Source organism: Rhinatrema bivittatum, chromosome 8 (genome assembly GCF_901001135.1).
Source record: "Rhinatrema bivittatum chromosome 8, aRhiBiv1.1, whole genome shotgun sequence".
NCBI classification, from domain to species: domain Eukaryota; kingdom Metazoa; phylum Chordata; class Amphibia; order Gymnophiona; family Rhinatrematidae; genus Rhinatrema; species Rhinatrema bivittatum.
Window position 1 is genome coordinate 137,916,014 of NC_042622.1, and position 60,948 is coordinate 137,976,961.

Here is a 60,948-nt window from a genome sequence, read left to right on the forward strand (position 1 = left end):
GACGAAGAGGCCCGTCCGTCGCCAGGTTGACGAGATCCGCGAACCACAGTCTGCGAGGCCATTCGGGTGCTACCAGAACAACTGGCCCTTTGTGGAGTTCTATTCTTCGGAGAACTTTTTCCACCAGAGGCCACGAAGGACGTCTGTGGGCCGGGAGAGCTAGAGCATCCCTCCCTCCGAACAGTGCTCCCTCCAGTGGATGAAGAATCTGTTGGCCTTGGCATTGCGCAAGGTTGCCATGAGGTCAACCCCACCTGTTGACGATCAAATCCATGACTTCTTCCGAGAGTTCCCACTCTCCCGGATAGAGAGACTGGCGACTGAGGAAATCGGCCTGTACATTCTCCTTGCCCGCTATATGGGAGGCCGCCAGGTAATCCAGATGATGCTCATATAAACTAAAACTAATTATCAGAATAAAATTAGAAACATCACAAATTATAGGTTTGTGATCAAAGATAAAAAACCCTGAAAATGTGGGAGGTATAGGTGGGGGATATGTAATTAATTTAACGCACTAAATAGAAATAAATGTGCGAGGCATAGGGACCTTTGTTTGCAATTTTATTTTTCTTTGAAATTTATCAATGTTTATTACAACAAGAAAAAAAAAGATTTACCTGGAAAAATTAGTCTTTTCCACGGATTTCTTTCTGTTGCAATAAAAATTGATAAATTCCTAGGAAAAATAAAATAAATAAATGAAAGTTCCTGGTGGGGCAGTATTCTGTCAAGAAAAATCATGAACGATGACAATGCTCTAAACCAGGGTTCGTGGAAGCACTAGGCGACTGCCTAGAGTGCCACCATGCAGGGAGTGGAAGAGTGATGGTATGTCGTTCTTGCCGGCATGGAACAGAAGAGGAAGTGGGGTCACAGAGACTTCTACCAGCAGGACAGAGATGCCATCATTGCAGTAGGAGAAGCTTCAGGTCCATGAGGCCTAAAAAATAAGCACTGAAGGGCATGCCCATGGGGCCAAAAAAAAAGCAAAGATGCAGGAGCTTCAGTACTGACAGGCCTGCAGAGCAAAGAAAAGTAAAGCAACAGAAGTTCCAGCAGTGGCAAGCCCACAGAAATGATGAAAGGAGGCAGAGCAGGAGCTTCGATAGCAGCAACACGGAGGAGCAAGACACCAAGCAGTGATGAGCAGGGCCAAAGAAATGAGGTGGAGCAGGAAGCTGAGCAATGGCAGGCCTGAAGAATAGAGCAGGCGCAGTCAAAGCTCAAAAAGAGAAGATTATGGCTGTAGCTATTGCTTTCATAGACTCATTCCTACTTACTGTTTATCTTTCGTTTACTTGAATAGTTACCCCAGTTTTTTATTCTTGTTAATTGTAAACCGATCCGATATGGTTATTTACTATGAAGGTCGGTATATAAAACTGTTAAATAAATAAATAAATAGAGGGAGAAAGTAAGTGCGTGAGCATTCTTGTGTATGTGTGTGGGACAGCATGTATAAGCGTGTGAGAATGTGTTTATGAACATGAGAGAGTGCGTGTGTGAGGGAGAGAAAAGTCTGTGGCATAACCACCCCTTGGTAAGCCACATTCTCACAGCAGCTGGAAATCAAAGTTTACAGATATGGAGAGCAGCGGATATTTTTTTAATATTTATTAGTTTTATATTGTTTGCTGCTTTGAAATAGGTTATGATGTTTGGAAATTAAAAAAAAAAATAGAATTTAATGAATTTGATATAACACATCTAGCAAGAACATCCACTGTTCTAAATATAATTTTTAACGGTGTGCGTGAGGAGGGCCGAGGCACAAAGCTGTAGGGTCCCCACCACGCCAAATTACCTTGCACCAGCTCTGTTCTAAATCAGACAAGAAACAAAGTTAAAACAAAAACATCTCTATTGAGGGAGGAAAGAAGATTCACAGCGTTCTGCCCCGCAATTAATGCTACAAAGTGCTAACAGAGATCTCAAGAAGCAGAGAGCGTGTCAACGGTGGATACCAGACTGGTCCGCAAAGCTTGAACAAAAAAAAGCAGCCTCTAGGGCTCGGATGGCAAACTCTAGACTTCACGTGACACAAAACAAATATTCATGACAGTTGCATACATTTCATACAGGAGTTATATTAATTTGCATAATTTGGTTAGCTGGAAAAGCAAGCTTATTTGTGGCACTCAAGGACCGGAGTTCACTGTTCTGAGGGTCGCAACATGTGAAACAAACGTCTGTCTACTGAGACACAACAGGGGCGCAACCCAGAAGCGGGTCGAGTCTCTCTTCACACTGAGGGGCGCAGCCCTGCAACCAGACGGGTCTCTGGTATAACAGACCGGAATACATAGTGGGAAATAAAAAGAGCCGCTAAACAGCACTGTGAACCGCGATCCCTTACTTTACCTTTCTCTTCAGCGGCCTTTTACATTCACTTCCGCCCTTCTCCGGCACTTCCGTTCGCTAGCGCCCTCCCCCCCCCCCGGCAAGAAATTTCCAGGCACAACTAATCCAAATCCTCATTCCTCAGCATCAGTCGACAGGCAAAAGTAATAGATGGCAGAGTTCAGCATTCGGCTGATCCCTTGTTCCCCTCTTAACCGTATTAGGATCTGCTTGTACCGAAGAAGAGAGCTATGCGCCACTGCCTACATCATCACGGAGCATCTGCTGCCACACTGCATGCTGGGATTATAGTTCCAGTCATATCTTGTATGTCACTGTGGCAATAAAATGCTTCGGACTGTTAGTGAACCGGGCCCCGGGCTCCAGCGGAATCGCCCTGGGAGAACGGGGTCGGGAAGGCGGAAGCTGGCTGATCACGCTCGTAGTGGGAGGCGATGAGCCGTAGCACTTTGGCCCCAACCTCACCGACTGTTGTTCCGAACAATTCGGAACACCCCTGATGCGGTCAAGACACAAGTGGCATCCCGGCGGTAGAGGAGGAGAAAGAGAGCGAATTTGCTGTTGCTCACCTCCACCTCCTGCCAGCCGGATCAGTATAGGAAGCGGGATTCCACAGGCCAAAAGAGCTAAGGGAGAGTGAGTAAATGGATGTATCCAGGGGCAGCTCAAGGCAACTTGCTGCCTGAGGCCAAGAATGAGATGGCGCCTCCCCCAAACAACGGTACAGGTCAACTCATTAACAGGCCGATACAGTACAGTGCGCTCCGATGGAGCGCACTGTTAGCCTGCTCTTGGACGCGCGTTTTCCCTTACCCCTTATTCACAGGTCGATACAGTATCGTTCGGTCGAAGATTGCCCGTCTGTAACGTGCTCGGAGCGCATAATTCGGGCGCGTAAGGCGATTCAGCTATACAGTCTCCAGTTTCACGCGTCCTTAGCGCTTCTTAAAACAGACGCATAACCCTTTCCGCACCCGGCATGTAAATGAACGAATTAGCTGTATAATGTATAATGGGAATTAGCTATTCCCCTCCGATACCGTAACGCGCGCTCAGATTATCTCCTTAGTAACCCGCTGTTTTGCCGCGGCCTTAACGTGTTAGTTTACCGCCTCCCCCTAGTAGGAGTTAGGACTGTGAGTCTAGTAACAAATCCATCGACACCGCTTAAGATACTCAAAAACAATAAAACACAATAAAAAAAAAAAGCGATACAGAGATGATCGAGAAAATGTAATGCTGTGGGATACATAAAACCTGTCAGAAGAAAAAATTAAAATTTTTAAATACCTGTCGGAGGGCCGCGTGGGTCCAGGCGGCGGTGGGGTGGACGCGCGTTAGTTTCAGACGACCGGCGGCGGGATCCGGGGGGCCGGTGGTCGCATGTTAAATCTAGGCCGCGGGCGGGTGGGCGCTTGTTCCAGGCGGCGGCGGGGGCGGGTGGACGCGCGTTAGTTTCAGACGGCTGGGGGGCGGGTGGTCGCGTGTTAAATCTAGGCCAGGTCGCACAGGCGCGCATTCATCCGCCTGGATGAGTGAATGAATGCGCGCCTGTGCGACCCCTGCGATTCGGCGCTCAAGGCAGTCACATGCCGTGACGTCACGCCTTGAGCGCCGAATCGCAGGGGTCGCACAGGCGCGCATTCATTCACTGCCGGTGGGGGCTGCCGGAGAGGCAGCCCCCACCGGCAGTGAATGAATTCATTCATCCAGGCGGCGAAAGCAGCCGGCTCCTCCGCCTGGATGAATGAATGCGCGCCTGTGCGACTCCTGCGATTCGGCGCTCAAGGCGTGACGTCACGGCATGTGACTGCCTTGAGCGCCGAATCGCAGGGGTCGCACAGGCGCGCATTCATTCATCCAGGCGGAGGAGCCGGCTGCTTTCGCCGCCCGGCCTAGATTTAACACGCCGCCCGGCCTAGATTTAACACGTGACCACCCGCCCCCCGGCCGTCTGAAACTAACGCGCGTCCACCCGCCCCGCCGCTGCCGCCGCCTGGAACAAGCGCCCACCCGCCCGCGGCCTAGATTTAACACGCGACCACCGGCCCCCCGGATCCGCCGCCGGTCGTCTTAAACTAACGCGCGTCCACCCGCCGCCGCCTGGAACAGGCGCCCACCCGCCCGCGGCCTAGATTTAACACGCGACCACCAGCCCCCCGGATCCCGCTGGCCGCCTGGACCCACGCGGCCCTCCGACAGGTATTTAAAAATTTTGTTTTTTACACTTCCTGGTGCCTGTCATTTGAAATGACAGGTACCAGCGCACCCAGGTTACTGTATAGGCTGTATTAAGCGCCTATACAGTAAAATGGGTTACGCGGGCATAACCCTTCCCTAACGCTTTACAGCCGCGCCATGCATTTGCATGCAATTAGAAGAGAGTATCAGGCGCTAGGTCAAGAGAACTGTGGGTGCGGGGAGGAAGGGTGCGCCTGACACTGCCGCACTGTTTCTACCGCGGCCTTACTGTATCGACCCGTAAGTGAGTTGCTCAGTGAGTCTTGAATTTTTTGGATGTGCAGTCTTTATTTTTCTGGGTACTGTGAAACCCCAGGTTTGAGGAGTCACACTGTCCCCAGAAAACCCTCATGAAGGAGCAGGTGGTACGGTACTTGCCCCATATCCAAGGGGAAACCCAGTTGGTGGGTGGGAGGTTGTCAGAAGAGATGCACATGTGCAGGAGCAGGCAAGGCCTCTGCAGTGCTTGCTAGGGCCCTCAAGGTCCAAGCAAGTGAGCAAGGGTTTAACCTACAAGTGTCAGCAGCAGCAGCTCTTGCTTTACTTCTGCTATGAAGGAAGAGATGTGATGTGTGCTCTTCATTCCTGCCATGAATATTTAATTCTGGGTGGCTGGGGAGGAGCCAGAAGCAGCAGAAGCTCTTGCTCTGTTTCCTCTGTGAACATTTAATTCTTGGGGTGGGAGGCAGGAAGGAGCCAAAGATGAGGCAGGAGCTCTTGTTCCACTCTCCAGTCCTTATGAGTATTTAATTCAAGGGGGGGGGGATGACCCAAAGATGTGGCAGCAGATCATGCTCACTCCTGCCGTGAACATTTGATTATGGGGGTGCAGGAGAGGAGTCAGAGACAAGGAGCCGAAGCTCCCACCATGAACTGCTGGTTTGCAGCTGGCAGCGGGCTGCCTGGGATTGAGCTGTGGGTCTCATCTGGATCTGGATGTTTCACAGCCTTGATCTAAATAATCAAAGTATGCAAGATCTGGCCAATCCCATGTGAATTTTAACCCAGAAGTTTGCTGTGATAATACAAAAGTACACATCTAGTTTTGCTTTCTTTATTGCCCCCCCTCAAAAATACCCATGCCTGCTTTTTGTGAGGGCACTTTGTTAAGGAAAAACTCTGCATGTAGTTTCCTAACTCCAAACCAGAAATGTTTACAAAACTACATGTAAAAGTCCATGCCTTGTTGATATATGCTCTACTTTTACTCATGTAAAGGATGGACAATAACCAAACAGTCCATTTCTATGGATATAAAGAGCATTTTACCTGGGGAAATTGTTTTTATTATTGCCCTCCCTGTATATAATGGTGATGTGTGTTTGGCCTTGCACATTTTAAAGTCTGAACCTTGCTTTAAAAGATCAAATAAAGAAATATGAGCCATCAAGAAGAATGAGTGACTTCACCCCGTTCCCTCCCTCCTTTAAAACCCTCTCTCCTTCCATCCCCTCCCTATCTCCAGTCCTTGTCCCCCACTTAATACCCTGTTTCCTTCCATATTGTGATCTCATTGCTGTAACACCCTCGACTCCCCTACCCCCACTCCTCTTACATGTCCCACAGTCTTCTTTCCACATGTCCATGTAAGTCTTCCCTCACCTTCACCCTCTTCTGGTCTAACCTCCCTTCCATGAAAGATGTTCCCTATTCACCTTCTCCCAGACACCGTGTCCCTTTCCCATGCCACTTCCATCTATGACGCCCTTCCCTTTTTCCTTTTCTCACCATCATCAATACCAGTTCAGAACCCGATAAGTCACCAGCTACTCTCAAGAAAGCTACAGTCTTTCTGGTTCTGAAAAAAATACCCATCTTCTACCAAATATTCCTGAAAACTATTGATCCTATCTCAAGTTTTCCTGTCTTGTCTAAAATTATTCAAAAGTAGTTCAAGTTCAACTCTCGGGCTTTCTAGAGAAGATGTTAGTGTTTCATCCTAAACAAGCAGGTTGCAGGAAGTGCTTCAGAATGCAGACAGCACTCACTGTCCCTTTAAGCAGTCCTATAGGTTTTCCTCTTCTTTGTCAGCTCTGGTTAGATGTTGTGTTACTTGTTTTAACATGATGCATTTATTATGGCCATTTATAGCATGGAATTTTATTCTTTGTACATTGCATTGCTTTACTTTTGTAAGATTTTGTGATTAAGCAAGCTAATACATCATAATCAGAAAGAAAACATGACAGACAATTCAACAGGAAATCAGTAACAGTGAAATGAATACAAATCACAATGTCCAGAACAAAATAAAAATAATCCGAGTGAAATTAAACTTTGTAGGCTCTTTCAAAAAGCCAAGTATTGAGGCTTTTCCTAAAAATCCTGAATTCTTTCTCACTTTGTAAAGACGGAGGACGGGTATTCCAAAATATGCAGCTAAATAGGAAAACCCCCTCTCTTGCATGCTCCAGACAAATTTCTCTAGGAGAGGGAAGTGGAAGTAAAGCCAGCAGAGATGAAGGTAATAACCTTGCAGGTGTTGTGCTTGGGGGTGGACCCTTGGCCTGTGGTAGTACAGGGACTGTCCACAGGGGCGGAGCATGGAAGGAGACAGAGGCATTGTAGAGCTTCACCACTGGAAGCCCGAGGTCCCCCCAGGAGGAGCCCGTAGGGACCCGGGCTGCTTGGACTTAGGTGGACCTCGCAGGGTCTCCTGGGAGAGTGTAAGTCCGGCGTGCCCACGGATGCTCGAGGAGCGCTATCGTGTTCGAGGCTGGAATCAGGTTGAAGCAAGGAAAACCAGAATAGTGATGGCGATGACAAGGCTAGGGACAGAGCCAGAATCAGGAGCAAGGTCAGGCAGGCAAAGGTCAAAGTCCAGAAGTCAGTCCAAGGGGTAGTCGACGAAGCAAGGGTCAGGAACCAGAGATCAGACAAGGTCAAAGCAGGCGAAGGTCTTGGGCAGGCAGCAGGCAAGCAAGCAGTCAAGAGCAAGCTGAGGTCTTTAGCAGGCAGCAGGCAGGCAGGTCAGGAACAAGCTGAGGTCAATACCAGTAAGACAATCTGAGGTAAGACCAGGGAGACGGACAACGAACACAGGAACAAGCAGGACTAGGAAGCAGGAACAAGCAGGAACGGAACTGGAACAGAAGGATCCTGGAACGAGACTAGAACAACAGGCAGGAACACAAGCAAGGGCAATCTCAGGAACAAACGACCTGATTGCCAAGGCAAGGAAGTGAGGCCAGGTACTTCCTTTTAACATGGATTCAATCAGGGTCCCACCCTGGGACCTACGTCAGTGCAGCTAGTCCGCGTTTGCGCGCCTAGGGGCGAGGCTAGCTGCTGCGACGCCGAGGCCCGGCATGAGGCCTGGCGTGTGGCCAAAGGCCCAGCAACAGCTGGGGCCTAGCGGGACTTGTAAGGGCCGTGAGGGAGACCGGACCAGGACCCGCTTTGGGACCCCAAAGGTGAGCGGTCCCGTGAGCGGACGACCGCGGGCGGGGCGCATAACAGCGGCCTCATCAGGAAGTAAGAGACGCGCTAGATAAGAGGGGGTTCCCCATCTATGTGCTTTAAAAGCAAGCGATTTGAGAAAGAATCCGACCAGCGATAGGAAGCCAGTGAAGCTCGCCAAAGAGGTGTAATGCGGTCAGACTTCTTTTCTCCAAAAATCAATGTTGCTGCAGTATTCTGAATGATTTGAGTTTTATGGGGGAGAGCAGAAGTAGGGCTATGATACGTGGGATTACAAGAGTCTGAATGATTTAAGATTAGGTAATACGTTAGAGATTTGTGGGGATTATGGACTTCCCAGTATGGTCTGAGCCTGCAAATTAGCCTAAGAACATTAAAAATAAATCTTTGTACTAAAGAAGAGAAATGAGGAGCAAAAGGTAATGAGTTATCAAACTTGACTCCTAATAAAGTAATACTATTTCTTAACTGAATAGAAGGACTTGCCATCAGCGGGGAAGGAATTGGATTTAAATCAACATTTCTAGTAAATCAAATGCTCTCCGAATTTCCTGGGTTTACTTTTATCTTCTTCCCTGCTATCAATCCCTTTCCCTTCCAGGTGTTGAGGGAGAGGAAGGGGTCATGGGAGGGGGTGAGCTCTGGGGTTGGGGGAGAGGTGGGTATTTCCTTTAGATTAAGGGGCATGCCCTTCAGTGAGGGTAGATCTTCTGGAGCTGCTCATGGTAAGTTTTCAAGAGGCTGCTCAGTGGTGAACTGGCTAAGCTAAATTTGGGAACATTTCCAGCTGCCATGCTGTGATTGAAAAAATAAATGTAATCAACTCTTGTGGCCACTCAACAGCTTTTTTGAAAACTTGCCCCATACTTCGTATACAGAAATGGACACAATTAACTTTGTGATAACCAAGATCAGTGCCTGTACCTCCAATGGAAAGTAGGATATCAGGAAATGCTCACATATCTCCTTTCTTTCTCTTTCTGGTTCTGCTCATCCCGTAAACGTCTGTACATGTGCATTAGATGTTTACCTTGGCATCCTGTGAGTGTGTGGTCTTCTTGCTGAGAAGTCAACAATTTGCACACAAAGAAGCTGACGTAGTAAGGAGCCTTAAACAAATATCGCTTGGTGCCCTGTAATACTTTTAAAGGTCTACAGTCAGTGGATTTGTCCGACTGAGTTTGGAATTTAGCTGGACAGACCTCAAAATGTTAAAATTGTGGGCCAATGAACGGTTAACTTACCTGGATAAAAAAAAACAGATGTGCTGGGTGTGGGGTTATGTTTAGCTGGGTAGCACCGATATTGAGTGTTTCCCAGTTACACTGAGCTAGGGAAGTCTGGTAATAGTGGATGCAGCCCTGAAGTTAGCTGGATAAACTTACTCCATTGTCTTTGGGTCTATCCAGCGGCAACACATACCTGGTAATTCCAGCTAACTTCTTGCTCTCTGTATTGACCTATTAGTATATAAATATGAATGAAGAAAATTTTGTTGGTATTCAGGGATTTCACAATGCTAATCAGTGATTCCTCAGAGATGAGTAGTCCCTCAGAGCACAGGGAACTGTCTGACCTCTATAGTTACTCCAGGAGAGTAACTATAGAGGAGAGAAGACAGGTTTTATGCTCATTCCCCAAACTCCTGTAGCGACCAGAGACTTGCTTCCACTTCATCTCCTGACTCCCAACCCTACTCAGGACAAGAGGTTTGCTTTCCCCTTATCTTCTTACTCCATAGCCTCTGCTCAGAATACTCTTGGCTTCTCAGACCAAACCTAGAACTGCAACACTGTGGTCACTCCTAGAGAGGTGAGCCATAGCAAATGGTTTAGTCCACTCACTACCCTAAACTAGGTCCTCCTCTGGGAGGAGCTTAGACCTTAGGAAAGGGACCCAGAAAAGACAAAAAAATATGACAACTGAGGAATCACTAAATAGCATTCAAACGTTTATTTATTAGCACAATCTGTGGTCAGAAGACCTCCTCACTGATTCAGATGCTGGTTGGTTGCTCCAGCTCTACTTGTCACAAAAACCCTGAAAGAACTGTGTGTGACTTGGTGCAGGACTCTGCTGACACCCTTCCCTAACTCACTTGAATCACTAATCATTCACAGAAACAGTGCTAATAAATTATTATATATAAGAAAAGGGTTTACATTTAACTCAAAAGGCTTGGGAAACAGCAAAGAGGGGGAAAAAAAAGGAACAGTAACAGCTGGTACTTAATAGTTTTCTGCAGAATGAAATGCTGCATCCTTCCCAGTCAGATATGAGTCTGTGCAACCTTTTTCTGTCAACCCACAGCTGTACTTCCCAGCTGAAACAACTCTCTCTCTCTCAGCTAATTCCAACTGTCATTATCTCAGCCTATTCTATCACTCTAACAGTTCCTCAGCAGCAGTGCAATGTCTCCTGAAACGGGCATCTCTCTCTCTCAGTGATAATAGTCTCTCTCTCTGAGCCTCAGCAGCATAGTGAGGACATCGGTCCTGGGATTCATCCTGTCTGCTCCAGCTGCTGGTGCCAGTGAAACACTGCGCTCTTATACTGCCACCTGCTGTCTGGCTGAAGATCATCCGAATAAAAATAACCCAAAAAACATTCTCTCAATATACCAGACAAATAATACTAACAATTAAAACTCCTGCTCATCGCCGAGAGTAATTTTCCAAATGCATGGTTTGACTTTTGTGCTATATCGGAGGCACATTTGAAATTCAAAAGCTACATTCATAAATGCTGACTCCATCCCTTCTAACTCTGCCTCAGCTCCATCCCTGAAACACCTCTGCTCGGAGGATGTAAAAGTCTAGTGGTTAGAGCAGGGAGCTGGAAGCCAGGGTTCAAATCCCACTGCTCCCACTCCTTGTGGCCTCAGGTACAAACAGATTGTGAGCCCACTGGGGATAAGGAAATAATTACAGTGCCTGTAAGGTGGAATATAAATAAAATTAAAATAAAAAAAACCTCAGTCTTCTGATTGATTTGCAAAAGCTGATATATCCCCATAACCCCTACATACTGGTACAATGGCCCATTTTTGAATGCAGAAATAGTTCTAGGATACCTTGTGCTAGGAGATTCTCAAGCTCCACCTCATCTTAAACCAGGGTGCAAAAGGCACATTCCTGGATTTCAGGTGAATGGGTGCAACAGCTGGCTCTGGGTGGAAAGACACTGTTGGTCCATTATTAAACTCCCAGCTCCTCAAAGAACACCTTAAGGAAATGATGTTCTGGCGATGCCCATCAGTGAAGACATGGATCCATGGGTCAGTGATTCCTAAAGGTACAAACCAGTTACTACTACTAATTATCACTCCCATAGTATAGTGCCATGTACATAGCGCTGCACAAAAACATATAAGAGACTGTCTCTACTCATTAGATCTTACAGTCTAATCAAGACAAACAGGGCAAAAGGGACGTTAGGCATTTCATTTCATCTTTTAAGGAAATGGGTTTTTAAACTGGACTAGAATAAGGCAAGAGAGGGAGCCTGGCACCCCAAGTCAGGAAGTCTATTGCAAGCATGCGATGCAGCCTGGTGTAATGCACAGGGTCAGGAGGAGGGGGTGGAGGAGAAGGGCACAGATGGGAGGATCTTGCCTGGTGAACAAGGAGGAGGGGTATAAGGAGAGATAAAGAGTATAGGAAGTGAGGAGCTGCAAAGTGAAGGAGTTTGAATATATGTGGGAATGGATAGGGGTGAACTCAGTGACTTGAGAAGAGGGGTTATATGGGTGAAGCAGTCTGGCAAAAGATAAAGTCATGCAGCTGGATTTCAGAGAGATTGTAGTGGAGAGAGATGGTTCACGAGCTGCAGCTGAGGGGGAACTGCTTTCCCAACACTTTCTCTAGTGTTTGCAGGGCTGGAAGGAGCAGAAAAGGCAGAAACGTTCTGCCTCCCCAGGACTGAAAATCCCTGCAAGCCCCAGATCTGTTCCCTCCGAGAAGAGGGGAAACCTCCCACCTGAATCTATTCCTGCAGCTGTTGAATTCAGAGGGAAAATGGAGGGAAATGTCAGCCCTGGTTTCTGATCAGGTAAAGAGATTCTTCTCTGTCCTCTTACACACAGGGCACCAACACTTAAAGGAAAATTTATCCCAGCACAGTGCAAAGATCTTTACATACCTGGGAGGGTTTTGAGTTCTGGTCAAAAGATATAGCCCATTACTTTAAAGAAAAAGGTATCCTATAGGCCTAATGTCCCAAATGACATCCCCCAACCCCACCTAAAACACCCAAGCTGTAACCATTGGCCCTGTTGGCTCAAGTATCCTCAGCTCCCAAATCCCTCCTAAAAGCATTTAAAAAGTAAAAGTGGAAGGAGTCAGGGTCGCCTCCCCCTATCTGCCTGTTCCCCATTTAAACATAATTGTGCCACAAATAGTCCTCCTCCCAATAGCTTTGCCAATCTCATTGTGGTGAGCTCCTACCACGATCCCAGATGGCACTCTGCATTGCCTCCACAGCAACATGAAAAGCATGAGCCAGGATTGTGGTAACAGCGAGTCTGGATCCTGGCTGAAGACTGAAATCTGCAAAGATACCGGGAAAGTTGGGGGAGGGAGAGAGGGGAAGGCTATTTGTGCCACAATTACATTGAATTGGGGAGTGACTTGAGAGGGGGGGGCTGGTCTGTTCTCCAAGTATCAGAATTATCCAGAGAAATTAATCAGCTAACTTGTCCCCTCCCTGGAATGCCCATCACTAATTTGACTCATTTTTAGTGATAATTACCAGCAATTTTGAAAACTCAGCATTTAACCAGATAACTTGTGAGTTATCCAGCCTCATGGCTTTGAATATTGTCACCTAGTGGTTTATGGTTTCTCAGTCTCCTGAGACGAGAGTGCAGATGGAATGGTGGAAATAGCTCAGCTTCGGCAGGCAAGCCTGGTCATAAGGATGGAGGACACCAGAAGTCCCAAATTTGCGCTCTCTGGCCAAGTAAAAAGGGGACCTAGATCATAAGGAAAACCATAAGGCAATAAGCACAGCCTCGAAATCAGTAAGGAAGGGAGGACGCAACCTCGACAGGGCCAGACGGAGGCAGCTCTTTCACTTGGCTCTCCAAAGCTTGGAAACCAAGTAACATAAGCAGAAAAGGGAAAGAATGAGAAGAGAGAGCTTATCTGCACTGCACCTTTCACTGCAGCTTTCACTTACACCATCTGTGCTCTCACTGTTTGCATTAGGGATTGCTCTTCTATCATCAACAGACATGAAATGACCTTGGGCAAAGGAGTTCCTGATTTCATCACAGTCATTAACATCTGTGTCCTTTTAGTCCACTTGAAGTCTGCATTAAAATGAATGAGGCCTAACCCAGACTGACCCGATGACTTGCATTACTGGTAGCTTGCATTAACACGTGCTTCATGCACATTCTTGTTTCCAATGCTGTTAACACACCTTAGCACACTGGTCCCCCTCACCCAGTGCAGGGCTTGACAAAGCCTGGGTGCCAGGTTACCAAGGCACTTGGAAATGTCATACCCTGACGCTATCACAGCTGCTGCCTCGCCGCCACCACCACAACTGTTCCCTGCCTTTCTGCACCATCCAGCTCTACGAGTTTGAGCTGTGTGGTGCATGGACTCCCGCAGTGGTCTCTCAGTCTCCTGAGGCAAGACTGCGAGAGCAGTGCAGGAGTGGGAGCACCGTCTGGCTTTATCCCGCAGAGTGATGCGCTGCTGACCAGACAGGAACAACTGCTGCAGAGGAGGCAGGAAGAGGTGAGGGAGAAGGGTAACTACTGGGCTCTGAGCTTGCTGCTTGCTCAAGCATTTGAAAAGGTACCAGGAAGATGGGAGGGTTAGGGATGGGGGGGGGAGCAGAGGAGGGCTCATTGGAGATAAATTTATGTGGACCTGGGGAGGGGCTGGCGCCGACGCTTCAAATTTTGATGTGTATTAAATACTTTGTGGGTTTTGGGGAGGGGGTTTGGGAATAGAGTCACAAGGCCTGTAATTCACTTTTTTTTTATTTATAATTTTTAGAGATAACCAATGTACAACATTGAGACCAGAGCCTGCAGACATATGTAGATCAAAAGCATACAAAGATGAACAAGTATAGTCATAAACATTGAATATATCTAGATCCAAAAATCTACCTTCATTATCCCAGCATTTTTAATACAAGGAGATATACCCCCCCCCCCTCCCTCCCATCCCACGTTGTCATAAGGTAAACATCATTTTCTCTTTAATCCATCCAGTTAAATCTAAAATTATCCAAAAATATGTTCCTGGATAATTTTAGACCTGCTTCAGGGCACTTTTAGTGTTAGCTGATTAACTGGAATCGGAGTTTGCAGGATAAGTTAACTTGTTCCTGCCCAGAATGGTTCTGTTACGCCCATTACTTATTTTGCTAATTTTAAGATGGGCAATGATTTAAAAACTGGATAAGTATGGGGGATTTTGGAAATTCTGCATGTAGCTAGGTATCTTGTGAGTTATCTGACTAAATGCCTTTGAATATTGTGTTAGCGTTACACTTTGAGTTAGGGGTATGGTTTGTTGCGAATTGGAGAGTGGACCCCTGTTCCGAGGTAGAGTCAGCACTGCCGAGAAGGAAGTTAACCCTTGTCGGTCTCTACCGTCAGATGGCAAGGCCTGTTGGAGAGGTAGAACTGAAGACTTCATCCTGGAAGCTCGTGAACCCCCCAGGAGAAGCCCGTAGGGACACGGCCGCTGGGACTGACTTATTTATTTATTTATTTATTTATTTATTTATTTTAAAGTTTTTATATACCGATGTTGCTGTATAGAATACATATCGCACCAATTTACAGAGAACTGAACCGTCGCCTCTGGGGCGACTTAGGAGACTCCCTGAAGAATGAAGATGGTCTGGATGCAGGTGCCTCCTGCAGGTCGTGGTTTCCAGACGGCTGGCACCTCCAGCAGGTCGTGAGAAGTCCGGGAGTATACTTGAAGAATAGTCCCAGTCCAGTCCAAGGGTCGAAGTCCAGAGAGAGGTCGAGAGCCGGTCCAGGAGCAGACGGGAGAATGGTCCGAAGCCAATCCAGGAACAAGAAGGAGAAGGGTCCAGAGCCAGTCCAAGTCAAAGCCAGAAAATCACCACTTCCAGTCCAAGGGTCAGGAGCCAAAGAATCAGTCCAACGAGGAGAAGAGCAGAAGCGGGGCAAGAAGCGGATCCGGAACACCAAACAGGAAACTACGTACTGAGCCTCAATACCAAGGCAAGGTCTGAGGAGCAGACCTTGCCTTAAATACCTGGAGGAAGGGAGAAGTCTCAGGAGGGAGCCACGGCATTTCCTGTCGCGGCCCCTTTAAATCTATTCTTCAGCCACGCGCACGGCCCTATGCAGCCAGGAGAGGAGTCATCTCAGTCCCGCTGGGCGCCGCGGCCGGCCCGGGCAGCGGCCAAGGCCGCGAGAAGAACGCCGGAGGAGGCTCCCTGTGCCTGCAGGAGCCTCTGGGCCCACCCCATCGTGGGTGAGTACTTGGTCTGGCTGCGGACCGCCGCGGCTGGCCATGACGGTCAGCCCCGGTTGTGGCCATAACAGTTAGGTTTAGGGTTATGATTAATTTTTGGTTTATACTTAGGGTTGGGGTACACTTAGGATTAGGGTTGGTGTTAGGGTTATGGTTAATATTAGGTTTACTTAGGATTAGAGTTAGGGTTACACATAGTTTTAGGGTTAGTGTTAGTGTTAGAGTAACACTTAGGATTAGTGTTAGTGTTAGGGTTAGAGTTAGAGTTACACTTAGGGTTAGGGTTACACTTAGGTTTAGGGTTAGGGTTACACTTAAGGTTAGGTTTAGGGTTACACTTAGGGTTAGAGTTAGGGTTAGGTTTACTATAGGATTAGGGTTAGGGTTACTGTGTGGTTAGGATTAGCGTTAGGGTTACAGTAGGGTTATGGTTAGGTTTAGGTTAGCGTTAGGTTTGGGGTTATTGTAGGGTTAGGTTTGGTTTAGGGTTAGGGTTACAGTCCAGATATTGTTGCCTATCTTCCTCTTTCTGCATTCGTTTGTAGTTTATGAACACTAACTTGTTCTCCCTTACATTTTCAGCTATTTCTTTAGAAAATCATAATGGCTTCTTTTTCCTCTTTCCTTTATTTACTTTCCTATAAAAAAAAAAAATTAGTTGCCCTTATGATATCTTCTTTTAGTTTTGCCCATTCTCTTCTTCTTCCTCTAGATTTTTCCATTCAGCTAACAACCTCTTAATGTACTCCCCCATTTATGAAAGTTAGTTTTCCTGAAGTCTAGGACCCCCACCTCTGCATGAACCTTCATCTTTTGCCCCCTAGTACTGAACAACACTATCTGTTGATAACTGAATCCCAGATGATCATCCACTACACCCTCAGAAATACTGTCCCCATTGATATACACCAGTTCCAGTAGTGCCCCCTACCATGTGGGTTCCATTACCAGTAGATACAACAATTCTGTTTGGAGAGAATCCAGGATCTCCCTGCTTCTAGAAGATACTGCAGCTAGGATGTCCTAATCAACAACTGGCAGATTGAAATCCCTTAGCAATAGGTCCTTCCTTTTCACAGCAATCCTGTGAATCTATCCATTTCTTTTGTCTGTGATAGAGGTCTGTACATTACAACAATAAAAAAAATGTTCCATTCCTTCTTTACAGATTAATCCACAGTGCTTCCTCCCTACCTCATAAGCTAAGCTGGGCATCAACAAATCTCATAAGAACATAAGAACATATGAAATTGCCATGCTGGGTCAGACCAAGGGTCCATCAAGCCCAGCATCCTGTTTCCAACAGAGGCCAAACCAGGCCACAAGAACCTGGCAATTACCCAAACACCAAGAAGATCCCATGCTACTGATGCAATTAATAGCAGTGGCTATTCCCTAAGTAAACTTGATAGCGGTTAATGGACTTCTCCTCCAAGAACTTATCCAAACCTTTTTTGAACCCAGCTACACTAACTGCACTAACCACATCCTCTGGCAACAAATTCCAGAGCTTTATTGTGCATTGAGTGAAAAAGAATTTTCTCCGATTAGTCTTAAATGTGCTACTTGCTACTTCATGGAATGCCCCCTAGTCCTTCTATTATTCGAAAGTGTAAATAACCGAGTCACATCTACTCGTTCAAGACCTCTCATGATCTTAAAGACCTCTATTATATCCCCCCTCAGCCGTCTCTTCTCCAAGCTGAAAAGCCCTAACCTCTTCAGCCTTTCCTCATAGGGGCGCTGTTCCATCCCCTTTATCATTTTGGTTGCCCTTCTCTGTACCTTCTCCATTGCAACTATATCTCCTGCTGAGATACTGTTTGGTGGGATGCTCTTTCATTATCTTAGGTTGAGAAGCCTTTTATCCCGGGACCCCCAGGGACTTGAGCTGGAGAATCTCACATGGTGCTGTCAGTTCACAGACTCCTCACCCTCTTGTCCATTCTAACTGTAAGACAGAAGAAAAGTAGAGCCAAAAAAAGCAGTGATTTGTAGAAGGAATAGGAGGGGAGAAAGACAAGAAAATAGGAAAAAGGGCATAGATAAGGTGGGATTGTTTATTTTATGACAATCAGATTTTACCTGCACAAAATAATTCTCTTCAACCAGTCCTGCTTAAAACTATGAGTTTCTTTGTTTCAAATTGCATTTTTCACCGGGCAATTTTCTCCTGCACCTCTGGGCTTCCAGCTCAATCAAACTGCTTGTGTTGGGCAACAGCTTCATGAGCCTTTATTCAGAAATAACTATTTTCATAGCCCTCCCTAAGTGCTTAGTATTAATACCCCAGCAGCTGCAGCGATAGTCCTTAGCTGGGAGACACAGATTGCAAATCCCTCAGGAGCCCAACACATACTATACACACCTTAGTTCTAGCCAATAGATGTCATTATTGAAAAATGGCTGAGATTCTCCCCCACCCACACACACTACCAATGGGCTATAAATACTACATTCCCAGCCCCAGCTGACCTAGGGAACAAACCTGGCTTTCAGCATGGCAGTACACAGCATTTATTTATTTATTCAGATTCATAAATCATCTATTCTTAAGGGCAAGGTTCTAGGCATCATACAACAAAGTACCAATAATACAATCTTACAGCATGCATTATAATCAATACAATAAATTATCATCCATATTGCCATTGAACCTCTGGGTCAGCCGAAAAACTATAAAATTCAGCTCCTTTTTAGCCTAAAAAACAAACCAAATACAATCCTTGTTAATGTAAAATCTGATGTAGATCTCTTTCCAGACTCCAGCACTCTCTCTACCTGTTGGCATGCAAAGCCATTTGTCACGTGCTTGCTCAGCTTCTCATTATAATTTCTTCCCCAAAAGCTGCCTTCAATCCAGAGAGGAGCCAGGGTTAGAATTTAGGACTAATGAGATAGGATTAGATCCATCTTGAATAGATCGGTTTAATCCTGTTATTAGACAAATCGCCTTGTCTTGTTTTACTAATGCTTTAGATAAGTTTTGGTTCTGGCCCTAAAGGAGCATCTATGTCTCAAACAGTCCTGAATAGGAACCTTGTACCCTGGTGCTGGCCGCAGCACATTGTTCCTTTCTTTTACCACATGACAGCCTCTTTTTTTTCTTTCAGAGTTAAGGAAATGATAATCTGTCCTGTCATTAAATACACCCTTCCTCCCTGGGCTATCTTCTTCAGTTCCAGTTTTACTTAGCTTTTAAATGGCTTGCATTTAATAATCCTCTGTCTTCTTCTACTGTCTGTATCTCGCTGTTGAGCTGCCGCTTTTCAAGAATATTCTACATAGAGGTTTGGGGTGGGAGGATGCTCCCCATGTCACATGTCCAAAAGTAGAATGAGAGCAGCATCTAATGGACTAAAAAAATAAAAATTTGAAAGAGACTTGGAGGGATATAAATCTTGTTTGTGCCAGGGGAAGGGGCATGGAGCAGCCCCTAGATTCTCTATGAAGGGAGATTTTTCAGTCTTCCATAATGGAGAAATCTTGATAATGCCGAAGATGATGCCATTAAAGCCTGTAAGAACCTAAGCAGATAAGATATGCCATGCTAGGTCAGACCATGAGCCTGTCTTTGACAAATGACAATGGCCAGTTTGGGTCACAAGATCCCCAAAAGTAGATCTTTTTCTTGTTACTTACTCTCAGGGATAGTGATGGATTTCCCTAGTCTGCCTGGTTAATAATGTTTTATGGACTGTTCTTCCAGGAACTTGCCCGAGTCTCTTTTAAACCCGCTATGCTAGTTGCCTTCGCCATTCCACAGTTTGATTACATCCTGAATAAACAAATACCTTGTACTCCATTCTGCCAACATTCAGTCACAAGCATCTGTAAATAATTCCTTACTGATTTATTCTTATATTGAATTTGTTATGTTGTTGCTACTGTTTCCCCTCTTCTTACATTTTCTTCCTCCACTATCTTTTTTTAAACTCTAATATTATAACCATCTACTTGATGCCATATTATATAACTAGTTATTTTGTTTAATGTAACTTCTACTCCACCTTTTCCTCCTTCTTCCTCTCTATCCGTTCTTTGTAAACCGATGTGATGTACATACGAGCTTCGATATATAAAAGCTTTAAATAAAATAAATAAATAAATACTTCATGATTAGTTTTAAATCTGCTGTTTATTAGTTTCATGGAGTGTCCCCTTGCTTTATTATTATTTGAAAGGGTAAATAACTATCCCTTATTTACTCACCCCATTCATGTTTTTATAAACCTTCTATCATATCCCCCTCTCTGTCATCTCTTCTCCAAGTTGAAGAGTCCTAACTTGTTTATAAGGGAGCTAGCCCATCCCCTTTATCATTTTTGTTGCTCTTCTCGGTATCTTTTCTAGCTCCACTATATTTTTTTGAGATGTGTGCAGTTCTGGTCATGAATTACTCAAGGTGCTGTCCATATAGAGACTATATGATATTCTCCATTTTATTCTCCAATCATTTCTAAACAATTCCCAATCTTCTATTTCCTTTTTGACTGACGCCACACACTGAGCTGAGCATTTCAAAATATTGTGCACAATAGATGTATTTATTTTATTGTTTTTTAAAAAATGTACTTCTACACTGCACCCTCCACAGTGCAGGGTGGTTTACCATAAAACATACATAAATTAATAATTTGAACATACAGATAAAATAAATAAAATAATGCAATTAAAGTTAAAATACGTGATGAAAAGAAGAAAAACAAATTGTAGATGGAAAGGAGTATAACAAGCCGAAAGAGAGATAGTAAAGTGAGAGTGAGGGAATTAGGTTTCACATAAATCAGTGAATGCAGGCTTAAAAAGGTGGAATTTTAATGCTTTTTTAAAAGTTTTTTGGATCAGTAATGAGTCTTATTTGAGGGGGAAGTGTGTTCCAAGTGATGGAGCCTGCAATACAGAAAGCTCGTTCACGGGTGATGACTAGTCTAGTTGTTTTTGGGGAAGGTACTTGGAGTAACAGTTGATTTTGAGATCCGAGTGTTCCGGAGGGGGTGTAGAGGTACAAAGTAGAAGAAAGCCAGCAAGTTTTATCGTGAATCAGATTATGTATAATGGTCCTTTTCCTGGATGGCAATTCTAATATGGAGCCCAGCATTGTGTAACTGTAGTTGGGATAATTTTCCCTATGTGCATCAGCTTGCACTTGTCCACATTAAATTTAATCTGCCATTTAGATGCTCATTCTCCTGGTCTCACAACCTTCTGCAATTCCTCAAAATCCGCTGCTGTTTTTACAGCTTTGAATAATTTTGTGTCATCTGCAAATTTTATTACTTCAATTGTTATGCCTTTGTCCACATCATTAATGAATATGTTAAACAGCACATGCTACAGTACAGATGCCAGTTAGTTATTCCCTCTTCCTAGGGAACCACCCCTGGTCCAGGGCTTATAGTGGACCGGGCCAGATCTCTGGAGCCAGTTATTTAAGGTGTTCTGGGGTTTTCTCCTGTATACTTCCCACAGAGAAAACAGACAGTCACTCAGGCGTACATGGATAGGAGCGTAGTATTCACAAAGGTGATCTTTAAACAACAGAAAATAAATTTTTATGACTAGGAGGAAGTGGATAAAACTGATTCGAAACCATGCGAATCATCTACTTGTAGGAGGGGTGTGGAAAAGAACACTTTTATATGTTTGTATGCAAATGCCAGAAATCTGAAAAATAAGATGGTAGAGTCAGAGTGTATGGCACCAGAGGAAGATATTAATATAATAGGCATTTCAGAAACATGGTGCATAAAGGACAACTAGTAGGACACAGTGATACAAGGGTACAAAATATATCAAAAATAACAGAGCAGATAGACGTGGTGGTGGTGTGGCATAATATGTCAAGGATATCACAGAATCAAGGAAAAACAAACTGCAACCTGAAACCTTTATGAATAGAAATTCCATGCATGACAAGGAGGAATATAGTGCTAGTGTAAGTGTGTAAGAATAGTAGACCCTTGTGCTGTGGCGTGGTTGATGCAGCCTAGTAGGCAAACCCACTAGGCCCATGCCGACAGCTGGCGAACACACCCTGAACAGGGACTAGACTGCAGCATCACCTACACCAGCCCCATTCCCCGCGGGTCGAGCCTTTGGATTCCAGAGGCCAGCAGGACTTAGGAGAGAGTCCCACAGGCACACAGAGTAAGAGAGTCTGGGGCTGGGCCAAGGTCAGGATAGGCAGCAGTCAGGCAAATAGCAGGAGAAGACCAGAAGTCAGGGCAGGCAGCAAGCAAGGGGTAGACAAAGTCTGTAGCAAAGGTCAGTGGCAGGTGGCAGGCAAGAAAGTATTCCAGGCCCATAACAGGGGTCAATACCAGGCAAACAGGAGAGAGAAAATTAGATACAGGATGAGGCAAGATGGACTGGGCAAAGCAGGGCAGGCTGGGCGAGTCAAGGCAGGATCAGGAACACAGGAGCAATACGCACTGTAATCAAGCAGGAGGACCTGTGGCTGAGGCAAAGCTAGGAAGCGAGGCTTGGCCCTTTATGGCCAGCCCTGTGACATTATTGTTGTACGCCAGCAGTCTGGTTTCCGCCACAGGGTCTTCATAAAGCGCTGTGCTGCTTGCACTTAGGGAAACCCAGGATTGGTGACGCTGGCAGCATTCCTGCTGCTCCGGAGACTGTTGGGTGAATGCTGCCGGTTGCAGGATGACCCTGCAAATGGCAACTGTTACTGCTAGGAGTTTACAACCACCCACCTGATGAGGATGGTAAAACAAAGTAACCCCCTTTTTGCAGGTCTCACCTTCGGTGGTTGCAGTGATAGCACTACTGCGGCCCTGGAAAGGGCTACAGTCTACCAGGGTTCAGTAACTGGGGACCAGAAGTCTTCGGGAGGCCCAAAAGGAGACTTACTCAAAACAGGGCTCCACGCCTTAATATGTAGTTCCATCAATAAACAGAATGTTAAAAGAAAATGTAGTTCCAAGTCAAGAATTTATTAAAAGTCAAAAAAATTACCAAATATCAAACAACCACAATAAAAAGATCTAGATACAGTTCAAGTAGACAAAGGAAAAATCTTGAGAGGCAGTTAGTAACAATACAGTCACTCACAATTGTACAACATAAGAATATAAGACTTACCATACTGGATCAGACTGAGGATCCATCAAGCCCAGTTTCCAACAGTGGTCAATCCAGGTCACAAGTACCTGGCAGGATCTCAAGGGATAGATAGATTCCAATCTGGTTATGCTAAGAATAAGCAGTGAATATCTGCAATTCCACCTAAATAATGGTTTATGGACTTTTCCTCCAGGATCTTGTCCAAACTGTTTTTAAACTCACATTAATAGCTTTCACCACATCCTCTGGCAACAAATTCCGGAGCTTAATTATGCATCGAATAAAAAAATATTTTCTCTTATTAGTTATACTGTATTACCTAGTAACTTCATTGTGTGTCCCCTAGCCTTTGTGCTTTTTGAAAGAGTAAACAACTGATTAATGTTAACTCATTCTAGTCCATTCATTATTTATAAACCTCTATCATATTTCTCCTCAGCCATCTCTTCTCCAAGCTGAAGAGTCCTAACCTCTTGAGCCTTTCCTCATAGGGGAATCGTTCCATCCCCTTTATCATTTTGGTTGCCCTTCTCTGTACCTTTTCTAATTCTGCTATATCTTTTTTGAGATGTGGTGTCCAGAACTGCACACAGTACTCAAGAAGAGGTCGCACCATGGAGCAATACAGAGGCATTATGATGTTCTCTGTTTTATTCTCCATTCCTTTCCTAATAATTCCTAGCATTCCATTTGCTTTCTTGGCTGCCGCTGCTGCATACTGAGCAGAAGATTTCAACAAATAATCAACGGTGATGCCTAGATCCTTTTCTGAGGGGTGACTCCTAATGTGGAATCTTCCATTGTGAGCTATAATTTGGGTTACTCTTCCCTAAGTGCATCACTTTGCACTTGTCCAATTTAAATTTCATGTGCCCCTTGCATGCCCAGTCTCCCAGTTTTGCAAGGTCCTCTTGCAATTTCTCACAATCCTTTTGTGATTTAACAACTTTGAATAATTTTGTGTCATCAGCAAGTTTGATCACCTCACTTGTTCGCATTTTCAGATCATTTATGAATATATTATAAAGCAGTGATCCCAGAACAGATCCCTGGGGCACCCTACTATTTACCTTTCTCCATGAGGAAAATTTACCATTTAGCCCCCTACTCTTTGTTTTCTTTTAACCAGTTGGCAATCCACAATAGGACACTGCCCCTGTTCCATGACATTTTAATTTCCTAATAAGTCTCTCATGAGGGGCATTGTGAAATGCTTTCTGGAAATCCAGATATACTATATCAACAGGCTCACCTTTATCCACGTGTTTTTTACACCCTCAAAAAAGTAGCAGATTTGTGAGGCAAGACTTCCCTTGGCTAAATCCATGTTGACTTTGTCCCTTTATTTATTTATTTATTTATTTATTTATATTTAAAATCTTTTCTATATCGTCGTTTAGTGGTACACCATCACAACGTTTACAGGGAGGCACGTAAATTTACATTTGGTTAAATTCTTACTAGCAGAGTGCCAAAACATTTATCGTAACATTAAACCATACTTATCTATATATTCAGCAATTTTGTTCTTTATGATAGTTTCTACCATTTTGCATGGCATGGATGTCAGACTCACTGGTCTATAGTTTCCTGGATCATCCCTTGATTCCTTTTTAAAATTTGGTTTTACATTGGCAACCCTCCCATAGACAATTTTAATGATAGCTTGCAAATTTCCAATAGCAAGTCCACTATTTCAATTCTCTCAGCACTCTGGGATGTATACCATCTGGTCTACGTTGCCTCTCTTTAGTTTGACAATTTGCCCTAGTACATCTTCCAAGTTCATTGAGATTTGTTTCTTTTCTTCTGAATCATCACCTGTGAATATAATTTCTGGAAAAGGAATCTTTCTTACGTCTTCCTTAGTGAATACTGAAGTAATCATTTCATTTAGTCTCTCTGCTATGGCTTTGTCATCCCTAAGTGCCCCTTTTACCACTTGATTATCTAATGGTCCAAATGACTCCCTCGCAGGCTTTTTTCCTCGAATGTATCTGAAATAACTTTTTGAGTTTTTGCTTCCATGGCAAGCTTGCCTTCCTTATCAGTGCTTTGCATCTAACTTGCCAGTGCTTATGCTGTTTCCTGTTTTCTTCATTTGGATCCCTTTTCCATTTCTTGAAAAATGTTCTTTTAGCAATTATAGCTTCTCTCTCCAGTTATTAAGTCAAATTTGATCATGTTATGATCACATTGCCATTGCCTCCAACACTGTTACCTCTCGCACCGAATCCCGTGATTCACTAAGGACTAGGTCTAAAATAGTTTCCCCTCTTGTTGGTTCTTGTACCAGCTGCTCCATGAAGCAGTCATTTATTTCACCCAGGAACTTTACCTCTCTAGAATGCCCTGATGTGACATTTACCCAGTTAATACTGGGGTAATTGAAATCACCTATTATTACTGTGCTGCTGATTTTGTTAGCTTTCCTAATTTCTTTTAGTGTTTCAGCATCTGTTCCTTCTTGCCAAGTGGATGGTAATACATTCTCACTGCTATTTTATCCCCCTTTTCACCTGGAATTTCTATCCATAAAGATTCAACATTACATTTTGTTTCCTGCAGAATTTATATCCTGTTTGACTCAATGCCCTTTTTCACATATAGTGCCACCCCTCCACCAATTTGATCCATCCTATCATTGCGATATAATTTGTACCCTGGTTTCACAGTGTCCCATTGGTTATTCTCCTTCCACCAGATGCCAATTATATCTACTTTTTCATTCAGTTATATATATTCTCTAATTCTCCCATGTTATTTTTAGATTTCTAGCATTTGTATACAGACATTTCAAAGTATGGTTTTTGTTTGTATTAACACCCTGCTCATCAGTTGACAAGGGTAATTCAAAATCTTTCTCTTCTTTACTTAGACACCTGGTCCATTTTGGCATTTATTGCATCCACTTTCCTGGGATGCCCTAATTTCCCTGTTCTCTTAGTATCCTTCAAAGATACCTGATTCCGAACCATGTGTTTCTGAGCAACTGTTGGCTTTCCCATCATCTAGTTCAGTATTCAAGAAACAGAATCCTCTTGAATGATAAACAGTCTCCAGTCTTTAACCCCCAAGGTCTGGAAGGTAGCATTTCTATAAATGTAAAACCCTCTATATGTATCTTCTCCTCGGGTTTCCCCGAGCTTGGGAGGCCGCAAGTAGTTAAAATTCTCACTCCAACTTTTCCTCCTGATAGGATTTCTGCGCTAGAAATCCTCTTACAATCTTTGCCCAACTCTGTCCACTGCTTGTCTCTCACACCCTATTGGTGCTTGTAGAAGCACCTTTTATATCCTCATCTCAAGCCCATCCCCTTTGGGGGAAGGCACCCTCCATCACTCAACCTTGATGCACACTTCTGTGAACCTCCCATATGCCCATCCTTCCAGGAGGAACTTGCATCTTGCAGAACACTGTGTGCAGGAGGAGAACATTCTAACTCTCCAGATCGTTCTGGTGACCTTAGCCAGGGTTACACAAACAATGAAATGCTAGGAGAGATTAGACAGGTTGTTAAGTGTGGAAGCACAATAATAATGGAGACTTCAAATATCCTAACATTGATTGGGTAAATGTCTCATCTAGGCATGACAAGGAGATTAAGTTTTGGGACACCATGAATGATTGCATCATGGAGTAACTGGTCTTAGAATCAACAAAAGATGTGGGCTACCTTTTAAGGCCTGGTGGCTGCCTGCACCCAAGGGCTCAATCTATGGGGAATGGCAGCTGCTATAGGTCTAAAATTGCCTACTTCAGAATTACAGTATGTGGCCTCTCTGAGGTCTTTGTACACTGTTGTGATGTAAACATGAACGACGGTATATAACATCTTTTAAATAAATAAATAAATGCCTCTTGCCAAGACCCAATATCTTCTCTAGTGTAATCCCTGGGTGGAATAGAACCCTGATGCTGTCCACAAAGGCACATAGAATTAAAATAGACCTTACTGGAAACCAGTTTACAATGGATAGCTTTTACGTCTGAGGTCCAGGGCTCCCTGTGGGGGGAAGCATAACTTCAAGGCCCTTTTACGTTTACCAATATACCCAGCCCATTTTCAGTACCTGTAAACAGCACTGATGATCTTCACAGTCTGCAGCAGCAATAATCATACTAGGAAACAAAAATTCTACTTCTTTACTGATAGTTGATAAATTGGATGAAGATTTTTTACAGCACTTAGATGTTAAATAAAATTGATGAACAATAATGAAGAATAAAGATTAATAAATTTGTGACCTCAGTCTGCTAGTAAAGTCCTTGAATTTATAGAAGCCATTCCTTAACAATTGATCTCCTTCTCCTCTCCAGTTACGCAGACTAAAGAAAGCATAATTCTTCTTCCTGCTCCCAAATTTATCTTGCTCTTCTCCTCACTACAGAATGGTTATAATTTAGTCCCAAGTTACTAATCAAAATACAGCAAGAACCCATTTTCATACCTTTTCCTGTAGTTTACTTAAATGCGTGACGCCCCCTTGGATCAGAAGACTCAAGCTTATTAACATATCCCATGTTCACCAAGCCACTGACTTGCAGCTTTGCTGTAGCAATCTTCAGGTTTGTTCATGACTGTCAGCAAAAAAAACTGTCAAAGGTTCATCTTAAGAAGAAATTGCATGTTGCAGGCCTACAACCTCTCTTTAGCTTGCAAGAATTGTATGCATCATTCAAATATTTAATCAATGTAGTTGAGAATAGGAGTAGCTTTCACAAGCTGTTTTTTTTAAATTTTGATTTATAGTCTACTTTTTCAGGCACTTCAAAGCAGGTTACATTCGAGTGCTGTAGGCATTTCCCTAGTTCTAGAGAGATTATAATCTAAATTTGTACCTGAGGCAAGGAAGCATAAAGTGACTTGTCCAAGGTCACCAGGCACAACAGTGGGATTCAAATCCTAGTTTTCTTGGTTTATTAGGCTACTTGGTAGAGCAGTGGTCTGGGAACCAGGGAAACCAGGGTTCACAATCCTATTGAAGAGTAGGTAGGTGTCTTTCAAGCACTTCTGGATTATCGGGTAACTAACTTTTACCCAACTCCACCTCCTCACGCTGCACAAATGGAAATAGTTCCTGATAAAGAAATAGACTTTTCTTTCACTATAATACAGTATTTTTAAGAGCTGATTCTAATGTTCTGTCACACCCTAAGTAGACATTTTGTAATTTTGAATGCTTTTAAAGGAACATTAGTCTTAGAAGAGCATATGGCTAAAATTGTCAATTTCTTTCAAAGTTTTTGACACTTGCAGTGCTGCTGACCCATCTGCTAGCTCCATGCTAGTAGAAGATGCAAGGTCAGTCCTGGTTTTCTAAGTCTCATTACCAATGAAATCTGCAAGATACCAAGAGCCAGACTGCACTAGGATGAGCATCAGAAGAGCAGGACTAGGATACTATGGCGCTATGGAGTTTGATTGCAATCCTGCCATTGAGTGTGTCACTGGGATTTATACTCTCCCAAAGATTTTGTAGCTCCCTTGGAGAATCTGAGGGTCTTGCTGGTAATCTGCACATTTTCCCGAGGATCCAGGTGCCATTGGCATCTGCAGAAAATGCTGTAGATTTGGGGTATATGGGGTTTTGGTGGCTTATGTCAAAACGCTGCTACAAGTTTTTAGGTATTTTTTTCTCTGTTTGCAAACCGTAAGTACACAGATCAATATCTCTTACCTTAGACCCTTTGCAGATTTCCTGTAAAAGCAGCAACACAGCTGAATAACCAATCATCTGCTGGCATGGCCTGCAAACATGTAAGAAGTAAACATCCATCAGAGTCACACAGTAACCCAGGAGGGCCAGTGCTGGGAAACAGCTGGACAGAGGAGCAGAGCATCGCCCTTTAGAAAGCATGAGGCCGTCCGCAGCACTTCTCTTCCTAACTCTTTTCCAATTCCCATACTCCCAGGGCCAGAAACCAAGAAGACCCCCCAAGCCTCCAGAAGATCCCATTGGGAAGATCAAGGAACAGGAAAACTTTAACCTGAATCAGGTATAAAAATAAGCAGTGTGCTGGGCTGTCTTGCTTTGGGGAAAGATACGTGGAAATTTGATTAAAACGTGCCTTTTTGTGATAATCTCTTGCTGAGTTCAATTTCAAGACATCCAAGGAAGAAGTTTTGAATGTTTCCTCAAAAAACCAATCACAGAGTCAGAATTTTTAAACCATTTTCCCCAAAATGTCATTATAGTAGTTGTACCAGATTGAGTGTTTGAAATATTCACTTGCCTGTTTCTTGGCTCTATTACTTGTTTCTAGTTTTATTCCTAAGTCTCCTTTCATTTTGATCCTGATATACTTTTATTTCTTATAGTTTTACATTTTAATGAAAGGTGTTCACCTTTAATTATATGTATGCCCTCTATTTTTAAATTCTTTTTCCCAGAGTCCATTCAGCTGTCTGTGTTGTACATGTGTTTGTTATGCCTCAGAGTGATACCTGCAGGGGCTTCTGATAACAATGAGTACAGCAGCACCCCCTCCCTCACTTTACAGATTCATATTCATAAGTGATTAAGTAGAAGGCCCCCCCCCCCCCCCATCCCAGGACCATCAGTACAATGACTGGACTAAAGTAAGTTGGGAGTGAACTAAAATAGGGGAAATCCCCAGGTAGTTGTGAATAAAAATTCACAGTGTCAGATCTTAGCCATGTTCTGACTGAGCTGGAGGCCCAAAGGAGCATGAGAAAACTTCTGGGTCAAAAAAAGAAAAGAAAATGGAATGTATTGATTTTAATTGGCTGTGACCTGCAGCCCCCTCCCCCCCCCCCCCGCCCCATGCTTCTTCTCTCCAGTTACCACAACCAGAGAATCTTTGACTTCAGAGGCTCCTCTGTAGCCTGCAAACACGTCAGCCTCTTCGGATGGGATGGCTTTATGTTTTGAAGCTATCCGGATATTCACACAGTCCTTTTTTAGATACAGTATAATACATGTATCTGGAGTGGAGTCCATAGACAGCCCACCCAACTTTTTTTCTTTAGAAAGAAGTAGGTTGAGCATTGCCATTACCAAACAGATACTATTGAATTGGCCAGCAGATTACGTCTCCTTCTGTTATGTCAAAGCGGGACTGCATCTTGGGGGCCATAACAAGGCTCATTCTGTCTGAGCCATGGCAGCGTCAGTGGCCCACTTGTGAGCAGTTCCCATGGAGGAGATCTGCAAAGCTGCAAAATGGAGATCTCTCCACACGTTCGCATCTCACTATTGCTTGGATAGGGATGGCCGATGCAATAGTAGATTTGGCCAATCTGTCCTTCGGAATTTGTTTGAGGTGATCTTTGTTGCAGCCCTGATCCACCACCGAGTCCTGCGGGAGGCGGCACCATCCGGCTCTTCTCTGTGGCATGGAGCCGTGATGCCATTGTTGGGGTCCTCGTCGGACGGCAGGAGGCCGTCCGGAAGCCTGCCTGCTCCTCCCTGCTCTGTTTCTTCCTGTGCAGCTGGTTGCTGCTGTCCGCGGTGCTGCTTCTTCAGGCCTTCCTCTAGGCACCAGCGCGCGCCTCTTCTAATGTATTTAAAGGGTCAGTAGCAGGAAGTGCTCCTGGTCCCACCGGAATCCAGTTGGTCTTCATTTCCTGTGTCTGCCCTATAAAAGGGCTCCTCTTCAGTCACTCCTGGCCTTCGGATCGGGTTCCACAGTTGTCTGTGCTTCATGACTGGTCCAGGTCCTCCATGGTCTTTTCCTGCTTTGACGGCTTCGTCTTCACGTTCCTGATGTCCTTCATCTGTGCTTCCAGATGTCTTCATGTTCCTGATGTCCTTCGTTCGTGCCTCCAGTTGTTTTCATGTTCCTGATGCCCTTCGTCCATGACTCCAGATGTATTCAGGTTCCTGATGTCCTTTGTCTGTATGTCCAGATGTCTCCATGTTCCTGAAGTCCGCTGTTCCTTCCTGATGCCTTGTCTTCACCTCTGCCTCCATGCCTTGGTTCCTTGATGTCCACTTTCCTGGTGTGTCGATGTCGTGTTCTGCGACCAGCCCATGGGCGGGCTGTATAGGGCGCCTCACTGTACAAGACCATCTTCTCCTGCGCAGTTCAAGCCTCCGGAAGACTTCTGCTTGAGTCCTAAGTCTTGAATCCTGAGTTGTCTTTGAATCCTTGAGAATCCTGAATCCTGAGCTTGTATCTTGTCCTGGTCTTCGGAGCTCCTTGCATTTGCGTCCGCCCATGCCAAAGACTGTTCGAACCTGCTCCGCTCCAGCATGGTCCGTGACCAGTCCTGCGGGTGGACTGTGTAGGGCGCACCCCGGTGCAGGCCTCTTCAGTATCTTTGCCATGTTCCAGCTTCAGAAGCAGACTCCTAGAGTCTGCTTCGAGTCCAGCGTGGTCCGCGACCAGTCCCGGGGTGGACTGTCTTGGGCGCGCTGCATCGCAGTCTTGACTCAGCACTTTGATCCTATGCCTTGAGCCTATGTTTACAGTGTCCTCGCCTGAATCTTCATCCAAAGTCTTCCATGTTCCAAGGACTCCATCTGCCCTCATCCTCTGTCCGGCCTGCCGCCTTTTGCCGTTACCCAGCGGCAGGTCCGAAAGGGCTTGGAACGGTCGGAGGACTGTTCATTGATCATCATTGTGTTGATGGTCATCCTGGGGCATACAGGTTCGGTAGAGGATCAGACCTTTCGTCTCCTTGTTTTCACTCCAGTCTTGTCTTGCTCCTTGTTACCCGTGCTCACATCAGTTCACCTCCCGCGGTGTGTCTTGGGGCTCCTCCCCGAGTCTTGCCATGGTCCAAGGGCTCACATCTCCTGTTTCAGAAACGACCGCGCCTCTGCGCTCGTAACAGTATCCGAAGGCCTCCAAGCCCTCGGTTCATAACAGTAGCGAAGGCCATGCTTGTAACATTGTGTGCATATAGCCTATTTTTTTCCGTGAATAACCCCTTTGAAAATGTGCTCATTAGTGCATGGGGGCAATGCCCTACCTCACATATATGTAATGATGTGGCATACACGGATAGGCGCCGTATGATGGCTCACTTTCTATGCAAAGAGGAATCAATTGCTCTAGAGAGCTTTCCCAGTTTGTGCAGACTCTGTAAACCTTCTTCTTTCACTAATACTCCAACAATGACAGACCCCCCATGGCTATCTTAGATTTTAACATGCCGCATTTTCAACCTAAGGTAATTAATGCACAGACTACCTAGAATTCAATTTTGTATCCAAAAGTCCCACATTCTGGTGCCAATTTTACAATCTGCACTGCACTATCTCCCAGAATTGGCAGGATATCTTAAGAGGGTAGGCCTTGCATGTACCTCTCTCACCTGTCCCTCTGCACTCCATACTCTTGTGTGATTCCAATAAAACACAGGATTTACTTAAATTGAGTCCAACCATCTTGTTTATATTCCTGCATATATTTAAAATGACTCACAGAGATTTCAGCTAGGAGGTAGTTGTTCACAGTTCAGTTAAATCCCAAACTGTTGATGCACCAAAATTCTATCTGATGCTATTTTATCATCTAACATCAAACATTATGCTCATAAACTGAGATTTCACTAAACAGTGGACTAATGCAACCTCATGGTACTCACAAAAAGATGATTTACTCCATGCCGCAGCCAGAGGAGTCCAATTAAATTAGTTGTTATAATCCTTCCTGGAGCTTAAAAATGTTCTACAGAGAGGTGGGATCTTCTAAAGCTGCATGCTGGAGAGTGACATCTTGCCTGTTTACAAGCTCTCCAAAGAGTGATTCTACTAAAGTTGGAGCATGCACAGATAAAACAAAACAGAACATTAACAACCCCATAAGGGTGCTAGAGTACCATTTCAATTAGTAACCATAGGTTACACAGTCACAGAAATGAATCAGATTCATCTGACAAGACCTGCCTCTGGCAAAATTCATTGGGTTCCAAAAACTGCACTGCCCTCTGTTGTGGCAGTGATTCCATTAATTTGCTCACCACAGAGGTCAGACTAATGTTCTCAGATCAGCAGGGGCAGACTGAGTCAGTCCTGATTTTACCCCTGTTATATCTAATGGGGCTAAAACCAGGACTGGCTCAGTTTGTCCCTGATGATCTGCTAATTCTGGTTGAAACATAGGAAACCAAATATTGTTCCTGTTATCGTTGTCTTCATTAGTTTGCAGGAAAGTGGTTCCTCATTGGCGTTGCCTCAGAATGTGACTACCTGAAAGAAAACAGCTACAAGCTGGAAGGAACAACCATTGTAGTGTCTCAAGTCATGACCCCCCAAAAGAAACTGCCAGTCAGCACTTTCAGGAAGCTGTAAGTGCCCTGAGAATGACTTTATATTTCTGGGGACTTTCTAGACAGGGTCTAGGAGTAGACAATGTGCCACCAGCTGTGGCCAGGGTTGTAATGTGTTGGGTTGACTAGTAATTGTGACAAGAATGAATGTAAAAGCTCTGGTTATTTCTTCCTCTGGAGAGACTTGCCATTTTTGGGGACTGGGGTGTTATTTGTTTTAGCAGGATTTTAATTCTCCTGCTTTGGTGATGGTCATAATGTAATTGACTCGTCAGTGGTCAGTGTATGATATGTTACCTGTACAAGGAAATTTATTTAAACATTTCTTAAAATAAAAATGTTTAATTATACTCCATAAGAATGCCAGGCAGCATATACCTCAAACCACAATGGTGAAATATTCAATATGGACCAATGTTCAGCCCACATCTGAGCGGCTAAGGCACCTGGCTAATTTTTACAAACATAGAAATATGACACAAAAAGACTATATGGACCATCCAGTCTGCTCATCCATCCAATTAATTTAGCATTATAATTCTCAATACTTCCTTAGGGATCCTCTAGGCCTGATATTCAGCCATATCTGCACATAAATTACTATGCTGCTATGCCGCTGAATAAGTTAACCAGATAAGTTAACCAGATAAGTAGTGCCGCCCTGATCCACCCACTTTTTATGCAGCTAGAAGATACCAGATAAATCCTACTTGGCTAATTGGGGAGGGGAATGGTCAGCAGGAAAAGGGAGGTGATATTGCCCCTATATAGCTCCCTGGTGAGACCTCACTTGGAATACGGTGTCCAATTCTGGAGACTGCACCTTCAAAAGGATATAAACAGGAGGGAGTCAATTCAGAGGGTGGCCACTAAAATGGTCACTAAAAGTGACTACTTAGATTTTAGCCAGCTCAGAAAAACTGCTTAAGGGAGCTGGCTAACACCAAAAATGGTGTTAGCCAGCTAACTGCCATCCCTCAGCCAAACCCTACACACTGGAATACCTACAATTTGAGTGGCTATATTTAGCTGCTCAGATGGGGAAACTTTCACCCTGAAAGATTTAGCTGCAAGCTATTTAAGTAGCTGGTTGGATCCCTTTGAATATTGATGCTTTAGATCCTAAAGTAATTGCATACATATAGATGAGCACACTTTGCTTGATGCAGTCCTGAAGAATTAATAGGCACAGAAATTAGATGCTGAATGTTAAACATTACCAGTTGAGGTTGGCTCTGTGGCTCAGCGGCATTGTCATGGTGCCATAGCCCAACAGGGGCCGGCTCTGATTGAACTGGAAGCCCGAAAGGTACAAAACAATTCCGGGAATGTCTCTAAGTCTCTTTTCAGAAACTTACCTTAGCACTCAAGAGGACATGGCTTCTGGCTGGAACTAAGCACCAAACCAACCACTGGTTTCCAAAACCTTCTAACATTTGAGCTAAAGAAGCATCCTGTGAATATTGGCACTTGGTTGTGTCTCCTTCTATGTAAGGGATACCATTCTAATATAGTAAGAGGCACTGCTAACTGCACATCTTTTTATCAATCACTTCTAATAGTTTAGTTTAGTTTATTTAATTTATTTATTTAATCATTTTCTAATTTGTAAAATCCAATGTTAAATAAAGCTTAAATACAAATCTCAAAAATTACAACAGGGTCACTAGCAAACAAATACAAACAATAACATATAAATAAACTGATTAAAACTAAAAATACTAAAAACAACTATAAATAACTGTGCTAAAAAGAACTATAAATCAAATGCTTGAGTAAATAACCAAGCCTTAGTGGGTTCAATATCCAAAGATATTCACTTATCTAAGTTATCTGGCTATAACTTATCCGGATAACTTGGAAGGGATAATCAGCAGCACAGCTATTCTGCTGAATATAACTGGATAAGTTCTAGATAGAAAAGTGGATCTATATACAGACAACAACCAACAAGGACTGAATTACATAGCCTGGGTAAACAAATAAGCATGGGTGTAGCTTGCTTTTGCGGCGGTTACTACCCCTAACTAGATATTTCACTTAGATGCAGTTCCAAGTTACTGGTTACTAAGAGCCAAGAGTAAAAGATAAGTATGAGGGAAAAAAAAAAGTGCAAAACTTGCTGGGCAGACTGGATGGGCCGTTTGGTCTTCTTCTGCTGTCATTTCTATGTTTCTATGTTTCTATAGATAAGTTATAGCTGAATAACTTTAGATTTGCTATTAAGCAGTTAGCTTAACCGGATAAGGGCTGAATATAATAACCGGATAAGTTGCCCTACCTTGATCCATCTAATGCTCACCCCCAAGGTATCCAGTTATCTGCTTAGCTGGATAAATAATTATCTGGCTAAGTGGTGGCTGCTGAACATAGTTACCTAGCCCTACTTACCTGGCTAAGTGGTGCTAAATATCCCATTTCAAGGCAAATCCCTAAAGGCAAGGATTTCCAAAGAAAGGGAAGCTGATAAGAAAAACTCGCCTCCCAAGTACCTTCTTGCCTAATCTCCTTGGGGGAAGGGAATCTTAATAACTCCTGTTGCGCGGAGTGCAGCACATGACAAGGTTGTTTATGAATAAGAAGGTTCACATGATAGGAGGGGAATCCCCAATGTAAGGCCTTAAACGTAAGGCAAAAAATCCCAAATCTTATTCTACAGATAACTGACAGCAAGTGAAGATGCTGCAATAATAATGAGGTTACATGGTCAAACCTGTTCTTTCCAAAAATCAATTCCACAGCAGTATTTTGAAGGATCTGACCCAGTAGATATAGCAAGTTGCAGTAATCTTGCTGGCTTATAACTAATGCATATATTGGTGTTTTCAAATCTTGCAGTTCAAGAAATGACCATAGTCATCAAATAAAATACAGAAAATAAAAAGAACATTGAATGACTCTTGAGATTTGATAAAAAAGTGAGACTTGAATCAATTTAACTCCCAAGAATCGTAACCACTTGCCAGCCATCAGAGGGAGAGAAAACTTAGAATTATTTTTCTTCCTAGAAAGACTTTTCAGAATTGACTTTACATTTTAAAAGAAAAGGCCACTTTACAAATCTGAGCAAGTAAAATCTAAGGAGGTAATTTTCAAAAGGTTTTTGTGTGTTACACCCAGTTTTATGTGCATAAATTGGCTTTTGAAAATTACTACTTTTACACACATAACTCCTTTGAAAATTCACTCCATAAGGCTGAATTTTCAAAAGGTTTTATATGCATAAACTGACTTTACATACATATATGAGCTTTTGAAAATTGCTACGATGTTACTTTTACGCATGTTAACTCCTTTGAAAATTCACTCCTAAATAAGCAATGATCTTTATCTCATCCCTGTAAAAAAAACAAAAACAACCCTGGCTTTGAATCAAAGGAGCCAGGGGTGCCAGATATAAATTAAATAGCGTGGGAGAAAGTATTGATCCCTGAGATACTCCACAGGTTAAATACATTGTTGAGAAATATTAGAATCCCAATTAACCTAGTATCTTCTATCATTAAAAAAAAAAAAGGAAAACTAGTTCAAAGCTACACCTTGGATTCCAATCTCTCTAACTCGGTAAAGAAGTAGTTGATGGTCAATGTGTCAAAAGCTGAACTTATATTGAGGCGAACCATAAGGGCATCTTTACCATTATCTAAATTAGTCTGACCTTATTCAGAAGGGTGGTCAGCACAGACTCTGCTGTGTCCTTTCCTAAAATCTGACTGCCTGGGGTGAAGTACCAAAGTCTTATCAAGGAAATCTGAAAGTTGATCTAAAATTACTTTCTCTGCACCTTAGATAAAGTTGGAGGATTAGAAATAGCCCTAAAGGTAGTTGGAACAGTTGAATCAAAATTGTCTTTTTTTCAAGACTGTATGAACCATCCTACCTTTTAAGATTTATGGAATATAACCTTGCTCTGGACTTGAATTAATAATCTCAGTTAGATATAGGAAAAGTCCCAGGTTTGGATTTTTAAAACATTTATTGAGTGGAAGACAAATAGTTTTGTCCAGAGATTCTGATTACAACTTTCAGTACCTATGCTGCTCTTTTTGCAATGCTTGTGGTCAGAAAAAGGAACATAAGAACAAAAGAAATTGCCATGCTGGGTCAGACCAAGGGTCCATCAAGCCCAGCATCCTGTTTCCAACAGAGGCCAAACCAGGCCACAAGAACCTGGCAATTACCCAAACACTAAGAAGATCCCATGCTACTGATGCAATTAATAGCAGTGGCTATTCCCTAAGTAAACTTGATTAATAGCCGTTAATGGACTTCTCCAAGAACTTATCCAAACCTTTTTTGAACCCAGCTACATTAACTGCACTAACCACATCCTTGGTAACAAATTCCAGAGCTTTATTGTGCGTTGAGTGAAAATTTTTTTTCTCCGATTAGTCTTAAATGTGCTACTTGCTAACTTCATGGAATGCCCCCTAGTCCTTCTATTATTCGAAAGTGTAAATAACTGAGTCACATCTACTCGTTCAAGACCTCTCATGATCTTAAAGACTCTATCATATCCCCCCTCAACCGTCTCTTCTCCAAGCTGAACAGCCCTAACCTCTTCAGCCTTTCCTCATAGGGGAGCTGTTCCATCCCCTTTATCATTTTGGTTGCCCTTCAGAATATGCTGTCTGTCTGGCTGGTGAGGTCCATCATGTCTATTTTCCCTACTCACTCTAATGCTAAACACCCTAAATCTTCACCTGTTCTCACCTCACTTCTCTGCTGCCCAGGATCCTCTGGGCCTGTCCCAGGCTTTCTTGAGATTTGTTATTCTTCCCCCATAACCTCCATTGGGAGGTTAAGGGCAAAATGGTCATAATGCATTAGACTGGATACATATCTTTGGTCTTTTTTTTAACAAGCTGAGGGTATCTTTTTAGATATAGAACAGTTGGCCACCTTTGCCCCAAGACAAGAGCAGTAGAACACTTTTTTGTTTAGTGTGGACTGCCCCTGCCCCCCAAGCTCCCTAATTGTTGATGTTGTGTGAGGCAAAATGTTGGTTGGGCCATGGCCCCAGTTGCCCACCCCATTCTGTTGCCTATGCTCCAAAAAGGCAGGTACTAACCAGATATTGTTTTAAGACTGGGATCAGATGCAAGATCTTGAAATTAGGTACATATACCTGAAACAAAAAGGCCAGTTGTAGGGTATGAAGGCCTTATTTAGTTCAAATCTGTTTATTACAGACCTTATTTAATGCAAAGGATGGCCTTGATATCAAGGTGACTTGTGGTATAGACCTTAGTGTAACTTCCAAACTTCTGAATTGCTTTCTTTTCTTTATACACGGCACAGGGATGGTATATGCTGGGAAATTAAGCAAGAATACCAACAGGACAAAGTCATGGGGAGATTCCTCTTAACAGGTTTGTAAACAGGAAGATTCCTAGGTTTCAGCTCCATGAATGCTTGAGCACCCCTCAACGTCGACACCTGTCTGATTTACCTCCTTCGTCGCTCCTTCAGTCTCTCCTCTCAGCTGCCAGAGAGATTCAGTAGGGAGATCAGATAGCCATCCAATGCCGGGGGTGCTACAGCACCTGAGGAGCCAGCATCTGTGGGCACACAATCTCAGAGGTTATTTCCCAGACTGTATTAGTGTTTCATCTTTGATTTAGCATGTCGTATGTAATGTCTCAGCATAATTCTAAGAACACCAGAACCTTTATAAAAGCCCCTGGGGGCCACGGCCAAAGAACTCCGGCAGGCGGCATGGAGGTGCAGACAGGTGCTGAGATGTGATGCCCTCGGAGGATGCTTTATTTGTTTTTATAAAAAAGTTGGGGAGGAGGCCATGGCTCCCTCATTCGCCACTTCTGGCACCATTGCTTTTTAAACATCTCTATCTGCTCCAAAGTGGCCCATGAGTGAAAAAGAAAAGGCTGAGGTACATAGTAAGAGTTGGGTATGTGTCTTGTATGGTGGAGGGTGGGTTTCAGCAGCAGGGGGTGGTACAGGTCAGGAGTAAGGTACATGGGCAAATCAGTGCCTGTGTATTGGAACAGCACTGCAAGTCAGGAATGAGGTGCACTGGCAGAACTGTAGGGATGTGAAACCTAAACATTTTTTGTTTCTGTTCATTTTTTTGTTTGGGGGGGGGTTGTTTTTTTTCAGTTTAATGTTTTTCAGTCTAGTCCATTTACTGAACCAAAAATAAACATTGAAAAACAAAAAACCCTGGCTGCACCTCAGACAGCTGCCAAGTGATGTCACTTTGGTACTAACTACTGAGCCACAGTCATTTTTTAAATCTATGGAAGGCAAAGCAGGAGCTAGTGGGCATCTCTCCATTCCTTTTGGATTTTGCGCCCCTGAACATTTTGGGGTATTTTTGTGAGAGACCATTTTTGGTTCGTTCATTTCAGAACGAACCAAAAATATCCTCATTCGTCCTGTTGTGTGCATTTATTTTAAACAAATGCACATCCCTACAGAGCTGCACCGTGATGATGATAGGAGGGAGGTGATAGGAAAGATGAGCAGTAGATTTTTGTCTGCCACATCTGTGTAGCATGTGTGCGAGAGAGATAGTGTATCTAGTTAACCCAAACAATCCTACTTTTAGGAATGTATCTGTGCCCATAAACTCTTAAACTCCTGCTAACATATAGGGCTAACATATAGGGCTGGTTGCAGCATGAAGGCTTCGGGGGCCATCCATTTATTATGGGGGCACACAATGTTCTCTATCTGTACCTTGCAATCCTCTTTCTCTCCCTCTCCTCGACCAACAGGAGGAGAGCAGCACTTCCAGCCACTTCTGCTGGCTGGATTTAGTCCAGCAGCTTGGGCACACGGTGTCAGAAGGTCCTTTGTAACCATGGGACCCTGCCCATTCAAATTCCCGGACTGAGTCCAGCCAATAGAGGAAGCAGGCGTGGCCTGAAACATTGCTCATTTCTTGCCAGCCATAAGGAAGGAAGGAGAGAGGGAGCAGGACTGTTTACCCCAATGGGTCCACTCCATGCTATCGGGCGACCTAATATTGTTGGCAATAGTACTGAGATTTTTTCTCTGTTATGGTATCCCTGCTCTTGTATTGTAGCCCGAGAATATGGTAATAAGCTGAATATGGTGGTGGCTGATACTGACTACAGCAGCTACTCCATTCTGTTCTACCAGAAGCAGAGTAAGATTTCCGTCAAACTCTATGGTGAGTGGACAAATATTTCATCTCAGAAACAAAGTCCCAGTTAAGTTATGCAGTTCTGTGCGACATCTCCATGGGCAGAGACATTGCTAGATACTATCTGGGGCATAGGGGCGGTTCTAATGAGGCAGGGTGAGGCGACCACCTCAGGTGGCAAAGTTTTGGAGCAGCAAAAAGTGCCCTCCAAAACAATTGGCATCCATTTCACCGCACTGCCAAGGGCAGGCCAACCACGAGGGTGCTAAAATTGATTCAGCAGAGGAAGATCCAAAGAGGCCGCGGGTCTGCCTGTAGATCCCAACCCTCTGGCGGCTGAAGATGGGAAGAGGCCATGGGCCATCTGGTGGATCCCAAGATACTGGCGCCCAAATATTGGGGAACAACCCGCCAGCAGCCAGGCCATGGGTTGCAGTGAAGAGGAGGGCTCGAGCTGCTGGCAGATGACCAAAGAAGAGCTGGAGACGCGAGGATGTGTGTGTGTGTGAGTATTTGTGTGCGCAAGGGAGCATGAATGTGAGAGAGGGAGTGCATGTGGGTGTATAAGCATGTATAACCCTTTCTTGGTGGATGGCACATATCCTGAAGGGCCATAAAAGAATTTAAAACTGGGGCTGTTTTCACACTCCTCATTCCTCTTTCCTGTATCCCCAAAGTGTAGGTCCTTTCTGTGGGGGTGAAGGCTAGCTTTCTTGGCCCAGGCAAACGTGTTCTCCCATGTGTGTGAGTGTGTGTTACTGTAGCTCTTTGGGGCAGGCACACTTACAAACCAGGCAGGACTCACTGGAGGGGTGTTCAAATTAAAGTTTACTGTAATTCCTTGTAAAAGATATGTGGTATCCGACTAACTTTAGACCTGCCCTATGGCACGTCTAGCGTTAGCCGGTTAAGTTAATCAACTAACTCTAAATATCGGCGATAGCCGGTTAACTTAACTGGCTTACTCAGCTCCTCCCTGGAATGCCTAACTAAACCCCAGGAATGCCCTGACTTACCCAGCTAAATTCTAGCTGGGTAAGCATTTTAAAAATGCGCTAAGCCATTTAGACAGATAACTTTCCCGTTTTCCGTATAAATGTCTTTTGAATATGTACCCCACTTTGTCTAGATACTTCCAGATTTACATGAGACAAGATCCGAATGCTCTCTGATTCTGTGGAAATGTCCCTTCAGGCAGGGGCTTGGAATAGGGGTAAGGAAAATCATTACCCCAAGGTGGCTAGGGAATCCTAAAAGTGACTGAATCCCTTCTCACAGTACCTGAGGTCCATGTTGAATCCAGAACTTCATCTGGTAGTGTCCTATGTCCCAGACTGGAAACTCCAGTTGGGAATCTTCTGATGTTTCTCCCTTGGTGATTCCTTTTCAAAAGACAGAAGCTGGCCTCCCAGGGGGAAAGACCTATGCTGGAAACAGCTATCAAAAGTCTCCAGTTCAAGGGAAAAGGAGGGGATAGAAAAATTCTCCCTTTCCCCAAAGATGGAAAAACACAAACCTGCAAAACTTGAATCAGGATCTCTGCTCATACTGGATGCTGCAACCTCCTCTTATGCTGGTTGAAAAGGTATACAGTCCCTCCTGACCATCCTGTGCAGGGAATTCAGCCTGCCAGGAATGGAAAAGGTCAAAATGGAGAAAACCAGAAAAACTGTACAAAGCTTCTTAAATACCCCTCTTCCTTCCAGCCCTATTACAGGAACTAGCAAGGCCTGTGCCTCTCTTCTTCTTTGTCAGACTGGGGGCCTAACTCAGAGAGCACACATGATACACAAGCTTCCCTACACCTGACCTACTCTCTCCTAAACTAGCCCCCTCCTTGCCTAAGGGACGTCCAGTTCCAGACAAACTCTGGGGGAGATGCTGTAATGAATGGTTTGTCCCTCTGCAGCTGACTACCCAAGGGCTGGGACTAGAGATATCTAGTGGAGACACCAAGGGGTCTCTACTCATGTTTTTGTGTAAGCATGTATGTCAGAGAGGGATCATACGAGCATTGTGTGAGGGAAGGAGCTTGTGAGAGGAGGCATGTGTGTGTGTGTGTGTGCACACATGTGTGAGTAAGGGAGTGTATATGTGTGTGAGCATGAGTGTGTGTGTATGAGAGGGCAGAGCATGTGTGTGAGTGAGCATATGTATCAGAAGGAGAGCATGAGTGTGTGCGTGACAATTAATGAGAGATGGAGCATGTGCTTATGAGAGGAAGCGTGTGTGTGTGCATATCTATATCTATCTATCTATCTATATATGAGAAAGGGGAGAAAGTTTGTGCACCCCACTCCCACTAATCTGCGACAATATCAGGGTGACTGGAAATCAAAAGTTCCCTGATATGGTTTTATTTTGTGGGAGTTCTTTGATGTGTCTGTTTTTTGAAATATTTTATTGGTGTTTGGGAAACAAAAAATTTTTTTTATAAGTTCTTCTATTTGGCATCTGTTTTTGAAATATTCTTTTTATTGGTATGTTTTACTATTATGATTATGTATTTTTTTTTTTATTTCTTGATTTTATTGTTTGATGTTTGAGGAATGGTAAAGGTTTTTATTTTTCACTAATGCACTGTATAGAGAGAGAGATCTTGCATGTGTGTGTGTGAAATCCTGCATGTTATGAGAGAAAGAAATCCTGCGTGTGTGAGTATGCATCTGTATGAGTGAGAGAAAGAGCCTTCATGTGTGTGAAAAGGAGGAGAGAGAAAGTGTGTGTGTGAAAGCATGCAGGAGAGTGTATGAAAGAATGAACATGTGTAAATTTGTGTGAGAGAGAGGATAAAGTTTGTGCAGCCTTCCTCTCCCCAATCCACAATAATCTCAGGGTGACTGGAAATTAAAAGATTGCAGGTATGGAGAGTGGGAGATTTTTTAAAATCCTTATTAGTTTTAATTTTTGGGTGTTATTTCATGTGTCTGCTGTTTTGCAATATTTATGTGAGTTTTTAATGATTGGGTATTATATTCATTGGCTTTTTTTGTTGTGAATAAGCTATTTTAGTGGACCCTTGGGCCGGCCTGTGGGAGACTGGAGAGAGATGGACTATAGTCTCTGCTTGAGGGCAGGCCGGGAGGCAGATACCAGGCAGGCAATGGACGGTGAGCTTCACCCAGGAAGCGGTACCCCCCGGGAGGAGCCCATAGTGAAAAACCAAATAAGCCTGATACTTCACTTTCAATGCATATCCAGCATAGCTCTCTGCTTCAACGGCAGGGGAGAAGAAAAACTGATACTTCATGCTTATCCAGCATAGCTCTCTGCTTCAACGGCAGGGGAGAAGAAAAACTGATACTTCACGCATATCCAGCATTGCTCTCTGCTTCAATGGCAGGGGAGAAGAAAAACTGATACTTCACGCATATCCAGCATAGCTCCCTGCTTCAACGGCAGGGGAGAAGAAAAACAACCAATAAGGGCTGAATAACAATCTGGTAAAACAAATAAGCATGGGTGAGCTTGCTTATTGCGGCGGTTACTACCCCTAACTAATCAAGTTTGATATTTCACTTGGATGCAGCTCCATCACTGCTCTCTGCATTAATGGTGGGGGTGGAAGGGAAATAGAACCAAAGAGCTAAGAGAAACAGATAAGTATGAGAAAAAAAAATGTGTGAAGCTTGCTGGGCAGACTGGATGGGCCGTTTGGTCTTCTTCTGCCGTCATTTATATGTTTCTATGTTTCATAGGAGTCCAGCCGCTTGGGACTTAGGGGATTCACCCTGGAAGCCGGAGCTCCCCGGGAGGAGCCCGTAGGAGCCCGGCCGCTGGAACTTAGGAGATCACGGAGGCTGGAGCTGAAGCAGATGGGCAGGGGTCCAGAATCAGGCAGGAACTGAAGCAGGACAGGTTACTGGGACCAAGCAGGAACTGAAGCAGGACAGGTACTGGAACCAGGCTGGAACTGAAGCAGGACAGGTACTGGAACCAGGCTGGAACTGAAGCAGGACAGGTTACTGGAACCAGGCAAGAGCAAAGACAAGACTTGGACACAGAAGCGTAGCAAGTCTTTAGGCAGGAACGGAGCTGCTAACGCAATAGCACGCTCCGGGGCTCAGAGCAACTGGGAACCGCAAGGAACCCCGTTGCAAGGCAAAGTTCTGGGGTCCGCGGCAGCCTTACATAGGCCGCAGCGTCTGACGTCAGGGGTAAGGCGGAGCCTTCAGTGGTGGGAAAAGGCCTTCATAAGCGTGGCTCCTGCGCGCGGCCTAAGGAGACGGCATCCAGGAAGGGTTTCTCGGCGGAGTCCCCCCCGTGGGGATGCTGCGAAACAGGCCGCAGGCTCTCGGAGACGGAACGGGACCAAGGAGGTGAGGGCCGGGTCGTGACCGTTGCGACCGGGACCGTAACAGTTTTGACATATTTATTCTTTTCATTAGTATGCTTTTAATATTATGAATGATGTTTTATCTTTTTTTATTTTATTGCTTGATGTTTGTAAGGAGTGATGTTTCTATTTTTCCATTGTTTGATTGTATAATACAGTTGGGCTTGTTGCGGTTTCTGGTTTGTTTTTTTCGGAAAGTTTCTATTTATACTTTATGGTCTCTTTATTCTGTATTTGTGTGTGGGTCTGTCTGTGATATGCATTTGTGAGGTATTCTGCTGGCATTTTGTGAGCTGCAAGCATTGGCTGTGGTGTCAGTGAGTCTCCTGGAGGGTGGTTTCCAAGAAAGTCTGGGAATGGGAAAGGGAGGGAGTGCTGCAGTCTGTGGAAGGGTTGATAGCAAGAGCTTTACTTAAAGTGGCAGTACTGGGGCGGGGGGGAGGGGGCTGAGCATTCACTAATTGAGCTCATGAACAGCAACACATCAGCAGAATGTGTATGTATATGTGTGTGTCTGTCTTTTATCTTGAGAGAGAGTGACTTTGTGTATGCATGTCTGCATTTCTAAGTGAGAGTGACAGTATGTGTCTCTAAGAGAACGTGGGTATGTGTGTCTCTGTCTCTGAGAGAGACTGTATGTGTGTCTGTATCTCTGAGTCTGAGAAAGTGATTGTGTGAATGTCTTTCCAGTGGGAGCACTGAGAGGAGAGGATCACCTTGCTGGTGACTGAAAGGAATCAGTAAGTTTTTGCTTGAGACATTGTCTTTTAAAAGTATTGGGGCAAAGTTAACTATTTGGGAATATTATTTAGTGTGTTTGTGCTTTTAATAGTCAGTAAGGCAGTGAATAAACAAGTTAGACTGTATTTTTAAATAGTCAATAAGGCAGCTAGTAAGCAGTAGGTAGTGTGTTTATTTTTAAAAGTCTGCAGAACTGAGGGTTCTGCAGACTTTTAAGAAACTGAGTGTATAAAAAAAAATAAAAAAAAAAAACACAAAACCCCCCCCCCCCCAAAAAAAAAGTAGCCAGAAGCTAGAAATAAGCTAGGAGCAGTGTATACCTAAGTAAGAACATAAGAACATAAGAAATTGCCATGCTGGGTCAGACCAAGGGTCCATCAAGCCCAGCATCCTGTTTCCAACAGAGGCCAAAACCAGGCCACAAGAACCTGGCAATTACCCAAACACTAAGAAGAACCCATGCTACTGATGCAATTAAAGTAAAAAGGTTGAAAAGTTCAGCTCAGTTACTCAACTTGGAAAGGTGATGAGGTAGTGTGATTTGGTTTGAGTAGGTACCAACATTTGTTAATCAAGAGAGCAGTGAGTCACTCTAGCTGACTAACTGTTAGCCTGACTTCAGTGCCAGGAAAAATAGTGGAAATAGTGGAAAGTGTTCTAAACATCAAAATCACAGAACATATAGAAAGACATGGTTTAATGGAACAAAGTCAGCATGGCTTTACCCAAGGCAAGTCTTGCCTCACAAATCTGCTTCACTTTTTTGAAGGAGTTAATAAACATGTGGATAAAGGTGAACCGGTAGATGTAGTATACTTGAATTTTCAGAAGGCGTTTGACAAAGTTCCTCATGAGAGGCTTCTAGGAAAAGTAAAAAGTCATGGGATAGGTGGCAATGTCCTTTCGTGGATTGCAAACTGGCTAAAAGACAGGAAACAGAGAGTAGGATAACTTACTTTTCAATATATTTATAAATGATCTGGAAAGAAATATGACAAGTGAGATAATCAAATTTGCAGATGACACAAAATTCTTCAGAGTAGTTAAATCACAAGCAGATTGTGATAAATTGCAGGAAGACCTTGTGAGACTGGAAAATTGGGCATCAAAATGGCAGATGAAATTTAATGTGGATAAGTGCAAGGTGATGCATATAGGGAAAAATAACCCATGCTATAATTACACAATGTTGGGTTCCATATTAGGTGCTACAACCCAAGAAAGAGATCTATGCGTCATAGTGGAAAACACATTGAAATCGTCGGTTCAATGTGCTGCGGCAGTCAACAAAGCAAACAGAATGTTGGGAATTATTAGAAAGGAATGATGAATAAAACGGAAAATGTCATAATGCCTCTGTATCGCTCCATGGTGAGACCGCACCTTGAATACTGTGTACAATTCTGGTCGCCGCATCTCAAAAAAGATATAATTGCGATGGAGAAGGTACAGAGAAGGGCGACCAAAATGATAAGGGGAATGGAACAGCTCCCCTATGAGGAAAGACTAAAGAGGTTAGGACTTTTCAGCTTGGAGAAGAGACGGCTGAGGGGGGATATGATAGATGTGTTTAAAATCATGAGAAGTCTAGAATGGGTAGATGTGAATCGGTTATTTACTCTTTCGGATAATAGAAAGACTAAGGGGCACTCCATGAAGTTAGCATGTGGCACATTTAAAACTAATCGTAGAAAGTTCTTTTTACTCAACGCACAATTAAACTCTGGAATTTGTTGCCAGAGGATGTGGTTAGTGCAGTTAGTGTAGATGTGTTTAAAAAAGGATTGGATAAGTTCTTGGAGGAGAGGTCCATTATCTGCTATTAATTAAGTTGACTTAGAAAATAGCCACTGCTATTACTAGCAACGATAACTTGGAAGAGACTTGGTTTTTGGGTACTTGCCAGGTTCTTGTGGCCTGGATTGGCCACTGTTGGAGGCAGGATGCTGGGCTTGATGGACCCTTGGTCTGACCCAGTACGGCATGTTCTTATGTTCTTAATGATTGCTTTAATCATCAATTCATCAATATTATTCAAATCACTATTATTCAAGCAATATAATCAGTATCAATATTTAATATTAATCATCAGTTCATCAGGCAGACCATTGAAACCCTGCCCAACCTACCCACCCTGAGTATGAAAGTGTGCTCTTACTGTGGTGTGTATGTAGTCATCGTGTTTTATCTTTATTAGTTCTCTCTCTCTCTCAGCCCCTGAGAGTGGTTAGTAGGGTTATACATTCATTTTCAAAGGACATTTAAAAACTGCAGTAAAACACTCTGGTTGTTACATGTCTAATGAAAAGAAAAAACAATTAGATTTGTTGGGTTGCTCATTTCATACTGCATCTCCTGGTACTTGGTTCTGTTTCCTGTTTCCGCCAACTCCACCCCCCCCCCCACCCAATTGCCATCAAAATAAAACAATTCCTCCTCCACAGCTTTACCCATCCATGGGGTTCCAATAGTTCATATGGGGCAGGAGCGATCCCTAGTTGCTCCTACCCTGTCAGGTCCTGATTTCAGAATGATGCTGGTTGTCCTCAGAGCCTGTGGGTACCAATTTCAAATTGGAACCTAGCAGGGTAGGAATGACTGGGGTTCGCTCTTACCCCATTTGGACTGCTGGAACCCCACTGATAGGGGAAGCTGAATTGGTGCGGGGGTGAGGGGAAGGCTCTGGAGGGAATGTTAATTGTTTTATTTTGGCAGCCCTGGAGTGTTTTTGATGGAGGAGGGTGGAACCTTGTCCCCTCCATTTCTTTTTTTTTGCTTTGATATTTATTTTGGTTCAGAAAACCAAAATGAACCAAAATAAACATCTAATGAAAATAAAAGGTAAAAAAAAAAAAAAAATATTTACACCCCCCCCCCCCAGTGGGTGTTGATGAATGTTGAAAAGGACACAGGGAGAGGGAAGAGTCCCTGGTCATTTGCCCAGTATCGTGTAGGAGGGATTAAGTTTTAATGATTGTTTACGTTATATTTTGGATAAATTGTTCTGTACAATGACCCTTTGTTGTTGGATTAGATTCTCTGTCAGGTTTGCCAGAATGTTTGAGATTTGGGTTATTTTATCTTTGTTGTACCACGCCCCAAGCATTAAAAAAACAATATGGCATATATGGAATGCCAAATAAATAAAGCACTGTTTTACATGCAGAAATGGCTTTGGAAATTACCCTCTCTAGAGATATTAAAATGAGAGCAGTAAAAGGTATGGGAAGGTTATATATTTTGTTACAATCCCCTCCTTTGACCAAGTGCTATTCTAATTATGATTATTTCAACTTATGTTTACCAGCACGCAGTGTCAATGTTAATAATGACATCATCAGAAAATATGAACAACGTGTCGCTGAGCTGAACATAAGTGAGGACTTTATCTATTATTTCCCTAAGTATGGTGAGTTACCAGCTGTTAAAGGCATGGCTGGGATGGGGGAGCCAGGGTTGTTCTTCTTTCAGTTCATGAAATCCATGGATCTACTTTATAAAGGGCTATTTTTCCACCTTGGCTATACATAATAAACATTTCAAAAATTGGGCCCTGTGTGTAGTACATAGCGCCTTCCATCATAACTGCTGAATATATACGTTGAGCAATTACCATCATGCAGAGCACGAGAAAGACATCATGAACAACAAGTCTTATAGCAATCATCTGAAGGACTGATGTCAAGACTGGCAGACATTCAACCTCATTTTAAAATCATAGAAAGAATCCTGAATGTGATTTTTTTGCCTACTTTCTGAATGGAAAGAGGCTTAAGTTAAGTTGACTTAGATAATAACCACCGCTATTACTAGCAACGGTAAAATAGTTTTTGGATACTTGCCAGGTTCTTATGGCCTGGATTGGCCACTGTTGGAAACAGGATGCTGAGCTTGATGGACCCTTGGTCTGACCCAGTATGGCATGTTCTTATGTTCTTATGTTCTTAATAGATCATCAATAATGTCTCTCTCTGTGGTGTCCTAGAAACACAATATTTGGAGGATATGTCAGGGACATGATTCTGATCTGGGTGAGGGGTTTTATTTTGGATTCACGCACATATGTGCAGACCATAACACGTGTGTCCCAGAAGGTATGCAGGAATGGTTCTGTGTGTTATTGTTATTAGTAATGTTGTAGGTTCTGATACCTTTCAAAGGTAAAATATTTTAGTACCCAAGCTTGAGACCACATCGGTTTTGTCTTTAGAAGAGGTCTTGTGAGGTTTGTGAGGCCTTGAAAGCTTATGATAATATTTTGTAACCCTCTGACAGGATGCATACAATGATGGGGGGAATTCCTTATTGTATAAGGCTCCTCCCTTCCATCTTTTGCATGGGTTCTTCAAAGCTGATCATGCAGATGGTGAAGTTGACCTGATGGGGGACAGCATGCTCCACACTCCACTCTCTTTTCCTCTTAGCTGTATGGACAGGGGGGGGATGTCCCCTCACTCCCTTCCATGTTTTCTCACTACTTCCATAAACCAGTTTGGCTCAGTGATGGACAATAATGGACAACCTGAATCAAATTCCAAACAAAACTTAATTTTCTGGCATATCCAGCTAGCCAAGAACTTTTTGCATGGATAGTAAGGTGGTTCCCAAGACAAGAACAAGTCAAAAAAAAATCATGGGCTTTCGTACTCTGTAATTATTACAATTACGGCTAACCATAAGGAGTCCTCTCCACTGCCTTGTCCCTCCTTCAGCCATTTGGGAGGGCTGGTTTCTTCAACATACCCATATACCAAAATTCTCATCCAATGGGCATGCAAATAAATAAGCTAAGCATTCTATGACAGCACAAAACACCATCACTTTTCCCAAGGCGCTATTCACATCCCACAGCGGTCCTAGACCTCTTTCTACAAATCTCCACATTACCATCCTTCCATGCTGGTTTCCTTGGATATAGCACTAACAAGGATGTTTGGGGGCAAATCCTCAGTTTCTTCCCCTCACTCCTCTCTTTACCTCAGTTTCTTCCCCGCTTGGAGCCTCCTGCTCTGCATCTTTTGGGTAGTTCCTGGGGAAGAGACCAGCACCACTCTACACTCTGGCCACTGGCTTCTCTGCTTCACCACTATGGGGAGGAGGAAACCTCTCCTTTCCATCTGTGATAGGTTCCCCGGAACCCCACACATCAAGAATGCCCACAAAACAGCTCCCCACAGAGTTAACTCACCCTACTCTTGCACGTCTGCTTCTGAGCCATACAGTAATTCCCCAGGGAGGGAAAGAACCCACTCCTTGCTTCTTTGGTCAGAGGCATAGTGAGGATCACTGGCCCCCGGAGCCAATGCATTTGTGTTGCTTCCCATGTGCCTCCCCCAAATCCTCCTTGTAGAAATGATTAATGGCAAGAAAGTTACACTAATAGAAATCCCTGAAAAGAAATGAACATAAGATCACAAGTTGCTTTACTGGGTCAGACTGAGGGTCTATCAAGCCTAGCATCCTGTTTCCAAAAGTGGCCAATGCAGGATACAAGTACCTGGCAAGTACCCAAACATTAACAGGTCCATATTCAAAAGGATTTAGCTGGCTAACTCAGAAGTTAACCATCACTTATCAAATGGACTTTCTACCTGGGTAATATCAAACTAGGATGAGAGAACATTGACAAATCTCATCTTTGAGTGAGTTTCCTCACTCCGAAGGTCATCAAATCTTCACAAGAGTGCACTGTTCTGTTCGTACGTTGCACTCTGAATGTCAAAATGGCCCCTAACCCCTACACTAATACCTAAACTTCACCTCGAGTAGCTAGGTGGGCCTCATATAGAGGTATAACCTACCTAGTATGAGGGTCTTATAGCTAGTCTCTCTCTCTCTCTCTCTCTCTCTCTCTCTCTCTCTCTCTCTCTCTCTCTCTCATTGTAGGTAGGAAGTACAACAATTCTGGCACTTATTGCAAAGTGCACAAACGTTATCACAGTTTGCACTAATACCTGTGCAAAGTGCACTTTACAATAGATAGCCTATTACCATAAAACATGCCCCTTTTCCTATCACATGTGATATTTAGTGCATTTTGATAAATCCAGGCCTTAGTTGGATGTTTATCTGGTTAACTTTGCTATTCAGACTGGGGCAGATTTTTAATCTTACGTGCGCAGGGTACATTTGTGCGCGCTACCCGGCGTGCACAAATGTACACCCGATTTTATAACATGCACGCACTGCTGCGCGCATGTTATAAAATCCAGGGTTGGCGCGCGCAAGGGGGCACACACTTGTGCACCTTGTGCGCGCCGAGCCCTAGGGGAGGCCCGATGGCTTTCCTCGTTCCCTCCGAGGCCGCTCCGAAATCGGAGCGGCCTCGGAGGGAACTTTCCTTTCGCTCCCCCCCACTTTCCCCTCCCTTCCCCTATCTAACCCACCCCCTGCCCTATCTAAATCCCCCCCCTACCTTTATTGCAGGAGTTATACAAATTTTATGAAAATTTAGGCTACTCACGAAAAATATCCTCATAGGGGCCAATTTTCAAATACATGAGGACTTTTACTGTGGGTTCTTGCAGCTCATCTTCAAAGAAAAACTACCCTCCTGCTTTCCCTTTGATAATGAGCTAGTGTTAGTAAACATGCTGAAAGCATCCGTGCTCCTTGCACATGCTATTTATGTGGATGGCAGGTGGAAGGTAAAATAGCATATATACTTTTGAAAATGCCACATATAACTGCTGTTTTACTCCCCCCACCTAAGCACAACTGAGGGCACACGTGGTCTTTGTAACCTGGCTAGGTGTGCCCATCCTTTTAGTTGGGCCGAGGAGGCAATTTTCAGCCAGGCCAATTCAGCCAGGTAAATTAGTTTGGAAATTGCCCTCATCATTGGTAAGTAATGCAGAGTTCTACTAGTCGCATCAGTCCTCCAGAAAGCTGGATCTGTTGTAGGCTGACACCTTTCATTGCCCCTGCTAAGAATTCAAAGATATTCAAGATCCATAGGTCCCATCTTCAGATGAGGATGAGCTCTACAGAAAGGGAGGCCCGTGTCATCTTGAATCTCTTGTACAACATGTTTGGATGATTTTTAGGTTATCATTTACAAATCACTGTTATGATTTTTTAATACAGAAAGCAGGAATTATTTCTGAAATCTAATTTTTGTGGGGAATTTAGAGCTTCCACTATGATTGCTTTGGAGGGTTCTGGGGGGTGGGAAGCATGGAGGTTGCAGCAGATCTTGTCCAAGTGAACACTACTTAAAATGAGATTCTATCCCATTGGCCTGGGGCATCTTCTAAATCTCTGTGCCTTGTTTGTCCCACAGGGTTCTGCGACTCTGCGGACCAGTTTCATATTCTCAATGGTAAGTCAGAGTATACCATCTGTGACAGATCGGTGTCTGGAAGCCACGGATGAACCTGAATGGTCCAGAACCTACCTGTCTTTAGAATCTCGAGTGGCTGATAGGCACAAGAGGTTACATTTATATTGTGCCTCCATGATTTTCTCAATAAATAGTAAGGAAGGACTGGATGTTGCTAAGCAGGGACGGTAACTTTTAAATAGGCATGCAGGGCGCACACGTGTGGATGTTTTGTCGGCCTTGCCCAGGGATGCGGCCATTTTATAACACACACGCGTATATACGCGCATGTTAAAGATAGCCTGGCCGTGCGCAATTTTAAAAAGTGTGGGGGATTTAAAAGACGTGCGCTGATGCCATTACCAGTTTTCCCAGTTCATTCCCAGGTAAGGGGATAGGACTTCCTAACTCCCCTAGTTTAATAGCCTCTCTTCTCTCCTGTTAGCCCAACCCTTAAAATCCCACCCATCTATCTCTGTATCATATTTTATTACCTACACGTCCTCCGTAGCAGAAGTAAAGTTACGCAGCAGGTTTTAACCAGCTTGGTAGATTTTATGTTTTTATGAGTGTCACTTAAATTCTGCTGCAAAATGTTCAGGCTTCTTACCTCATTTCATGGAGGCAGTTAGTTAATATATATATTTTCAACACACTGTATACAAGTATGTTTATAAAGAGATATAGTAAGTGCTTAGAGCCTGGGACTGATGCCATATGTCTGTGTAAGGCTATGAACACAATTTGTGTTGAAAAGATGTACAGCCCTTCTCTCTTCCCCTGGGCTCTTAACCTCTGATTTTATTTTTCAGAATCATCTAACTAATTAGAATGAAAATTGTGAAAAGGATTTCTAAGGTGCAGTAATATGTGTGGATAAGAACAGGACTTTAGAGTGACCTCAGTGCCTCCACTGTTATGTTGAAGACCTGAGTCCTCACTGCTCACTATGACCAATCAAAGATTCCTCCTCGCTGCCTCCAATGTGACTTATAACCTTCTTCTCTACTGCAGTACACCTTGCCATCAGGATATTAGAGAGCAGAATTTGTCTATTAAAGATCCTGCGAACTAGAAGAATCTAATATATTCAAGATTTTATTGCGGGTTCAGCAGTCTGACCTTTCCTCTGCAAGTCTGTATCACAGAAACCTGCAGGACACACTGATATATTTTATTGCAAATTTACCTACCTATTAAGGAGTACAGGAGAGTGTCAGAGTGAAATGTATCTGCACTAATGGTGGCTGAGACAAGTTGAGAAAAAGGCACTATAAAGAAATGGCATTTAGTGACTTTTCTTTCATTTGTTTCCATAATAATAAATTGAATTTTGAACTGTATACATTTTCTGAAGATGAAGATCAATGTGCAAGAAGTGAGAAGGTTTAGATGATGTCTATCTGCCCACTCCTGAGATTCTCCCCAGATCCCAGAGGGTGAGGTCAGTATGTGGAGTTTGTGAACTCCTCAGAATATAGACGCCACCTTAACCAAACCTTTAACCTCCATGGCTGAAGGCTCTCTCCCCTTATTCCTTATCCACTGTCTCTCCTTCATCTCGTTGTCCCAACCTTCACACGCTTTCTTCCTCCTTCAGTCTATCTCACTCACCTTTTTCACTCTATCTCTCTGCCTTCTCTATTAATTACTTCTTTAGGCTTTCCTCTTTTATTCTCTTATCTCTTTTCTGTGTCTCTTCTTTGTCCTCTCCTTTTCTTTTTTCTGTTTGTCTCTTCTCTCTTGTTCCTCTTTCTCCTCTTTTTCTCCTCTTTCTCTCTCCTCCTTTCTGTCTTTCCTTGTCTGTCCTTTTTATTAGATTTTCTTTGTGCAAGCAAATGCTTTATGTGATATAATGTTTTTGGTCATGTCTATCGGTTTGTCTGTCTGTGATACCACTCACCACGCAAAAACTACACGAGGAATGTCACTGAAACTTGGTGGATTGCCTATTGGTCATTGGGTCTCAGTGGTTGGCATATTATTGGGGGAGGGGGGGTTATGTATTACTGCAACTTCCTAGCACTGCCCATACATGAAGGGAATGATGCTTCTCTAACAACTACGCTAGCTGCAGAATGTCAATGCTGACATAGGTATGAGGCTGGGCAAGAGCAGCGGGTGAAGGCAAGGGAGAGAGTTTGAGAAAGCTTTATACTATTTAGGCTATGTGACATTGAAGAAATGTGAGGCCGTAAAGAGCACACGGTGATGCAAAGGCAGAGGACCGAACGAGCTGCAACAGAACCAATAGGGGCAATAGCTACCATCTAGACAATGCTTCTTTGTGTATAACATATATCCTAGTAAAAAAAAAAAAAATGCTGTACGCACTTCTGAGTACACTCTCCGAGCGTATTTCCCTTTCCAACTTGTTTATCTGTCTGCAGTGAATTTGTGAATGTTGCTATCACTGGATGTTCTCATGTTTTTGAGCTGAGGCTTCAAAGCTCCGTGCACAATGCCTCAGGCCCAGGTGCAGCTTGCCGACCTGACCCAAATGCTGGCCCACAGCAGGCAGAGAGAATGCAGCTCACTGGGGCGCAGAGATTGTGCTCCACCTGCTGCTCTGCTTTTCCCAAAGGCACAGCTGTTTTGCAATCCCTGCCTATGTTTGTCTCTGAAGAGTTTATGCAACTCCACCTCCCCCTGAACTTTAACTACCCTGCCCTTTCCAATTCCCAGCAGTTTGTTTCTGTGTAAATATGGTGTTATGCAAAGTTTTAAAAAATGCTTAATCAGCAGAAAAGTTACTTCTGTTGAGGTATGAATATTTACAGGTCACTTTCTTGGGCCTATTTCTTCCTCATTTGCTCTGGTTTTTCACTATCCAAAAACTGTTATCTTGCTTTAATTATTAGAATGGCTTTTAATACATAAAATGCATTCAAATTATATCACATGGAATGTATTTGAATTTTCAAAAATGCATCTTCAACGGATTCTTTTGCCCATAATAGATTTTACCCGTGGGCTGCTCCTCAGCAGTGGTTTTTTAACAGGTATGTCAGGATACACTGGTGTGATACGGGAATCCCAGGAGGGTGTGTTTATGGGTCAGCAGGAGGTTGCTCTCTCCTCATCAGTCTGAGCGGGAGTGGCTGATTTCTCCTTATTGGGCATGTCAGGAGGCTGCTCTTGCTTCCGTCTCTTCCTGGCCCAGTGGGATACTGTTCCATCCTTCACCCAGATCCGAGCGAGACATCACCAATTCCTGCTCTTCTGGGCCAGGCAGAACACCAATTTTTATCTCTACCGGCCGGGGCCAACAGTGACGCTGCTGATGGTCTCTTCAACCTGCAGGGCCTGAAAGTAGAAGACAGCAGTAGCATGAGGGGAGAGAGGTGCAGGCTGTACGTGCATAGATCCACTGCCAGCTCTTCTGCTAGTGCTTCTTCTCCTCCTTTCCCTGAATGCTTCTTGCCCTCATCTGCTGCCAGTAAAGAGGAGGGGGATTTTGGAACTGGAACTGGACTGGACTGGAGAGTCTGGGAGCAAGAAGAACAAGAAAATGTGGGTGTTGATAGACAGGGAGGGTGTGGAGGGAGAGAAGAGGGTATGGGTGCTACTAGGGCAGTGAGGGGATGGGGACGAGTTCAGGAGTTTGCTGACTGGGGTGGGGGAAAATAAAGGGTCTGGGCAGGCGGCTGGGCATGGTGGGGTGGGGGGAGAAAAGGGTTGTCGGTACTATAGGCAGAGGAATGGGATAGGGAAAAAGAGATGGGGTTATGCAAGGGGAAGGGTGCTACTAGGCAGGGAGATGTGAAGAGATAGGGGTTCAGGAATCTGCTGAGGAGAGGGGGTGAGGGGGCTGCTGAGCAGGGGAGGTCAGAGGGATGCTCACCAGGAAGGGGTGGTCGGGGGGTATACTGGGAGGGGGAGAGAGGCACAGAAGGTTGAGAAGGAGAGAGAGGGAGCATGGGGAAGATGATGCAGCGAGGAGGATCAGGAATGTTTTGCGGGGATGTGAACATGTCAGAGGATGACTGAAAGGGAGTAGTTAGGAAATGAGAGGGATAATGGGGGCATGGTGGGGGAGTGACAGGGTTCAAGAGCCATAATGTCCGTTTTGGGAATGTGCATTTCTTTTGTTTTTGTATAGGAGGAAATGTTTCTAGTTCTCCAGTTTCTAGTTTTGCATTCAGAGTGGCTTCTTGGGATTTCCATTCCAGTTTTTGTCTCCACATTTGTAATTTGTGGTCTTTTATTCTGTATTTGGTGAAGGTTGGTCTGTCTGTGCTCTGTGTGTGTATGGCTGAGGTGAGGTATTTTACTCTCATGTAGGCATTTGTATCAGTCTTAGTGGTAGTAGAGGGAGTTTGTGTTGCTGTAACTGAGATGACACTAGCATCAGAATATCTTTTTTTGTATGGTGAGTTGTACAGTAAAATATCCTAGTTCAGCTCTGCACCCATTGTTAAAAACACAAGAATTGCCATGCTGGGTCAGACTAAGGTCCATTGAGCTCGGTATCCCTGTCTCCCAGCAGTGGCCAATCCAGGTTGCAAGGGCCTGGCCCATCCCATACAAACAGATCTAATTTCCCATTACTCACTCCCAGGGATAGCAATAGCTTTCTTTAGTCTAGCTGGCTAAAATGTGGACTTTTCCTCCAGTTTGGGAAGCGGGGAATTTCTGTGGATGCAGAGTATATGTTTACACTTAGCACCATGATGGTTGTGTGTTCAGTGCGCCACTCATGTATCATCTGTTGGATATGTCCCAACAGAAAAAAAGATTGCGAACCACAGCCTTATAGGGTGTACAGATGAGTTAGTATGGGCTTTCTTTAGGGTTAGAAGCTGATTAATATACGGTACAGGACAGTGGGTAAGCAGAGGTCACTCCAAGGATAGGAGGATGACTAACAGTGCCACAAATGTCAAACCTGGCTCCCGTTCTATTCAATATTTTCATGTGATATCATAGCAGAACTAGTAGGAAAGATTTGTCTTTCCACATAAGACACTAAAATCTGCAATGAGGGAGGGAGAGGATACTCCAGAGGGGAGCTAAAAAATGAGGTATAATTTAAAAAAGGAGTGTCCATTGTGTAAGAATTTTTTTTTTCAAACAAACAAAATAAAGGATAGCAACCCTAACAGTAATATAGGGAGCCCCATAAAACAAAACACTTACCTTGCAGCAAAAGAGAAGAGAGCAGGGTGCCTGGTATCTGAGTTGCAGGAATTACTCTGGGAAAGGCAAATTAATTCAGACATGTTCAAGGCTGTCTTTCAAACTCAACTTTTTGTCAGCCAGATTTACAATTATTCTTAGGCAATATTTACAGCTGGTCCTATAAATAAGACCAATGAGCAATGAGGCAAATCAACAGATAACTCAGTCTGGTCCTTGACCTTTCTGCTGGGACCAGAAAGATGCCCATTCTAAATAGTGGGTTTTGTATGGGACACGTTACCCTCTTGCTGGGAACTGTACTGGCACCACCAACTCACCTGCCATACCCAAGCATAACTTTGCCTCTTAATTATTCACCAACTAAATATGGCAAACAGCGCACATAATGGCATTATGACATTATTGTTGGTTTCTGTAAGGCAAAGGCTTAGCCACAAAGATAGTCATTACGATGATGTCATAAATGCTTTGTGATTTGGGCTTGGTTGCTGAGCAACAAAAGAAGGAGGTGGGCATTTAATTCTATTGTGTGGTGACTCTGTTCTTGAGCTACCACTGGGCGCACTGGAGACTCAATGGAGGATCGAGGTGTGAGCCAACAGAAGAGTCGCTTATGGAGATGGTTCTCCATAGTCATCCCATGCATTGGCAAAAAGAAGCAGTGAGTTCTGACAACCGGTATTTGGGAAGCATGGGTTTGCATGATGGTCTGTTTTTATCATAAACAAGAGATTGTTTTCCTTTGCAAAGAAGATTTCAGTTCCCCCAGTCACTAGAATTGGTAGATGTACCCAGTTCTTAACCTGCATGCCCATAACTCTGCACAGTTGCATCCCATCTCAAAAGATTGTACGTTTATGGCCCAATGGTAAATTCATGCCAAAATCTGACAACTCCCAGGAGACATAATAGTGAAAAAAATGTCTTGATAGCCTTTAGGCATTGGGGAACTTTTCAGAGGAAGAAAGTAGAAAAATAATCACATTTTTTGTCTGGTGGTGTTATGAATAAAATCTACCAGTGAAGAAATCTGGGGGGGTTGGATGACTCAAAGGAACTGGCACAGTCTTTTACCTGTAAGTCACTGGTTCAAATCCTGGTCAAGCCTATAGTGACTAGAAGTCATTACTGTCTGAAAACTGTTCGGTGACCCATTTGCAATCCAGTTGCCAATGAACCACAAATCACAATTGAGCACTATTTAGCACCATAGCTGGCCATCTCAGCAGAGAGACCAAAGATGGCGCAGACTTGAAGAATTAACTTCTTACACTTAAAGGTCCTCCAGAGCAAGGCTGAGCGAGGCATTTTGGCAGTGCACTGAATGTGTGGGAAATTGCACTGTTGCCACTTATGCCATTCATGTACTTTAATGGGGAAATTGTGTATGAGGGAAGCTTCTACAACTGTTACTACCCATGCTGTATCTGTTCTTTAGGCAGTTGGAGGGCTGTGGTTTCCAATCCTGTCAATCTGGTACCTTTCGGAAAAGCTATCCTCACTAAAATACAATAGAGACAGTGAAATCTACATTGATCCACAGAGTTGCCAACTTTGAAGAATTTTAAAAAAGTCTGCCTGCCTCCTCACATCCATAACCTTGCCCTCCCCATGTTCCTTTTCTTATCCATCAAGAACTCTCCCTCTCTTCCACAACAAACCAGCTTACATCTAGCTACGGACCTTTTCTTCTCCACATCTCCTCTCTCAGGGACCTTTTCTTCTGAAGTAGGGACTGGTCCTAGGCCCTTCTATGGAGGTAGTGGCATGAGCAACAGGTTGTAAAGGTGCGAGGGCCTGGGATTGAGAGCATGGCCCCCTCCTCTTCCTGGCTTCCATGCGGAAGGTAGGACTTTAGAGTATAATAATCGCTGGCTCAGTCCTAGGTCCACGCACCTTCACAACTTGTTGCTGCTTAGCTATTGTCATCACTACCACCATCTCCATAAGCAGGCCAAAGACTGGCCCGTTTCAGAAGAAAAGGTCTGTAGGGAAGGGGTGATTGTTCAGACAAAAAACTCTGCAGGGAGGGGGGAGCAGTGGCAACGGTATTAGTGTGGAGGAAAGGATGAGAAAAATGTTCTTGGGGATGGAAGGAGGAGGCTGCTATAGAGGCTGATGGCAGGCAGAATAATGGCAATTACACTGCCTGTTTAAAGGCCTGCCGGCTGATAGCCTTCCTTAAAACCAGCAGGCCATCCAAATACCGGCCAATTGGAAAACCTAATTATGCCAGGATTTTTAACGTTTTTCAAAAGATGTCCCTTGGAAAATGACCTCACCCTGATCAGTTTCTATAGCAGAGGTTCCAGGCCCAAGCTCCATCTTCTTCCCAAGCTTGGATCTGATCAGTGAATTTTCATGGAAATTATTGTGCCCCCAGATGGATGGCAGACAGATGGATTGAATCACTGTTATAGAGCTTTCTGCCCTGGTTATAAAGGGCTAAAAAAAAAAAAAAATCAATAAAGAGATAAAACTTCTAGGGACAAAGAGTTTGAACAGTAGGTGCTGCCAAATAATGGTCAACTGCCACTGTTGTTTGCACAATCTGTAACACAAAGAATTGAGGCTGTCCTGTATTATTAATCCTGCCGGCTGAATGCCAAGGAGAGCAAACAATCACCCTGAATAACACCTCTGCTCACATTTATTTGGATCAACAAGACAGATTTATTTATCCATTTTTTTTCTTGTGTGGCCTCAGCTGCATGTTTGCAAGCTAGCACAAATGCATGCTGGGATAACCATTACACCATCCTCTCCCACCCCCATCAGAGTTTCACTTCTGGATTCCCGACATGTACTGAGAGGTCCATATTTAGCCAGCCGTGTCAAGTTGAAGTTACCTAGACAAGTCTATCGGTTAACTTTACACTGATATTCAGACCAAATTTGCACCAGCTGAATATCTGGTCTAAAGTTACCCTATCTGAAATTGTCTGGGTAATTTTAGGACAGCTTTTTGTCTGGACACTGATAACCAGGTAATTTTGTCCAACTAGAATGGATAGTAGCACTGTCTGTAAAAAGTAAAAACTACATCCTGGAACATCCCCAGCACTTCCTGTTTTGGTCTGGATGAATTTTCAGACTAAATGTAGCCAGTGAGAAGGGATGAAATGTAAAACATCAGGGTTTGTCTGGCTATTTCCAAAGGTTTGCTGGGCAAACCCTCTGCATGTGGACCTTTCACTGCTTTTGGAGTAACCCAGTCTAATGTTCCCTCTAAGTTACATGGAAGTTCATTGTGTTGCGTCCGTCAGTCCTAGACGGCTTTGCCCCGTTTGCCTCACCTTGTTCACGGCTCCTCCCGCTTACCTTGGGAAAATGGCTACCGCTGCGTCTGCAAGCCCGGAAGGGCTATGGTGCTGCCTCCCGCCATGCTCCTCCCAAGGACCTACTTGGGTGCTCGCGCGCGTGCCATGTCTTTATTCCAGCATTGGCGCG

General features: G+C 43.9%; 2 protein-coding genes and 2 long non-coding RNA genes across 5 annotated transcripts in view; 2 read left to right on the top strand and 2 right to left on the bottom strand.

The window, feature by feature from the left end:
• LOC115097575 (prostaglandin-H2 D-isomerase-like) overlaps positions 1–2,809 on the top strand; it is a 27,533-nt gene extending 24,724 nt beyond the window's left edge. The window contains exon 7 of the mRNA XM_029613510.1: positions 2,568–2,809. Coding sequence (XP_029469370.1) covers positions 2,568–2,809 — 242 coding nt within the window. The remainder of the gene's footprint in view (positions 1–2,567) is intronic.
• Positions 2,810–28,337: 25,528 nt separating this feature from the next.
• On the top strand, positions 28,338–53,271 carry LOC115098059 (complement component C8 gamma chain-like). 2 transcript variants are annotated; one of them, XM_029614356.1, is made up of 7 exons: positions 28,341–28,583; positions 32,699–32,844; positions 38,128–38,198; positions 39,878–39,985; positions 48,343–48,444; positions 52,318–52,356; positions 53,169–53,271. In XM_029614356.1, exons 1-7 carry the CDS (start codon positions 28,443–28,445, stop codon positions 53,180–53,182), a joined length of 621 nt encoding a protein of 206 aa, XP_029470216.1. In that variant the 5' UTR covers positions 28,341–28,442; the 3' UTR covers positions 53,183–53,271. The 2 variants fall into 2 exon arrangements, with proteins under 2 accessions (XP_029470217.1, XP_029470216.1); XM_029614357.1 differs by lacking the exon at positions 48,343–48,444 and having other exon boundaries at positions 28,338–28,583.
• Positions 38,293–47,308, bottom strand: LOC115098061. Its single transcript, XR_003858407.1, has 3 exons — positions 47,194–47,308; positions 41,475–41,584; positions 38,293–38,387 (listed from the first exon to the last, which is right to left on the bottom strand). It is a non-coding gene; the product is annotated as an uncharacterized LOC115098061 (long non-coding RNA).
• A 2,329-nt stretch (positions 53,272–55,600) lies between the features above and the next one.
• Positions 55,601–57,906, bottom strand: LOC115098060. Its single transcript, XR_003858406.1, has 3 exons — positions 57,816–57,906; positions 57,496–57,551; positions 55,601–55,662 (listed from the first exon to the last, which is right to left on the bottom strand). It is a non-coding gene; the product is annotated as an uncharacterized LOC115098060 (long non-coding RNA).
• Between the last annotated feature and the right edge of the window lie 3,042 nt (positions 57,907–60,948).

Bases quoted from the DNA above. Each gene is read 5' to 3' on its own strand.
- LOC115098059 (XM_029614356.1), top strand. From the start codon at position 28,443: ATGAGGCCGTCCGCAGCACTTCTCTTCCTAACTCTTTTCCAATTCCCA. The intron at 28,584-32,698 runs GTATAAAAATAA...TGTCTTCATTAG, and splicing joins AAAACTTTAACCTGAATCAG to TTTGCAGGAAAGTGGTTCCT. The intron at 32,845-38,127 runs GTAAGTGCCCTG...TACACGGCACAG, and splicing joins GTCAGCACTTTCAGGAAGCT to GGATGGTATATGCTGGGAAA.